The sequence below is a fragment of the Quercus robur genome, chromosome 9 (genome assembly GCF_932294415.1).
Source record: "Quercus robur chromosome 9, dhQueRobu3.1, whole genome shotgun sequence".
NCBI lineage: Eukaryota > Viridiplantae > Streptophyta > Magnoliopsida > Fagales > Fagaceae > Quercus > Quercus robur.
The window spans coordinates 45,921,322-45,978,497 of record NC_065542.1 but is presented as its reverse complement, the minus strand read 5'-3'; the positions used below and the strand labels follow the sequence as shown (position 1 = coordinate 45,978,497).

The window sequence follows — 57,176 nt, the reverse complement described above, 5'->3', positions numbered from 1 at the left end:
AATTGTTGGATTATATGCTCTTTATGCTTTTAATAGATAGGTCAAATTTTGTGTTAGTCAGATGGTGGGATCACTATTTAAATAATGATGACAGAAATCAAATATTGACAGCTGTTAAAAGAGAAACAGACGAAAGTGTTATAATGACAGATAAACAGGCTTCACAAGATGTAGTCAATACTTTAATTTTTACTATAACTAAACATTTTGTTGGAGGTCCTAATCAATATAAAGAAAGAGCTTCAGATGTTTTAATTAATTTAAGATGTCCACAACTTTCAGACTTTAGATGGTATAAAGATGTTCTTATTTCAAAAGTTTTAAGTAGAAATGACTGTCAACAATTCTACTGGGAAGAAAAATTTATTGCTGGTCAACCTTATTTTTTTGCTCAAAAAGTTAGACTTGATTTAGCCAATAATGATGGAACTATAGACTATCCTAGCTTAACATATGGTGACATAATATCCTCAATCAATAAAACAGGTCTATGGTTGTGTAATGATTTAAGGCTAAAAAATCAAATAGAGAAAGACAAAAGATATGCTAAAAAGGAGCTAGGAACTTTTTGTGAGCAATATGGTTTTGACAGATATAAAACCAATAATAGAAGATATAATAAAAGTAGGTCTAAAGAAAAGAAAGAAACGTGATAGATATAGAGAGAATGACATTATTTTCTTCAAATGTGGCAAAAAGGGACATACTAGTAGATACTGTAACTTTTAAAGAAAGATAAATAAACTTGACATATCAGGAAAATTAAAAGATAAGATAATGAGTATACTAGAATAGACAGATAGTGATGAAACAGATAATGAAATCCACCAGATAGATAATTGTGGTATCACCTCATCATCAACAGATATTTCTTTAGATAATGGAAAAGTTAAATTATGTAATTGCAATAATCCTGATAACTGTTATTGTAAAAGAAAATTAAAAATAAGTGTTTTAACAAAATAAGAAGATATAATAATGGATTTAATAGAAAAACTTCCAAATTTACAGTCTAAGAAGGGTTATTTGTCTAAACTAAAAGAATCTTTAACTCAAACTGACAGATTTGAAATAGATTTGAAAGATTATAAGTCAACCTACAATTATGCAGAAATTACTATAGATTTAAACCTAGTAAACTTGTAACAGTAACAGATTTACAGACAGATATCAATAATCTAAGAAAAGAAATAAAACAATTAAAATCATAAAATTTCATTTTAAAAGACATGATTGAGCAGATAGCCACACAAGTAATTAGTGTAAAAGATAGAATTAGATATGGTAATGAATCCTTGACAGACTCCTCTCTTCCTGACAGAAATAATTATATGGATAAAAGTTTTCATAAAGATGAATTTTTAAATATAATTGACAGAATGATAATCCAAAAATGGTATACTGAAATAACTTTGGTTGTTCATAAAGAATTCTTGATAACAATTGTTGCACTTGTTGATTTTGGTGCTGCATTAATTGCATACATGAAGGATTAATACGTTCCAAATATTATGAATCAACAACAGGTAGATTAACTTAGGCTAATGGTGATAGACTTATAAATAATAAATTGACAAAGACATACATATATAATAATAGAATCAATTTTAGGACACCTTTCTTCTTAGCAGAAAAGTTGTCCTCTAAAGTTATTCTAGGGAATCCTTTTTTGGCTTTACTTTATCCTTTTTCCACAATAGACAATGGAATATGTACTAATATTTTGGAAACAGAAGTATTTTTTAAGTTCATCCTACCTCCAATCCCTAAGGATATATATTTGCTAAAAGAAATCTCAATATTTAAGGACATAAATATTGATGAGCCAATAGCAGACAATGATTAGATTACTACAAATGAGATTACTACTACAAATCCAAAGATAGATGATACTATAAGTTCTACCCAGTAGCACTTATGTGTATACATGTATACATATTATTTGAAATACATAATTTATTTAAAGTTTGTTTTTAGAAAGATTATTTTCAAAAAGTTTATTTAAAGTTTTAAAAATTTTATGCTAAGATTATCATTCTCAGAAGTATTTGAATCCCTCTTAGAGATAAATAGCCTTCAAATAGAACCCTTTGGATAAACCCCTTCAGAAGTATTTGAAACTACAATCCCCAAATTTGATCACCAGTTGCATGAAGGCCTTTAACTAAGTCGTACTTGCGCTATATTAATTTGTTAATTTTAAAGTTAACGGTCAATTACCTGGCAAGCAAGATAGCCATTCTAAGGCTACAATCTCAAACCGAATTTCGCCAAAACAGAAATTTTTATTAAAGATTTCAAACAGAGCATGAAGGCGTCTGAATAAAGACAACATCCTTTAGAATGCAAGGTAAGCAATAATAGTGTATTCAAGTAGTGATTTTTAAAGGAGTCTGACTAACCGATATAATGACAGAATAGCTACTATAACTATTATCAGACAGATCCAAAAAGGACAGACAATTGTGACAGATCACTATAACAAATCACTATTCACTAGCACGCTTAAATAGCTTTAAGACAGATGCAAGACATTCCAGACATATACAAACAGATGTTCATAAGTTTACTGTTTACTTTTTGGTGGTGGCCAGTTGTAAAGTTGCGTTTATATTGCTTTTTGACAGACTTAAAAGTTGTATTCATAACTTCATATTGCACTCTTTACGTTTATTCAGAATAGAGAGACAAGTCATCGTGATCTGTCACGCATAACCACAAAACGTCAAACCCACGTATAAATCAATTCTAAAGTTTCTAACATTTTCCTCAGATCATAGCAGGTGGGCTGGACATGTGTCTGTGGGTCAACACCGAATAGGCCCACCAAAGTGACTGGACTTTCTCAAGCAAGGCAAGGCCCACACAACTTTAGCTCGCTGTTAAGATTTTGGGCAAAACACAAAAAAGTTGAAGATAAAATAAATTCCCAAAAAGATATTAATATAAGTAAAAAATATTTAACTAGTTAAACTAAAAAATTGATTAATGTAAAGATATAATTTACTTTTTTGTACTAGTTGTCAATTTATTTTTTTGATGTCTATTACTAACATATGTAATCATCCTTATGTTTAAGATACTTGAGCTTTGTTTGGGTAAGGATTTTTGCGTCTGCGTTTAGAGTAAGTTGCCATGAACAGTGCAAGTCAGCATATGAACAGTAACCCGTACATGAACAGTAATTATTTTATTATTTTATTATTGTTTTCAGTTTTCAGTAAAATAAGCGGTATCTAAATGCACACTTGGTACTTCTTCATCTAAGATAATTATAAACATATATTTTAAACAAATAAAAAAAGGACAAATTTTGGATATAAAATTGATTATAGCATGAGGCTAAAACTTTCTTTAAAAAAAATTAATATTGTTACATATTTTGAAAATCTTATTGTTAGATTATATGTTCTTTACGCTTTTAACAAACAGGTCAAATTTGTGTCATTCAGATGTTATATACTATATGATCTAAAAAATTATTTTTTATACATAATTTTATATTATAAAAACTTGCAATTTAAACAAATGATTGTTGACATAGCTATTTATCTTTAATTTTAAAAAAAATTTGTAAGTATAAAAAATATTAAAAAAAAAAAAAGTAATCTAAATAATAGATTAAGCAGCGCAAGCCTTGTGATTGGGAAAATGTCATTTGGGTAAGGGTTACATAGCTAATCCGCAAATCTGTCTATATAATAAACACGTGGTGAATATCAACTAAACATGAACAGTTATTGCTGGAAGTAACCAAAAGTATTGGCTCTATTATCTAAACATGCAATTTCTTCAACAAATATTCGGCATTGATACCATGAAACATTGGGTGGGAGTATAACATTGAAGTTTTGAACCGTTTTATCCCCTTGCGTATTTGTGTACTATTATTCTGACATGAGTTGTTGGCTTAAACTTAACGAAATAAATTCATCAAAAAAAAAAAAAACTTAACGAAATAAAAAAACATGTGTACTATCAGTGATTTATCAAGCAGCAAAGGGCAGGACTTGTCTTTGTTTAGAGACAAGTCATCGTGGAAATTAAATGGAAATCAACTAACACTTTACACATTCTGCGTTCATCAGGAAAAGAGAAAAAAAGATTACTTCTTTGTAGTGGCCCGCTATAAAGTTGCGTTTATATTGCTTTTTGACCGACTTAAAAGTTGTATTTATTGCACTTTTTACTTTTATTCAGAGTAGAGAGACAAGTCATCGTGATCTGTCACGTCATGCATAAAGATCCTTCGTAGTGGCCAACTATAAAGTTGCGTTTATATTACTTTTTGACCGACTTAAAAGTTGTATTTATTGCACTTTTTACTTTTATTCAGAATAGAGAGACAAGTCATCGTGATCTGTCACGTCATGCATGACCACAAAACGTCAAACCAATGTAAATCAATTCTGAAGTTTCTAACATTTTCCACAGATCATGGCAGGTGGGCTGGATATGTGTCACTGTGTCAATACCGAATAGACCAAAGTGGCACACGGGATGAACTTACGCGAGTAATTTACTCCTCATTTGAGAAATGAAAAGAGATGAAAGACGTATCAAAAAAAAAAGAAAAGAGATGAAAGAGTAAGCTCCTTTTTAAAAAACTTTTTATTACTTTGAGGATAAGTACCTTAGTGGAAGTTTGAAGATAATTACACGCTACGCATTTTGTATCGAGGAAAAGAAAATAAAGATGAACTTCTTGGTAGTCTGTTGTAAGGTTGTCAAAATCGAGATCCTACGTAGAATCGTAGAAGATAGGTAGGATCGTAGATCGTAGGATCGGATTGTGGATTGTAAGATCCTACCTATTTTCAAATTTTAAGCAAAAAACCTATTGATAGTGACTTTGTATGTTATATAATCACTTAAAATATGAATCCATCCATTAAAAAAAAAATTGCATCATAAAATGTAATTTGCACGCACTACATCGTTCTTATGTCATTCTAACGAAACAAAATATATTTAACTTTTGACATAATGTATCTAAAAAGTTCAGTTCATGTTTAATTAGCAACTAAGTACCAAAATATTATCTACACATATGGAAAATGTTTTCCAAATTGTAAGTTCCAAATCCAAAATAAGTTAGGCAAATTAGCATATAAAAACTAACTAACTACAAATTTACAATATGTAATCCAAAAGAGAATTTTCAATCTAAGGTAAACTAGCTAATTACAAATATGAAATCCAAAAGAGAATTCTCATTCTAAGATTCTTCTAATCTAATCACTGTCATTGTCATATCCCATTTCATCATCTAAATATTTTAGGTTTTGTTTTGGAAAACATTAAACTTAAGTACTATAGGTTTTTTTTGAGATTTTATGTAGACATAGGGGTAAATTTGGGACTTCAATTCATTATTGGGCTTATGAGGCTTGTGGGTTTAGGTAGATTATCTTACCCAAATGAATCCCACTTAAAAAAAAAAAATTCAAGCCAAATGGTAGGATCGGTAAGATCCCATACGATCCTATGATCCTATGCGATCCTACACGATCCTACCATTTTTGCGATCCTGCTACGATTTTAAACTTTTTGGTGAGATGGGATCGTAAAATCGTGCGATTTTACGATCCGAATCGCGATTTTGACAACCATGGTCTGTTGTATGTCCTGTTTATATTGTTTTTTAACAAATTATAAATTTGTATTCTAATTGCTTTCTTTATGTTTATTCAAAATAGAGATGTCGTCGTGTCACGCATAAATGCTTATCAGTGAAATCTGCAAATTTTGTGTAAATCCTCTAATTAATTTTGTTTAAACAGTGTATAAATTAGCTGAAGAAAGGGTACAAGCAGTAGATAATTAATTACTCAAAAGCAGCTTGAAATAACGCGGCATTCCAATATGTTATTTGTCTCTTACAATAGTACCCATTTTTATTTTCCTTTAAACAGAAGTAGGTGTGCAATTCACCCTTTTCTTCTAGGAATCGTACTAGCAAAAGCAAAACAACGACAACAATTATTTTTAAATGGTAACGATTTTATTTTAATATATATATATATATATATAGAGAGAGAGAGAGAGAGAGAGAGAGAGAGAGAGAGAGAAAATTATTTATAACTGAGAAGATAAACCCATCCCCACATAATTGGTCACACCCTCTAATTGTTGTGGGTCAAGTCAATAGATCTTTCATTTTCATTTCCTCTTATCAAGATAGAAGTGCAAAATCTGACATGACCCGCGAAACCGATACGACTAACTCGTTTATAAACAAGTCATGGGTTGAGGCTAAACAGGTTCAAGTCATATTCGGGTTGACACAACTAACCCGTTTAATAAACGGGTTGTGTTCGTGCTCAACATAAGAACTTGTCTGACCCATTTGACCCGTTTAACTTATAAAATTACTAGTTATTTTGATATTATTGCTTAACAAATGGTTGTTTTTATATGTTTATTACTATATTTATAGTTGTAATTATATTTTAATTTTAGATATATGGGAATTGATAAAAATTATATAGGTTTGGTATAATCTATTAATCAAATAGTTTATTAAATGAGTCATTTGTATTGATTTTTACATGACTTGTTAATTAAATGAGTTAAATGTGTCGGGTTAGGTCGACCTATTTAATAAACAGGTCGTATTCGGGTTGAGGATTCTCGACATGTTTACTAAATAGGTCTAGTTCGGGTCAACCCATATAGCCGAATACTCATAGCTCGACACGACACAAACCCGATCTGCGAACACGAATTACCACCCCTATGTCAAGATAACTTCCTTGGTAGCCAGCTTTAAATTTGTGGGTCAAGTCAATAAATCTTTCTTTTTCATTTTCTTTTGTCAACATAACTTCTTGGTGGCCAGCTTTAAATATAGTCTTGTAACTTCTTGGTGGCTAGCTTTAAATATAGTCCTGTTTATATTTCTTTTTGACAAAACTATTTTTTTTTTTTATACAAGATAGAATTTCTACTCTAACCTAATTTAAATGCATATGTGTGTGAATCTCTCTCTTAGAGACTTTAACCTCGGCCCTTCCCCCCACATCCCACAAGTACTTATTCTTGTGAAATGACCATTGCACCAAGGGTGTGCGGTGCTTTTTGACAAAACTATAAAGTTGTCTTCGTATTGCTTTCTTTATGTCTATTCAGAATTGATATGTCATCGTGATGTATCACGCATAAATACTTAGTGAAATATGCAAACTTTATGAGTAATTCACCCCCCTAATTAATTTTGTGGAAGCAATGGGTGAATTAGCTAGAACCGATACATAATAATTACTTTAGTTTTCATTGGTTCCAATCCTTCTCATTGAATTGTTTGTTAATTTTCCAATTTTTAGAGCAAAGCTTTAATATTTTTACTAGTTGCAGACTTATGCAATGTGTGGAAATAAATAATTATTTTATAATTGTAATATAATGTATAATTTGTTGAACATAATTTGTTCTCCCCTAAAAATTAAACAATTGTTACTCGGTCCAATTAAGTCTACTTCGTTCTCATTCGGTCCAATTAGGTCTACTTCAGTCTGCTTTGGTCCAATTTGGTCCACTCAGTCAATTATTCAAATTCTCCATTATCTTAAAAGAGATTATTATGCTAATCAAAATTCATAAAAAAACTTATACTGAATATGTATAATTTATACTCTAAATTTTATTGTAGATAATTTGTTTTCCCTAAAAATTAAAAAATTTCAAAAAATAATTTCCATCATTTTTACAAATATATAATTTTATCATTTTTGAGGTTTTTTTATTTATTGATATTATTCTTTTATGAAATGGTCATATTCTTCTAACTATTTTTATCATGCATTATATTTTCCTAATTTCGTTTGGTACAATTAAAATTTTTAAGTTTCAAAGTTATTATTCAAATTCTCATTCTCTTAAGGAGAATATTATGTAACCAAAACTTATCATATAATTACAATTGATATTATTTCAATAATTAATAGTACTCTCAACCCAAACTTGTATTTTGCCATTCTTAAGTAGGTACGTCGAATTGGACCGAAGTGATCTAAAATGGACCAAATAGATTGAAGTGGACCAAATTGGACTGAATAGACCTAAGTGTATCATATAGATCAAATTGGACCGAATAGATCAAAGTGGACTAAATTGACTGAGTGGGTCAAATTGGATCGCAGTAGAGCGAATGGACCTAATTGAATTGAAGTAGACCGAAGTGGACTAAAGCAGACCGAATCGGACCAAATTGATGAAGTGGATTGAAATAGAATGGACTGAGTGTCAATTTGTGATTAGCATAGCGAAGATTGTGTTTTAATATAAAATCAAATTCTTACTTCCAAAATAATCAAGTATTAATTCAAACAAAATCAAACCAACCAAATCTATATGAGAGAGAGAGAGAGAGAGAGAGAGAGAGAGAGAGAGAGAGAGAGAGAGAGAGAGAGATAATACTTGTAATGAGGAACTAATAAATACAACACTAAAATGTATGAACCCAAAATAGAGTTTCAAAAATCACAATAATTCATCAATATAAACTAGAGTTGCAAGAAAGAATAAAAAAATGAAGAGAGAGAGAGAGAGAGAATAATCTTTGTTTTGTAGAGATTCATCAAAACCCAAAGTAAAGTTTCAAATAATAATAAAAGAAATCTCATCAACCTAAAGTAGAGATGCAAGAAAAAAAAACACCAAAAATTGAATTTTTTTAAAGAAAGATTGAGAGAGAGAAATATAATTCTCCTTCCCACAAAAAAACTAATAAATAAAACAACGTTACTTTCTTCTACCTAACTAATAAAAGTTTCTGCTATTTCTTTCCATATCATTTTTTTTTTTTTTTAATTTCATGCATTTTTACTTACTACTCCAACTCAAAAATAATGATTTTTTTTTTCTTGAAACTCATTCAGTGGCTATTCCCGTGTATTGCACGGGGGTTAGCAAATAATTTTCAAGAAAATGGAAATACTAAAAAGTTGTATTTAGTTTTTGTATTCAAATCCTATTTTTTTGGATATTAAAAATGAAAACTGAATACGAATACAAAACCAAACAAGTTTTTTAGTGGTAGGTCTCACGAAAAACTAAAAATAAATATAAAATACACCCTTTTTTCTCAAACCATACAGGCCCTTAACTTCTTGGTGGCCAGTTATAACTTCATGTTTATATTGCTTTTGATGAACTATAAATTTCTATTCAAATTGCTTTTTGACACACTATAAAGCCTCTTTTTTTTTGGTGGTAAAAGACAAACTATAAAGTTCTATTCATATTGTGATGTGTCATGCATAAATACTTAGTGGAATTTTTATGAGTAATACATCCACCATTCATATTGTGATGTGTCATGCATAAATGCTTAGTGCAAACTTTATGAGTAATACATCCACTATCCACTATCTAAGTGATCCCCCCCCCCCTCCCCCAAAAAAATAATGCTACAAAAAATTTGAATTTTTTTTTTTACATCAATTAAATTGGGAAGATTTTACTGATTTTTATTTGAATTCACCGCTTCCATCACTTTTTTATTTACTACTAATCTATCACATCAAGTTATGTCAAATTTATTGTGCCCCTAATTTTCTCTTAGAAAATACTAGCTTGAACTTTGAAGAATGAAAGGCTATCGGTTCTTTCCACCGGTATTCTTATTAACCACAAACCCCACATGGATCAATTCTAAGTTTCTAACATTACCCTCAGCCAAAGCAGGTGGACCGGATTTGAATGCCACTGAGTCAACACTGAATAGGCCCACCTAAGTGATTGAACTTTCTTAAGCAAAGCAAAGCCCATAAAACTTTAGCCCACTGTTAAGATTTCAGGCAAAACCCAAAACTGAAAACCCCAGGCCTATCTACAATCGGTGACCCCTCCAAAGATGGGAAGATTTTTGTACGATGCTGGAGGGAAAGTAAGACTAAATAAAATGTTGAAGACTGTTAGAGATATATTAGCTAAAAGTATAAGTTGGAGTCTAATTTTACTTTGTATACAAGTCAAGTATTTTACTTGTATTACAAGTCTATTAACCATAATTAGTGTCAGTAGTGTCTTAAGGAATTTTTTTTAAAGCGGTCAATAAACCGATAACTTGAATATTGAGTAAAATTGTTGCGTTTGCAAAGTTAAAAAGAGTATAATTGTTGTTATTATCAAAAACTCACAATCACAATATTTTTCTTACTACAATTTTTTAAGAAAAAATGAAATTAGAAATCATTTTTATTAAATAGGTTGAACGAGCGACAAATTTGAATGATTAGAGATTTTTATGTTATATATATATATATATATATATATATATAAAATAGGCTTTTAGTTAAACAATTTGTTCATAATTTGTTGTTTGGTCTTGTTTTGTTTTTGTTTGGTTTTTGTTTGTTGTTATTTAAGCTTTTTTTTTTTTTAATAAAAAGGATTAAAAATTATGTTTGGGGACAGAATTAATTTTGAAGTAATCTTATGTTCACAACATTTTTATAATAAATTTTATGTAAAAAATTGTTATTGGTTGGTAAAAAAATAATATTAGTATTGGGCTTAAATTAAAATCAGTAACAACTTACCAATATTGGATTTGTTGTGAAATTATTGTGAAAATATTGTAAACGTAACATTACTCTTGTGGGGGCAACAGATCAAGGAGCTTATACCAATGTATACGTTGGGCCAAGGGCCTACCCCAAGGAAGAACTCTTCCTCGACTAGGCAAGGCCGAGGACAAAGGGGACGGTCTACCATTTGAGAGTGACCCTTCGGACCATTCTATGGAAGATGATAAGTATTAAGAAAGAAAAGAACAAAGGGAGGCATGGAAATATCCACGGGAAAGTTGCTACCATTGCATTAAGTGCTCTACAACTAACTGAACCTTGCTTTACAGCCTTTACAACCACTCCCAATGACTTTGGGGAGGAGCTGATGGGACAAGTATCAGCACTATCAATCCAAATCTACACGTGAATGGTGGAAATGAGAGGAAGAGAGTATAAAATAGAGGAGAAGGGAAAAAAGGGGGGGGGGACTGGTAAAAAAGCATTACAAATAATATATTAAGAATCAATCTCCTCGGATAAGGTCCGAGGATGTCTCTTCCTGTTAAATCTATGTTAACTTTCTTTCTTTATCATCAAGTTTCTAACTCATTCTCTACAAATTCATTGTATTGGGCTCATTGGACCATGACTACAGATAATTTGGGCTTGGACCCCAAAATTGTGACCTACAACTCTTATTTTTGTTGAATCCAAATTTTTGTAATTCTCAAGTTAGTGTGTTCAATATTTTTATTAGGATGGTCCCAATAGGTTAGTTTAACCTATAATATTTTTTTGGCAAGTATATATATACATTTTTTTGCAAGTGAGGGTGGTCCTATGACCACCCTGACTTACATGTGAAGCTGCCCGTGGTTAGTGTATGGTTAGTTTAGGGTTAAGCATATTATATATATACCCATGTTTGGTTGTTGTAGTTGGGGTTGAGAATTAATGCTGACTTGGCTCCATTTATCCATAGGTTGGAGATATGGTGATAACAATTCAACGAGTTGTGTAGTTTTTTTTTGCTGTTTGATTTTTATTCTTGAAGAACATGAAATCATAAAAATATCATCTATGAATAGGAGGTGGGAAATGGGAGGTCCCCTCTGCTAAGTGCAACCCCTCTCAATGTCCTTTGTTGTTCCATGTGCATCAACGCACATGACAACACATTAGTACAAAGGATTAGTAAGGATTAGAATAGTGGATCACCCTATCCACATTGGGGTAGAAGGAGGCAAATAGGGTTCTATTGACTCTGATACCGTAGAAAGTAGTTCATACACATTACATGAACGAGTATCCTATGTCCCATTGATCATGTTCCAATTCATGTACCACTAATGAACTTATGACACACGTCTCTTTAGTTTCTTAACACTGCTAGCTAACATCTCTCTTATTGGCTGACTAAGGTTGCATTTGGATAGTTTATTTTTTGTTAACTTATTTTACTATTCAGCTTATTTTTGCTATAATTCATGGCTCCACTGTACTTTTTGATACTATTTATGAATTCCATTATAATATTTCAGTTAACTTTTATTTTTATTTACAGTACTTTCAAACAAAAGTTTTCAATTTCAGCCAAATAAACGAATCCCAAACAGACTTTACACTTCATAATGTTGACATTACTTTAGTTTGCTGAAGACATCATCTCGTCTTTTAGTTTTCATACTTATTTCGCGAACTAAAGTAACGTTAACATTGCAAAGTTCAGTTAGTCAATAAGAGAGATGTTAGCTAGCAATGTTAAAAATTTTATATATATATATATAAAGAGACGCATGTCATAACTTCACTGGTAGTATGTGAATTGGGACAGAGGATGCTCATTCACATTACATAATTAATTTTATCCACAATGGACTAAAACCCATCTGGAATAGAACTGTTTCGGTGACATATCAGCTTAATTTGTCATAGGTTTTGCTTAGATCAAACTTTAGTGTAACTTGTCTTAATTGCCGCCCTTTCTCTTTTCGATGATGGAGATGAATTTGTGCGCTAAAATGATGTTGTCTAAGATGAATTCGCCTTTTTTGTTTTTGTTTTTTTTAATTATTTTATACAAAATAAAAATTTTACTTTACTTTAATTTATATATTTATATATATATATATATATATATATATATGAAACTCCTTTTTAGAAACTTGAACTTCAACTCTTACCCCCTACCCCACAAAGTACAAACACTTATACTTATAAAATGATCATCATACCAAAGATGCGTGGTGGTGAGATGAATTGGCTTTTGAGGAATGCATTTAGTTATAAGGTGATCAAAATATTTAAAAGGAGCTTGCCACGGTTTGTTTGGACCTTTGAAGCTATTTTATATGCCACATTGCAAAGGCTATTGCTTTGTATGAGAATTGAATTAGTATTCTAAACCTTTTGGTGGTCAAATCGTTAGCTTCCAAAAGACATGAATTTCCAAGCTGCATTACCAAAGGAAAAAAAAGGAAAAAAAGAAAAAGAAAAAAAAAAAGAATTTGTGATGTGGGTTAAAAAATCATTCGGTGCCGAATGAAATGAACAATAAGCCTAAGCCATACACCGTAAAGTAAATGAACAATGCTGACAAAAACTGCCAGTGATTGCGTCCACGAGATATTAAAAGATGACATGTAATCACATTATCCAAAGAAGTGGGATATGGTGTATAGGTGGCAGCACCCTAGTGGAGGAAACGATTTATCCAACTTTCAAAAGATCAGATAATTCTCCCCGAAAGCACATAATTTTTAGTTCATTCAAATCCTCTCGATCTTTGATCCTTTTTCCTCACACGATTATTTTTAAGCTTTATTCAATTTTCAGAGAGAGAGAGAGAGAGAGAGGCACAACATGGCAAGCTGTAACATGGCATCAGCTGCTTCTGGGTTTGGGCTAACACCAAATGTTTCAAGCAATACAACTTCAGGTGCAAAGAGTTACATGTTATCTTTCCCTTTCAAGAACAACAATTCATCAAGGCTGGTTGTAAGGGCAGCTGAGGAGGGTGCTCCACCAGCAACCGCTACAGCACCAGTTGAAGGTGAAGCTCCTAAGCCTAAGCCTCCACCAATTGGACCCAAGAGAGGCACTAAGGTCAGTACCCAATCCTCAGTTTCATTTCACTCTTCATATGAGTTTTTTGCCAATCAAATTGGAATGTGAAAGTGTGTCATATATCCAAACCAACTTTATCTAAAAAACTTAATTGATTAAAAAAAAAACTGTGAAAGTGCCTTTCATGGCACTTATTGCAATACATGCTTATGTACTTTACATGAACTTCTTCAGTGGGATAGCAAATTGTTCCTTCCTAGTGATTTTGACTTTTATAGCAAATTACATGAACTTTAACCTACAAATTATTTGCAACCACTTTAATTGTTTTTACTAGTAATTATGCACAAACACAGGAGAACACAAATCAAATAAAACACGAGATTTTAACCAAAAAGGGGGAAGAAAAAAACGGCAGTTCGGAGCCCATTGAGTATAATTGGAGTCTTTAGTCTCTTTGTTGATAAAATTAATCTATTCATAGCCATAGTAAGAGGGTCATTCTTGTTTAGTGTTTATTCTTAAATAACATTTTGTTTATTCCATGCTTGCAAACAAATTGAGAGATGGTGAGGAGGGATCCCTAAGGATCATTATTTTAGATGAGGTCAAAAGCTTTTGGTTTCCATTTTACCAGTTTTCTGTTCTATCGTTGCTAGCTTAATTCTTAATCATCTACCCTATTTCACTAACATATAGTGAAAGTTCAGAAACGTGTATAAACACCCTTGAACGTTTAGACCCCCAAATTATAACTTAATCAATTCAAGCAATATGTCAAACAACTAGTGTGCGGAAACTTAACATAAGCTATAATATGGAATTGGTAAAAACTATTTAAGCCAAAATAAAACACAATCCACAGCAGATAATAAAAAGGCAAAGATAGAGAGGAAGGAAGATGCAAACACAAAGACAACATGCGATGTGTTATTGAAGAGGAAACCGAAGCCCTCGGCGTAAAACCTCTCCGCCGCCCTCCAAGCGGTAAACAATCCACTAGAAAATACAGTTGGGATACATGGACAGCAATAGACCCTCCAAGCCTAATCTACCCAGTGCACCTAAGCCCTCCAAGTTTCTTGCTCCAACGAGGTTGCGCCGAGCCTTTTTCTTTTCTAGCTTCCCGGATTCCGCTACTAGACCGTAGCATCAACCAATGAAGATTGGTTCCTTCCTAACTGCTTCCCAGAAATCCAAACAGCTCTCTCATAGTAATGATAATGGTGAGAATTAGGTTTGGTATAATGCCTCTCAAGGATTTGACAATGGAAAGGAAGAGAGTTGAGGAATTTGAAGAGACTCTAATGTATAGATTGTGGGTGAATCAATCTTGTTTTTCTTTAGGGTTTCTCTCTCAAAATTCTCTCTGGAAGCTCTCTTACAATCGTGGGTAAAAGGGGTATTTATACTGGAGTGGGAGAGGAATGTGAAACGTTAGGATTTACAAAACAGGGGTGGCTCGCGGCTTGACCTCGCGGCTTGACTAAGTCGCGAGATAACCGTATGGCCAGTTGTCCTGTTTTGTCCTGTAGTGCTCCAGCTTGCATGACTGTTCACTTTCCAGCATGCTTGGCACGCGTGCTACGTCTGGCGGCTTGCAGCCGCGAGTCACCCGCGAGGCCAAGCCACGAGTCTCTGTTTTCTTGCACACTTTTGAGCAAACTTCACTCTATCTCACTCACTACCTTTACATCAAACCCACCTAAATACAGGGTTACTAAATGCTGAATTACAAGTAAATTTGACACGGAATAAAGCCAATTAGATGGTTGAATAAATTCAACCTTACATATAGTAATATCACTTTCATTTAGTATTCTTTGAGTTTGGGGTCCAAGAAAAAAAAAATAACGGGCAAATGTTTCTTTTTTTTTTTTTTTTTTTGGATTTTGCCTAAACAGCATTGGTCAAATTATTATTATTATTTTTCTTCATGTACTTTCCTTCTGCAGGTTAAGATTCTTAGGAGGGAGTCCTACTGGTACAATGGCATTGGATCTGTTGTAGCTGTTGACCAGGTCTGTGCTCTCTCTCCCTATCAATGTCAATTTTTTTTTGGGAAAGGTAAAGTGTTTGATTCTTTGTTTTAAATCCATTTGACAGGACCCAAAGACTCGCTACCCAGTAGTGGTCCGATTCAACAAAGTTAACTATGCAAATGTATCTACAAATAACTATGCATTGGATGAGATTGAAGAAGTTAAATGAGTGATGGTTGGTATTGTAATTGTAATTGTAATTTTCCTACTATTCTAGTCTCCAGCTTTAGTTTGTCTGTGTGACGAATATATACTCTCTCTGTGATTTCTTGTTTCTTCTTCCTTATTATGTTATGACAAATGCTGCCAAGAGCCAAATTAATATTGTCCATAACATATACTACACTAGCTGTAATTTGAACCAGTTTTAAAATCAAGGCCATCATTAATTCTTTATGCACAGTGACAGCACATTTTGAATTCCTTTATCCCGAGAGATATACACTGATAGGAAACTCCAATAGTAGCAACAGATAAGAAATTCCAAAAAGTGAAAACAAAAAATAAGTTCCTTTTATACAGGTTTAAGTATACTGAAGCCATAGTTATACCTTTATCCAAAAAAAAAAGAAGTATACTGAAGCCATGATTAGACAGTTACATTTGTTACACATCTCATATTCTAGTGAACTTCCTTCAGATTCTAATTTGTGGTTGCTTGTTCATCCTTCTTGTATAAATCAAGACCTGGCAAATAACATCAACAAAAGGTTAATAGGGAAGCATAAACTGGTTGTTCATACATTTTTTAGATTGGAATATTTCACCAAATTCACTAAGTAAAACATTTGATGGAGTCTAACCCCATCAAAGCCTAAAATCCCCGTACCCACCCCTATTAGAATGATGAGTGCTGTTTGGTGTCACCCTTCTCAGAGTACATGCTGCACAGCAAACCTTGTCAAATATATATGGTGAAAACAAAGAGCCAAGCCTGTTTGGTGGGGAAGCAAAAGCATGATTCAATGAATGTGGAAATAATTCTTATGTACCTATGTACAAAATGGGTTCAATTTATGGGCTTGTATCTTGAATGGTGCAACAAAATTATATTTTAAGGCAATTTCAAAGCTATCCTGCAAGCGGATTATGAAACTGGCTCACCAAATGAATTTTCCATGTCATAGTTTCAGAGCAGAAAATAATTTGGTATTCACAATGAATTCCCAAATATGCTTTAAACGCACATGTTCCTTTCCCATTAGAATTTTGATGGCCTCAAGAGGAGGAGGAAGGGGAGATTCGAACTAGTAACTTCCACATCTTGAGGCACAGCTCCCAACTTTCCCACTAAATAAATGTGTTAACTGAGAAAATATGCCTCTAATATTCTCTTTCTTATTCATTCTCACTCTCTCTCTCTCTGCCTTGTTTTTTTTCCCCCTGTGCAGACAAAGCTGTAATTCCTAAATTAATTGCAAATTGTTTCGTGAATAAAAACTGTGGTTTTCTTCCATTGTAATGTAAACAAAAAAAAAGCCCTTGCAGATCTTACTGCAGACATAACTTAGCAAAGAATGAGTCTATACAGGAACTACAACTGCATTTAAAGAGTAGTATGGACTCAACAAAAGCTGTTTATGTTCCAAGACACAAAAATCATATTGATCTAAGAAGAAAAAAAACTTCCTGGTCACATAATCCTAAAAGTAGCTAATATTTTTGTCCATTATAATATCCATCCTGGCACATAGTTTTGGTAGGAGTTGCATGCAATGATCAACCACATACAAGGAAAGTGAATGATAAAATTGAGGCATAACAAAATTGTCCTGTACCTTTATAGAAGCAATGCCAAGACAGATTCATTATATAGCCTTTCTAAAACAAAAAATGAAATGGTCGAACCTTGTATGACCATAAGGTTGCAGGCAGAAACTTGAAAATTCTGCAGTGGAAGAGCAAGAGAATTGGCAGAGGATCCAAATATAGAAATTAAATGAAGAAATGGCCAATGCCTCCTCACCATGATTGGCACCGTTGCCTACATCCAAAAGCTTCTGCCTGAATGGTGGAAGCATGTCAGAATCTATTCAACAAACTGCAAGAAATATTGAACTAGTTACACAAGATTAAAAAGATTTGTTGGCCTGAGTGAATAACAAACCTAATGGTCCACTGTAAGAATGGGTGGGGAAAGAATTAATATTCAATATTGAGCATTCTATTGGTATCATTATCTTTAATTTGCAGCAAATAGTTATAAAGAAAGAGTCTTATGGCTTTTTATCACAAACGTGTTAACCATGGCACTCGCAATTTCACCTATTCATCCCCTTAGTGGTCCCCAAGGTTCGATGTGTTGTGAACAATCATGGTTCAGCAAAGAATGATTGTTGGGACATTTAACAGGATCTTAAACTATATAAGTTTTCATAGTCAAGATTTACATTGTTCAAGTGAAATATTTTCCAAACATTCTGGAAAGGAAATAGTTCCACCAATTTTATATTTTTGCAGCCAGCATGATGTCCTAAGAAGCGCATGCAACAGCACACCATTGACTTTAATGATCAATCTCTAATTGTTCTCAAAGGAGAAAAAAGGAACTTTCCCAAGAAACAAATTCGGCCTAAATGTTAAATGCAAGAATGGAAGTGCCTATTCTAACAGAATGATGTAATGGACAAGAACTCAAGGAGAGCATAGGAAAAAGAATACAGAATTGATGAATAAATAACCACAAAAAATCCCAAGTTCTCAACAAGGAGGCATTTTAACTTCCATTGGAATCGAGGACTAAAGTGAGCTATCATAATTAAATCAATTTAAAGAGAAATTCACCTTCATAAATGGAAACAGATTCTTCAAAGAACTCTTCCATCCATGCCATCCAGAATGCCTGACCATATTCCCTTTACAGGTGGTAATTGTGCAACAAAAGCATTCCAAGGAGGGTAACCAACACCACTTCCACGAACACGACCATCCAATCTTAGTGATAGATACCTGCACAACAAATACAATTAAACAAATTTTCTTAATGTAAGCATTCTATAGTTAACTTCTCAAAGATCCCAGAAGCACAACTTTTACAGCCCACTATATGGATTGAAGGACATAAATAAACTCGTTGCTGCAAATGTCTACTGATGTATGATGTTCTTAAAGTGCTGCATTTGATCACTGACTCGTTGAATTCAAAAGAAAGAATGAAATTAGAAAATAAGAAAAGAATGTGGGCGGGTTGGAATTCTTATGCCGGGTGTGAACTGGAATAAGGTGTGTCTATATGCATTTTAAATAAATGAATTTCCTGGTCCATTTTTTTTTTAATCATTATTGGTAAGTTAGCTATGCACCATTGGATTTTAGACCCAAGACCTCATCCTCTATTCCATTATAATGGGAGGAGAGTGTCATTTGAACTTCCTTATTCAAGGTATAAGTAACAGGATAGAAAAACTTACACTGGAGACTCAGAGGGGACACCAGCCAGCTTCTTCTGTTCAGCTAACCACCTATTGTTTATAACAACAAAATTAGAAGAGAATAAATAGCAAAAACTTGAAATTCACTATGGTTGTGTTTGGATTTCAGGATTTAAAATGAAGGGATTTAAAGAACAATTGCTAGTATAAACAGCTAGATATATATTTAACAAAACATGATGATTTGAGCTTTGGAGATTTTTCTCAAACAAAAATACTTTTGATGGTTTGGATTTGAAATGAAATATTAATCCTCATTTCAAATCCATATTAATAAAGCTCAAATCTATCCATAAATTTCATCAATAGAAACAAATTTCCACAAAGTAGAAATCCAAATCCTTCTCTTTGAAAACCTTGATCCAAACAAACATAACCATTGTCACTTACTTGGACCACTCAGAAGTATAAACAGGAGCCAGTTGCCAGAGTCTCTTTCTTTTGGTGGTAATCTCCTTTGTCTCTTCATTTTCTTCAATTTCCAAACTAGGCAAACTTCCATCCGTAGGAAAGGGTACTACAAGCACCCCTCTGTCCAGAAGGCTTTCAGTGAAAGGTTCACTTAGTCTAAAAGACTCCAAAATGAAGGATGCGGGGCCAGCACAAATTACAAGCCGAGCAATCCCTCTCAAAGAGCTGACTGGGATAATCCTCTTTTGGTCCACACGGAGCTTAAGATTTGAAAGGCTTTCCTCTCTTGAGAGCCTAGCCATTTGCAAATTCTTAGCATTGTTCTCCCTATAATAAAGGAATGCAAAAAGAGATACTGCTCCAATGTCTATGCCAAGACCTTTCAACATCTCAGGGATATCAGCTGTTTTTGATGAATTTGTTAATGCAGCAATCAATTGTGTGGTTGCTATAAATCCTCCAAGAGCACCGCTTGCTATGAAAGCAAGATAAAAGAACATCCGAACAGACCGAAAGGGAGTAAGAACTTCACTCCGTATCCTGGCGGTAGAACTGAAGAACAAATAAAATTATGATTACAGGAGGCCTCACATGTTAAAGAGAACCTTATAGCAGAAGCATTGGATAAAAAGAAATCAAGTTAGAGAAGATATTTGAACATGCAACCAACCTCATTTTCTAAGATATAAATAAATATGTATATTAATTACATCTATTTAAGAAAGCATGTCCTCTGCACACACAATTAAGTTAATTAGTACACAAAATTGCTGTAAAGTTGCATTGTACGATATGCCCAAGCATATGAGGCCCGTAATTTCATGACAAATAAGTATGACAAATTAGGAGAATAAAAGTTTGTCTCAGCTATTACAACTAACAGTTAGGCAGAATGTTGAATCTAGGAGAACAGTCACATAAGATATAGATGACAATGATTATTCTTGTAGTCTGATCTGCACCACTTACCAGGTCCCATAATTTTGACAACATGCATTGTCCAGTTATATAAATTAAATAAGAGAGCTGACAACAGAAATGTAATCAAATTTATGGCTGCTTATACATAGAAAAGCTTATTTTAAGAGCAGGCAGCAACACAAGACCAACTAGTCAGCACAATACCATGTTAAAGAACATTTCATTTGCATTGGTGCAAGTGTAAAGATCCTAAGCTGATGCATTAGTAAACAAACCTTATCTTAGTGTGCAAAATTAAGTATTCAACATAAAGATAAACTGAATTAACACCAGAATGTAAAATAACATTTAGAAAAGGGACCCATACTTAAATTTGTGCAAGTATCTTCATGTTAACAAGGAAATAAAGGGTTGGACAACACATTCTTGCAAATCATAATTTAATTCTACTATTAGATGAGAGCACACACAATGTGTGTAGAATTTTTTTAACTATCTAAAAATAGTTGAGAATGTGGTACAATTACAAGCTTATGAGATAAAAGACACTAAATAGATTTCAGAAGTTATTTAGTTACAGGATAGAGAGAGGCTGAAAATGAAAGAAAGAAGGAAATAGAAAATAAATGAGACATTAGGGGGAACATTGTTGGAAGTTGAGTGACAGTAGTTTACTAAAAATGGGATTATTGAATTTTTCTTTGACTACTTTAACCTTAGTTTTTCATCTTTGATCTGCTATTAAGTATGGAATTTTTTCCAAGGTTATTTTCAGTATTCAAAAGATGACACCAAATGAGGGTTATTCCCTTTCTATTAGTATAGGTAATCAGGGCATAAAATTATAGGGGACTGAACTCAACTTGATAAATGGATTTGAAATGGAGAAAATATATATATATATATATATTTTTTATTAATAATTCAATAGTTACAATAGAGGTGGGGGGATCTGAACTTTGAATATCTCTATTGGAAATACTAGGAGATGCTAGTTAAGTTACAAAGATCTTGGCCGGTAAAACTAAATTCTAATAGAATCCCTACTCATGTCCAACGGAACTAGAAGTTCCCAAGATGTCATCAACACATGGTAACAGAGTTCAGCTCAACAGGTTAATTCACCATTTTTAGTCTTTCATATATCTTATCAAATAATTCTCAATTCTCACCAAGCAAAGTATTAGACCAATAAAAGTTTTCAAGATAAAAATATAAGAGAAAAGAAAACCAAGAAATAAAAAGAAGAAACCCAATAGGGTATTATTCCACCTCTTTTGAGAACAACTGTAACATATCCTTGGTATAAACTCCACTAATCATAATCCAAACTAATTTTCTTCATTCCCTCCTATTTTTTGTGTTCTTTGCCGACCACAATGCTTCAACGCTGCATGTCACTCCACTTAAGCAATTAACAAATGATGTCAACTAACTCATTTTAGCTGTAGAAACTACAAGTTCTTATGAGCATGTTATTTTCTTGATTCCCTTTATTATTACTCATCCAACTCATTATCCTCAAAACTATTCCAAATCTTTGGGCGTTCTGCAGACATCCTAGGCTTACACACTATTTAACCATCGTCTTACAAACTATTTAAAATCAATTAGATGCATCAATTGCAAAATGCACCAAAAGGATCCATATTCATAAGATGTGACGAAGAAGTGACTGTTAGACAGGTAACTGAGGACAGGCCTCCAATTAATTATAATTAACACTTAGTTGAGTATTCAGATTTCAGAATAAAATAAAAATAAATAAAAGCAGACCAAAAAAGGCCACTTCTCCAATCCAGCTAAATTTCTATGAACAACACCCGCTTCAACCTTTCACTGCCCATGATAATCAACTATGGATTGTTACTATAATCCCTTGTCACAAGGAAAGCGCTAGTATCATCTGGGCAATACCTTAAAAAGGATTAGTCACAATTGAGGTTCTTTGTAATCACTTATATAGACCAATTTGACCTAGTACACACCTAATGTAGAACTTAGTGCATGTCTATGTACCACAGATTTATGCAATCCATTCTAATACAATCTACATAATATCAGGTATCACATTCTTAACTACTTAACCCATAGAAATCACACTCCCATCGGTTTCATAATTCCACAAATAATTCTCTCTAAGTCCACATCCAAAAAAACTCTCCACAATTTCAAATTAGTATATTACCTCCCTTGAATCTTGTTCATCAAAATTACATATATATTATGTTACCTCATCATATACAAGGTAATTATGTCTCTCCCTCATATATCTCATACCCAAATCCTCATACATTTCATACTTCAAAAAATTAAAAGCATCCCATTATAGGATAGAAGAACCCTTAATACCTTTCATGTACAAGGGTCCATTTGAATGCCACTTAGACACTAAAGTATCCATATTCAATCATACACCATAGAAAAAACAATGAATATTCCAATATATTTTGAGATTCAAACAAACAGAAACAACCATGGCTATAACTCCCTAATTTAAATTCAGTAAAAACAAATATGAGAGAGAACCTGATTTCAGTGGATGAGGATGGCTTATTAGCAGCAAAGCAGGTGATAGTTGAAGAATTTCGTTTTGGTGCGACAGTGGTAGCAGAGACCCACCAGATGTTCCTATGAAATGGAAAATGGTGGCAGAGAGATTTGAAGTTGTTGTTGTTGTTATTAATGTTGTTGTGGGGTTTGTGATGAGTATTTGGGCGTCCGAGAATGTAGGGGACGTTTGCCAAGGAAGCCATAGTTGTTGGTGGAAGTTTGCCACTTACTCTCAGTTGTAAACTTAACTGCTTTCTGTTGTTGTTGTGTGGACTGGACTATGGAATTTGGATGACCACAGTAGTGCCACGCACGCTTGACCGTTGCCACCTCCCTAGTCCCCAACTCCAACCTCACTTAACACAATAAGGTTCTATTTGGATACTATTTATTTTATTGAAACTGAAAACTTATTATTGAAAATATGATAGATAAATGTAAAAATTAGTTGAAATAGTACAGCGAACCTATAAATAGTACTAAAAAGTGTAGTAAGACTCATAAATAGTAGTAAAAATAAGCTGAATAGTAAAATAATTTTAATTTTTCATTAGTATCCAATCAGACACTAAGTCTTGATTTGCACTCATTTTCACACCAACAAAAAATAAAAACCCACAAAGGTCATATCCATGAGGTAAGTTCCAACATGTACAAAAAGGGTAATGATTTGGGCATTGTCTTAAAGAGAGAGACTTATCTCTCAAAATAGCAAAGTAAGTTAACGATAAATGATAAAAGTAATATTAGTAGGGGGCTCAAATGATAATTTAAAAAAGAAATTGTCAAATTATTCATTGTAAAAAATATTAAGAAAATTGTCGTGTTAATAACATTAGTCCAATTTACACTAGACGGGGTTGTAAGCTTAATATATGTACTGATTAATTAAATAAAATTAAATATCAAATTGTCTATTAAAGAAATAAGGAAATTATCATAATAATTAGTGAATTTCTTAAAATTTTAATAGAGTTTCACAAATAAATTGACAATGTTAATAAATTGGTGAGTCGTATGGCAAAAATACTTAAATTTTAGACATGTAACAAATGTTAAATTATTGGAGTAAATAAACTCCCTCTTTTGAGGTTTGGAAAAATGACACTCCATCCAAAATTTAAAAGAAAAAAACATTTTTTCTCTTAATATCTAATTGACAAAACTTTGTTAAATTAATATTAAAAAATTTTGTATATTAACCTACCCTTTGCTTAAGGGGCAGATTTCTAAAATGATCTTATTTCATAATTAAAAATATTTATTTTAAAATTTTAATTAATGTGTATTTTATTATTTCTAAAATGAATTTGCATGTTATTATTATTATTGTAGGGACACAAAATCTTTAACGGCCCGACAACGACGTTGGGCTCGCACGCGGTAGGTCCCTCACAATAATATTTGTAGAGAGTGGGCTTGAAAGGCCAGCGTTGGGTCACAGGGTGACGTTTTCGGGCCGGACTATAGGTGAACAAACATGAGAACGAGCTTTGGGCTGGATATTCGGGCCCTTCGATCTTGTATCTAGGAGGATTTGGCTCCTCGGATCATGTCCGAGGAGCGTTAGTGCTGTCTCCGGTTGCCCGTCGGTGGGTTTTTAGGTGGTGTCCGGCGTATATTATCCAGACATTCTCTTTCATCAAGTCTTTCTCCAGAAGCTAGATGGGAGCCCCCCTCTTTGGTCACATAACATTCTCTTTTATACTAGCCTACGTTCGTCGTCTTTCGTCCACGTGTAGGGTCGATCTTTCCAGGGCAGATATCTGTCCCATCAGTCTAATCCCTGAATTATGGGAGATGGTCCATAAAGCCTAAAAATCCGGCTCTGTTTGGGGCGGTGTCATGTCAATGAAGGGTATTAAGGACTATTTCCGTGAGATATTTTCTGATATTTCAAGTTTGCCTGTATCCCATTCTCGTCAATGGGGTTCTGGGCTTTCCGAGGACTGAGCGGTCCTCGGACGTATCCTTGAACCACATCGGGCTCACTATTTTTGGGCTTGGGCCCTGGCCTCCTTTAGTTTGGGGGCCTATGGACTCCCTATAAGCGAGCGAGCCGGGACCATAGATTATTGGGCCCCACAATAGCCCCTCAAAACCCTGCTGTCCAACGTCTTGGTTGGAAAGGTGGGTTTTGGTAACACCGAGCCTTAACTGCGGCTCATTTAATTCGGCCCTTGATCAACGTTGGTGACTCTTCACCTCCACGAGGAATGCGCCGGTCTACGAGCCGTTTTTCCTGGATTTATGTACGTGGCCGTTATGCCGCGTGGTTATCTGCAACGTGCCTTTAATCTCTTACCATTTACGAGACCTTCCAGATGTAACAGTTACTGATGGTGTGGGAGAACGAAGCGGCGCGTTATACTCTGGATATCCCTGGGGATTTGAGTGTGTCACATACCCTATCCTTCGTCCCCTATATAAAGGGAGAAAACAGAGGGTGACCTTTTCATATCCGAATCCCTCACGTTCTTCCCAGAATCCACTTCCTCCATCCGGCTACTCCCTATTCAATAATACTTATCTCACAATAATCCACCATGAACACATCCTTCCTTTCCCAGAAACGCCATGTCCCAACAAAACTCGAGATGGCTTGGTCGGGGCAAGGATGGCGGAGGCTTAAGATTTGCCTCCCCATTCTTTTAGCCAAAATCCGAAGCAGGGACTCGTCACACCCCATTTCTGGTGTGACTGAGTCGAAAACCTCCCTTGTCATCTCCATCTGCTCTCTCATGAGCATACCTAATAAGGTTCCCCTTCTCCCTCTTTTGCTCCTTTTACTTTCTTTTCATTGCTTCTCTCTTCTTCTCCTCCTTCCCGCTCATGTCCTCCATCTTCTTTTTCCCTTGCATTCTTCAGTGACAAGAGCTTGCTGAAGTGCTTCCATGTCTTCCAATTCTTCTTCCTTCTCCTTCATTATTTTTGTATAAGGATCTTCTCCTGATATGAGCAGTACTGAGGCATAGATTTCAGAAGGACTTTGAAGGCGAATTCAGAAGACACATGACGGTCTACTTATTTGTATTACGGATATTATTACTGTTTTAGCAGTTCATTTTTTGTATAGGCTTGTTTAAGCCCTTCCTTGTACGTTGTAACAAATTTTCATATTAATAAAAGTTAGTGTTATTCTATTTCGTATATCTTGTTTATATATTCTAACAAATGTGAAAGCGCCGCTCGGCATAATAGTATAGCATTTGAATCAATAATAACTAAGGCCAAAATAATCGTTGATAAAAAGATGCCGCGATAACTTTAACAAAATTATTATTCAACATAACAATCCGACCAGTGAGGAGTGAAACTTATCTGGAAATTAGCCGTGATGGGTGTTAAATGCTTCGATAAGATGTAAGAAGTAGCTATCCGAGGACGTGTTACCCACCGGATGAATGGCCTCTTTAGGTTGACGATCATTAGGTTGTCCTGCCACTTTCATGATACGTTAGACTTAACCCTCTCCAGTATTTAAGCCGAGAAATTTCTTCATTCGGGCAGTTGATTTCCCAAGCAGCCTGAGTCCGAGGACTTTGCAAAACCTGGGCTTTGTTCAAGACTTATGCGTTTTATCTTATGTACTTGACTTTTTTCCCTTTAGGCTTGAGTCCGAGGACCACGCAAGCCTTAGGTTCTGTCCAAGACCAACGTCTGCATTAGTACTTGGTTTTCCCTTTTAGCCTGAGTCCGAGGACCATGCAAGCCTTAGGTTCTGTCCAAGACCAACGTCTGCATTAGTACTTGGTTTCCCCTTTTAGCCTGAGTCCGAGGATCATGCAAGCCTTAGGTTCTGTCCAAGACCAACGCCTGCATCAGTACTTGGTTTCCCCTTTTAGCCTGAGTCCGAGGACCATGCAAGCCTTAGGTTCTGTCCAAGACCAACGTCTGCATTAGTACTTGGTTTCCCCTTTTATTAGGCATTTCCCGAGGTGCCGAACAGGGTGTCCCTGGGCCTCCATGCAAAGCGGGCCTGGGCCGCGAATTCAATGGACCCGCAGATTAAGAGATATTTCTGCAGCCTCTGGTCATGCGGTACTTCACTGACACCCCAAGGATCGAGGCGCGCCTTTACGAGGCCCCTTGAGTCTCTTAGTTGCAGTTGACGTTGGAAGTTGAGCCAAGACCACTTTGTCTGTAGTGCTCCTTGGGACGCCGCGTGAGTTGACTGCCATCATCTTGTCTTTTCAAATAAATAGGAGGGAGAAAAGGTTGCTTTATATATACACCCCTCCTTTTGGTTTTCTCTTACATCACGCCTCCCATATCCAGAGTCCTCCTTTCTTGGCATAACATGTTGAAAGCGAGGGTTGGGAAGAAAGAGCTTTCTCCGCCGCAGAAGCGCCGTGTCTTCATGAGGTTTGTAACAGTAAGGTATGGGCACAGGAAGCACAAGTTCAGGAGAGTACTCCACCTTCGCCGAGGGGGAACGGTGTCTTTCCCTCTTTTAGTCAAAATCCGAAGCAGGTTCTGCCCACGCCAGAATTTTGGTACGGCAGAAGGAAGATTTTCCACCATCGGCACCTCTGCTTTGCGGCAGTCGTATGTTTAGAGAAAGCCCCTCAGTTTCCCACTCCCTGCACCTTTCCTTCAACGGTGCCAGGCTCAAGTTGGGTTTCTTTGGCTGCCTGAGTTATGGGCATGTAAGAGCGCGGGGGAAGAATAAGGTCTCGGAGCTGTGGCCAACCTTTCCTCCGACATACCTCCTCGGCTTTCTCCAGCTTTCTTGCATTTTTATTTTTCTTGCTTATGTAGTAAGCTTTGACGTAGGCTGATTCCAGCTTTTCATTGTACGCTGTACTATTTCTTCTTCGTAATAAGGATGGAAATTTCTTTACTTGTTTTGAAGCACTGTTTCTTTGACAACACTGTTTCTTGAATGGGTGTGCCCTATGTGTGCGTTTCTTCAAGAATGTTTAGAGTAGGATGGCTTGAAGCGTAATTCAACTAACTCCAATTTACCAACACTACCAGGCATTATATCGATAATTCATAATAAATCAAACTTAAGAAAAACTAACCGAGATATCAGTTGGATATTCTGTGATAAGCGCATGAATATCGTCCAAGGCTGATGATTTCTAAGCAATCCATCTGAGCAATCGACTGGGATATAGGGGACTCCGATGATGCTTTCTTGTATTTGGTTTCCCCGTAGGCTTGGGTCCGAGGACCATGCAAGGCCTTGGTTCTGTCCATTACTTTTAAAGATGTCTTCTTGTACTTGGTTTCCCCATAGGCTTGGGTCCGAGGACCATGCAAGGCCTTGGTTCTGTCCATTACTTGTAAGAGTTCTTTTTTGTACTTGGTTTCCCCATAGGCTTGGGTCCGAGGACCATGCAAGGCCTTGGTTCTGTCCATTACTTTAAAGATGTCTTCTTGTACTTGGTTTCCCCATAGGCTTGGGTCCTCGGACCATGCAAGGCCTTGGTTCTGTCCATTACTTTTAAAGATGTCTTCTTGTACTTGGTTTCCCCATAGGCTTGGGTCCGAGGACCATGCAAGGCCTTGGTTCTGTCCATTACTTGTAAGAGTTCTCTTTTGTACTTGGTTTCCCCATAGGCTTGGGTCCGAGGACCATGTAAGGCCTTGGTTCTGTCCATTACTTGTAAGAGTTCTCTTTTGTACTTGGTTTCCCCATAGGCTTGGGTCCGAGGACCATGCAAGGCCTTGGTTCTGTCCATTACTTTAAAGATGTCTTCTTGTACTTGGTTTCCCCATAGGCTTGGGTCCGAGGACTATGCAAGGCCTTGGTTCTGTCCATTACTTTTAAAGATGTCTTCTTGTACTTGGTTTCCCCATAGGCTTGGGTCCGAGGACCATGCAAGACCTTGGTTCTGTCCATTACTTTTAAAGATGTCTTCTTGTACTTGGTTTCCCCATAGGCTTGGGTCCGAGGACCATGCAAGGCCTTGGTTCTGTCCATTACTTGTAAGAGTTCTCTTTTGTACTTGGTTTCCCCATAGGCTTGGGTCCGAGGACCATGCAAGGCCTTGGTTCTGTCCATTACTTGTAAGAGTTCTCTTTTGTACTTGGTTTCCCCATAGGCTTGGGTCCGAGGACCATGCAAGGCCTTGGTTCTGTCCATTACTTTTAAAGATGTCTTCTTGTACTTGGTTTCCCCATAGGCTTGGGTCCGAGGACCATGCAAGGCCTTGGTTCTGTCCATTACTTTAAAGATGTCTTCTTTGTAGTCTTTTCTCTATACTGATTTATTTTTCGAAGGTCAGCCCCTAGGCCAGGGAGGGAGGAGTTGGCTCGAGGCCGCAAGCCCCTAGAGCTGTCCGCCCCGTTGGCAGTGCAAGGCGCAGCCCCTAGACGGAGGAGTTGGCTCGAGGCCGCAAGCCCCTAGAGCTGTCCGCCCCGTTGGCAGTGCAAGGCGCAGCCCCTAGACGGAGGAGTTGGCTCGAGGCCGCAAGCCCCTAGAGCTGTCCGCTCCGTTGGCAGTGCAAGGCGCAGCCCCTAGACGAAGCTTATGGCGGAGCAACAACTGCACGTCGCCGGAGATGAGAAAAACTCGTGAACCTCTGCTTGCTGGAAAGCTGACTCATGCGCCACCCGTGCCAACGCGCAAGCCTTTCCCACAGACGGCGCCAATTGTAGGGACACAAAATCTTTAACGGCCCGACAACGACGTTGGGCTCGCATGCGGTAGGTCCCTCACAATAATATTTGTAGAGAGTGGGCTTGAAAGGCCAGCGTTGGGTCACAGGGTGACGTTTTCGGGCCGGACTATAGGTAAACAAACATGAGAACGAGCTTTGGGCTGGATATTCGGGCCCTTCGATCTTGTATCTAGGAGGATTTGGCTCCTCGGATCATGTCCGAGGAGCGTTAGTGCTGTCTCCGGTTGCCCGTCGGTGGGTTTTTAGGTGGTGTCCGGCGTATATTATCCAGACATTCTCTTTCATCAAGTCTTTCTCCAGAAGCTAGATGGGAGCCCCCCTCTTTGGTCACATAACATTCTCTTTTATACTAGCCTACGTTCGTCGTCCTTCGTCCACGTGTAGGGTCGATCTTTCCATGGCAGATATCTGTCCCATCAGTCTAATCCCTGAATTATGGGAGATGGTCCATAAAGCCTAAAAATCCGGCTCTGTTTGGGGCGGTGTCATGTCAATGAAGGGTATTAAGGACTATTTCCGTGAGATATTTTCTGATCTTTCAAGTTTGCCTGTATCCCATTCTCGTCAATGGGGTTCTGGGCTTTCCGAGGACTGAGCGGTCCTCGGACGTATCCTTGAACCACATCGGGCTCACTATTTTTGGGCTTGGGCCCTGGCCTCCTTTAGTTTGGGGGCCTATGGACTCCCTATAAGCGAGCGAGCCGGGACCATAGATTATTGGGCCCCACATTATGTTTAATTATTAAAATAATATAAAATAAACAATGAAATTTCTAAAAAGTGTGACTATTTTACAAGAAAGATTAAGGAATTAATAATATTTTCAATTGCAAAGAGGAAGTTAACGGAACTTGAATTCAAAAAATAAAAAACTTTAATTATTTATTGATGAAGTGACTTCAACCCCACAGCTTGGATCCAAGACAATCTACGCAATTGGAAGATCGGATAACTCAAGAGTCAAGATAGGCAACGGTGCGACATCGGTGATGCATAGGTTATTTTTCACAATATTTTCTTATATTGTGAATTTGTGACTTCTTTAATCTTTATACCTCTAAAGCTTCTGAGAATTAATGGTTATATATAAGGCTTTCGTTAATTGATATTCAATTGGTGGTCAAACCAATAGTATCATAAATAGTTTAATTAATATTAATACTTTAAAACTATAAATAAATATTCTAATTTTGTTAGATAATTTATTTGTTATCTCCTATAATTAATTTGAGGGGGGAAAATGATTAATTACGTCCTCCTCCCTCAAGTTAATAGTGTTTCCTACAATTAAAAATAAACTTTCCTAAATGAACCAAATTATAGTAAAAAAAAAAAAAAAAAAAAACCTTCAAAAAGAATTACAGTAAAAAAAGAACAATTTTTTTTTTTAAAAATCCTTTCTAATTTATTTTTGAGAAAGAAAATCCTTTCTAATTAAATGTTAAAACTTAAAACATTGATTAAAAAAAAAAAAAAAGTTGAAACGCAAAAGGTAGTAAAAGTAAAACTGTAAAACTATAAAAGCAACAGATTTTGATTTTTGATTTATTTATGTTTAAAATAGTAATAATGTATAAAAGCAGCATTGCTACAAATTCCCTAGTGACTCAGACCAGAGCAGAAAGACAGAAACGAGTGATGAGCAATGAGCTCTCATCTCACTCCAGTCTGCGGCGGCGGCGGCGGTGGCGGAATCGATCCTCCGGCGAGGCGAGGTGGTCTCGACTAGATGCAGGACTTGTCGTGTACTCGGTTACCCATTCCTAAGGTATAAATAGTTTCAAATATCAAATCATATATATATGTATATATATATATATTGCTGATTTGAATTTTTGGTTGAACCATTGAAGAGAGAAAAGGATTTATTTGTTGTAATGTATTTGGATTTCTTTTTCAATTTTTTGTGGGTTTTTTTTTTTTTGTTTTTTTTGTTTTAATCAATCGAATTTTTGGGGCGGTTTTTTTGAACTAATTTAAAAAATTTGAGGACCTAACTAAAAACAATATATATAGAAATTGAGGTTTAAATCCTAAAACTTGTAATGTCTTGTCCGAATAGCAAGAGTGAAAACAATGTATATGCTAATCACCGACTTATCCAATTAGTCGGCAAACAAAGTTTTTTTTTTTTTTTTTTTTTTTTGTGTTTTAAATAAATAAGTGTCCTAGTGGTAGTAGGATTAAGACATGAACAACATAATATATATACTTAGCCATTCAAACAGAGAGAGCAAGCTTTTGTATTCTCTTTTGTCTATTACACAAGACAGAGAATTATTGTAGGGCTGTGTGTTTTGGAGAGACTGAACAATGGTGAGGGGATCTGTGATTGTAAGAAGGTGCTCGCAGTGTAGGCTCAGCGGCCACAACTTTACGACGTGTAGTAAGAAAAACAATAACAATATTACTACTACTGTTGCCTCTGGCAATAATAACAGTAACAATACTAGTACTGCCATCAGCAATTATAACAATAACAATGCTGGCCTTATCAAAATTTTCGGTGTGTATTTCCAAAAAAACGTAGATGATCATGATTTGAACGCGAGCGTTAGCATGGAAAATCGAAGTTCCAAAAGCGTTGAGCACGAAGTTCATATTGATGCTGAGAGAAAGAAGGGTATAATTTTCGAATTCACTTTATATATACACAAATATATTAGTGTTGTTCTACATGTTTTGATTTATAGCATGTCTTTGGTGTGTATATGGGATTATGTATTTTGATTTTTATCTTTTTATACTTTTTTATGATTAGAGTTTGGCAATCTATATATTTGCTTGTTTATTAAAATTTTTACTACTTTTAATTCGTTATTAAAAAAATACATACTTTTAAGTGTTAGTTTTTGATGGAATTCATCACTGTTTTTCTTTTTTTTTATTTATTTTTTGGGGGTGGGGGGGGGGGGGGGGTGTTAATGGATCTTTAGTAAAATCTATCCATGCTAATAAGGTCCTCGCCAATGGCATTAATCAACCTAAGAATGCCTAATTCGTATTATTTGTTCTTCTGGATTAATGCTCGTCAGTTTTCTTGTTTGTGTATCTGCCTATTTGGATTTTGGCTGAGTTTTGATTTAAAAAGACTTGTGTTTTGTGCATGTGTGATTTGTTTATTTTGATTTTTTTTTTTAATTTTATTTTTAAAAGATTATGGTTTGGTAATCTATATATTTGCTTGTTCTATACAAATTAATACTTTTAATTCATTATAAAAAAAAAAAAAATTACTTTCAGTTTTGGTTTCTGATAGAATTCACCACAGTTTAATTTGTTGGGTTAATGATCTTCAGTAAAATCTATCCATTGATATATATGATTTATAATAATATGTGGGAGAGTTTTTAATTTTTTTTGCTCTTCTGTTTTTAACTGTTTATTGTGGTATTTTTTTTCAAGTAAAATTTTGACCAAAATCTGAAAAATTAGCCACGACAATTGCACACAAATATATTGTTGCAGATTCCCTTTTTGTTTCAGTGTTCTATATTATAGTTACTACTTACTACTGCTATTGTTGTTAATACTGTAACTTTTTTGTGCGTCTTGATTTATAGGGTACTGTGTTTTGTATGAACATGGGATTTTTTTTTTTTTGTGGGGGGGAGGGGGGTGGGGTTTAAAGATTAGAGTTTGGTAATCTATATATTTGCTTGCTCATTAAAAAATTTTACTACTATCCAAAAAAAAAAAAAAACTACTTTAAGTTCTAGTTTTGGATGGAATTCATCACTGATTTTCCTTTATATTTGGTTTTGTTGTTGGAATTTATCTTCAGTAAACTCTATATATTTAAATAAGATATTATAATTTTAGATGGGGTATTTTTCTCCTTTTGTGTATAATTCTGTATTTTGTTCAATATATTTTTGAATGAAATCTGATTTCTGAGAATTTATGAATCCTAACGGGCTATAATTACACGAGGATATATACTTTCTAGATTGATTTGTGGAGAGTAAAATTGACTAGCATTTATTCAACTATACACTAATTAAAATTTATGAATTTGAATTCCTAAATATATCTAGGCTTGAAGCACAAACAATGGCTAAAAACAATAAATCTCATATTTTCTTTTTTAAGAAAGTCATAAAACATTGTGTCAATTTGGTGTTTGCTAAATACTAGTTATGGTTTGACATAATTGTTATTAGTATTTTGTAAAATACTTTGCTGTTTGTTTGTTTAGGAAGACGATGGACTAAAGAGGAGCACAAACTATTTCTTATTGGTTTGGAGAAGCTTGGAAGAGGTGATTGGAAAGGAATTTCATGCGATTTTGTGACTACTAGGTCCCCAGCCCAGGTTGCTAGTCATGCTCAGAAACATTATATGCGACAAGCTGCAATTGATGATAAGAAGAAAAATAAGCCGAGTGTGTTTGACCTATCTCTAAATGAAGATGTAATATATTTCCTGCTCTCTCTCTCTCTCTCTCACACACACACACACACATTTCATAGATGTGACTATAATCATGCACTTATAGGAACTAGCTCCAAAGGATTCATTAGTTTCACATACAGAGAAAAGTGGTATTGAAAAGGCATTAAAGGTAAGTCCATCCATCCCAAATTATTCATTTATTGCGTAAAATAGTATGTTAAAATAGAACGTGGTTGTTAACATTGTTATGGCTTCTACTCATATAGGCTAGTAACTCCCAAGCTTTGGCATTGGTGAACAATAATGAGAACCCACTAGAGGTAAAGCTCATATATCAACAACCATTCTTGTATCTAAATGCGGTAGAAATTTGTCAGTCTTTAATGTCTTCCTCCAATGATATAGGCTACTACAGCATATCAACATAATGTGAATCGATCCCCACATGTTGCCTTGGATATTCCACCAATTGCTCAAATGCCACCCCCAGTATTTGGTGCTCCAAATTATTGTAGGAGTCCTTCCACGGTAAGAAACAATTTTATTTTTGCCACATTTTATTTGTTGAATTGAAATTGATATTTTGTATAGTAGTAAAATAAAAATTGATTTAAACCAAGACTAAATTCACAGTGTGTATTGTATGTGTTTTATCTATAGTATTGGATAATTGGATGATAACTACCCAAACTATTAGGATAAAAACCTTGATTAACTCTCTTTAGATGCAACTTGTACTTACATTATTGTACCTTGTGAGGAAATAGACCATTGTTTGCACTCTGTTTGTAACAGCCGAAATTTTAACATCTTGAAGTGCTTTTCTTTATTTATTTTAATTATGAGGTTTTGGGTGAGGGATTAATATGAAGAATTCTCAATGAAACAAGATTACCTAATAATGGGGTTGGTGGAATCTACATTCTTGACTAATCAATGTTCTCTAATTTTCCACAAACAGCATGTTGAATTCTATTGTGAATAGGACAATTATTCTTGACCTCTTTCATGATTAATTTCAACCTCGGATGATTCTAATAGCCACATATGGCTTGTTACCAATTACATCTATTTAAGCATGGAATTTAATTTGTAAATTCTCATTCACCACTAAATGTGAATATAGCAACATCTCTTAGGATAAATGTAGTATGAATTTCCATCTGTTTCTTAGATTTATCAAACACTGTTTTCATTTGAATATTACTCCTTGCCAAATTGTTAAACCAACTGTTGCATGATGATCTTGCTGGTTTAACAGGTGAATTCCGCCAGTCAAAGTTATTCATCTTGGTTGCCTGGAACATTGCAGAATTCGGTATTCCATCACCACAGGCATTCCTCGCACCTAGTCATTCTCGATTAGGTTGTACTAGGCCTTCAATGATTGCAAAAAGCATACAATTGGACTACCTCAACCTACAACAAAGTTATCCTCTCAGACATCTGCAACCATTAGAGTGACATGAAAATTTTGATGCAGTGAAACATTTTTTTTTTGTGCATTTTGATTTATCAATTGATGGCTATAATTCTTTTCTTTTTTTCAATTTTTTTTCGGAGATATGATAGAAATCTTATTTAAGAAATCAAATAAGCATATAGCTGTACTGAGTATTGACCACATCTCTAATTTTTGAACTTTTAGATGTTTTACACTATCTACCTTTTTGTGATCAATAAACCTGTGGCAAAAGCACTATTTACTATTATTTATTATTATTATTATTATTTTTTATCTATTGCTAATTATATCAGTCTACAAGGTAATATAACCTACACCATCTTCTCTAAGTGGTTGTCAGTCTTAGTGATTGTATTCTCTGTCTTGTTCATCTCAAAAACTCAACTCATATTATTTTTCTCGTCCAACCTTTTTTAAAAGCAAAAAAATACTTTCACTTTTCATAGAACACACCATCTATTTGATATAAAGCTTCCAAAGTATTTTGACGACTAGACAAAATTAATGCCAAATCATGTAATTTGGTTTTATTTTTTTTAATTTTTAAAGTAAATAGGATATATTCTTAATGAGTTCATGTAGAGTGTTAGATCAATTAATTAAATTACAATTAAATTTTGGTATTGACTAATTTTAAACTTAGCCACGGATCTATATCTTAAATAAATAAAAATTGAATACAATTTTAAAGTTTAGTTACTATTGCAAATTTGCATAAGCATGTGCTAGAAGAAGTTTATGCTGCTCTTCACGATCTATCATCTATCAAGGTAAGTTCTCATTTTGTCATTAAAAAAAAAAAAAAAAAAAAAAGCCATATATAGGACACAAAATTTTCTGTTTCTCTGTGTTAAGTATAATATGGGTGAATGGTGATTGAAATGTAATGTTGTATTTACGTACAAGGAAAAAACAAGGGTGAAATTTCTTTCATTTGAACCTAAAATGAATGAGTTTAACTTTCCAGACGTATCTATGATATGGAATATGGCATTTTAGTGCATGAAAAAAGAAAACGAAAAAAAAAGGTGATTTTTTTTATTTTTTATTTGGACTGGGAAAAAGAAAAAAGAAAAACTGCTTTACCGGCTTATATTTTTTTTTTTGGTTAAAGGGTTTCCACTTTCCTTTCTCTTCCATATACTAATTAGTAATTAGCAATTACTAAGCAACCATATGAGAGTTTATGTGTGTCACGTTGGTGTACAATGTTGGTGACTGAAATGTCAACCTATATATATATATATATAGAAGGAAAAGTCTAGGGACTCCGAATTTGACATTGAATTATTCACATTCTTTTTGCATTATGTGTTGTGCGGCGGTGATCCTAGTAGAATTCTTTAAATTTTTTATTATAAATCAAGAGCATTCAAATATAAGACTCTACAACTTTTAGTTAAGGCTTAAGAAGTAATTTTCATTTTTTTACACGACCAAAATTTTAAAGACAGACCATATTGATATTGGAAAAAAGGGAGAGAGAGAGAGAGAGAATCAATTGGTGGTAGAATCAATGGCATCATAAATAGTTTAATTAATACTTATTTAAAACTATAAATAAATATTCTAATTTTTTAAAGTTAATTCCTTTGTTATATACTATAATTAATTTGAGGGGAAAAAAATTTAAATTACATGATTCATGCCCTCTTCGCTCAAGTTAGAACAAAGTTTCTCTTCAATTTTATTTTTTTGAGAAACAAGTTTCTCTCCAAATTAGTTTAAGAAAAACCCTTCAAACATCTTATATATCTTTTATATTGAGTGGGAGTTTGAAAATCTAATTATTGAATTGCATATTCTTATTATATTTTTTATATTTGCAAAATTTCTAGAAGATCAAAGATCTATTGCTATGTCATAAACAAATGTTAAAATTTCAAGTTCTTGTGATTTAAAATTGTGTATAAAACATAATTTTAATGATTAAATAGTAAATAACATCTGATTTGAAAATTTTTATTTACATTTTTTTAATTTGATTTAATTCAAAAAATAAAGAAGAAAGAATCACGTAAAAAAAAAAAACTTTAGTATTAAGAAAAAAGAGAGAGAGAAACTCTTGTTAGAACTCTCTCTTATATATATAAAGCAATGCAGCCCAAAATTTTCCACATCAGTGTTTTTTAATTTGATTTAATTCAAAAAAGAAAAGACTCATGTAAAAAAAAAAAAAAAAAAAAATAGGATTAAGAAAAAAAGAGACAAATTAAAGGGCATATATGAATGATTAAGAAAAAAAGAGACAATTTTTAAACTTTAGTATTAAGAAAAAAAAAAAAAAAGGACAATTTTTAAAGTTCTCATTTTATTTCCATTCTATTATTTTCTAATTCCTTTATAAAATGATTCATTTTCTCTTTATCCTACGGGGAAAAAAAAGAGACAAATTAAAGGGCAATGTCATACTAACACTACAACAATTTTTTTCTCTTTTTTTGCATTTTTTTTTTTTTTTTTCAATTTTTGTATTTCAACGTCTTGAGAGATTTCAAGTCGAGGAAGGCGCACCACTTGTGTAAACAAATCCCAGCTCTCACCCTATGCGCTTCATCCCAACAATGCAAAGAGTAGAGCAATTCTCACCGTGGTTGGTCAGTCGTAAGATCACTTCATGTGTGTCTTCTTCCAAGCCTACTACCAAGTTTGTCTCTTTCCTTAGCTCAATGCGATAGACCTTTATAGTTTATACATATCTCAAGAAGCTCAAGAGCGTTATTGAGTCCACCAATTTCTTCAGAAAATTTTTAATTTTATAAATTAAAATCTAACTTTTAGATTTTTTTTTTTTTTTTTTAAAGAGAAGAGAGACATAAAAGGCTAGCAAAAATACAAATTTATCCTTGTTTTTAACAGAAGTGGGTAACTGGAGACAAACAGAGCTTAAATCACAAGTAGGTAAAGTGTTTTTCGGACAAACCATAGGTAGGAAAATTGTAATTTCCCCAATAAAAAAATAGTAATAAAGTATAAAGCAGGTGAACTTTTAGTCATACTTTGATAAATAATTAAAAAAATAATAATTATAAGAGCATAAATGACTACGAGTGATATGAGCTCTCATTTCACTCCAGTTAGAGGAGGCGGTGGCGGTGGAATGGATCCTCCAGCAAGGCGAGGTGGTGTTGACTAGATGCAAGCATGTCGTGTACTCAATTACCCATTCCTATGGTGTGTATGTGTGTGTGTGTATATATATATATATATATGGTTTCTATATCAGATTATATAAATATATTGCTGATTTGAATTTTTGGTTGAACCATTGAAGAGAGAAAATAATTTATTTGTTGTCATGTGCATTTGGATATCTTTTTTGTGGGTTTTAATTTTTTTTTTTTATCAATCCAATTTTTCGGCTTAAAAAAAAAAAACTAAGTTAAAAAAATTTGAGGACCTAACAATAAAAAAAAAAATTTTAAGGTTTAAATCCAAAAACTTGTAATAATACAACCATACTCAATTGTCCGAAAAGCAAGAGTAAAAACTCTGTATTTTCAGACCAAATCACCGACTAATCCAATTAGGTGATTAGGACATCGTTTCTCCCAAAAAAAAAAAAAAAAAAAAAGGTGATTAGGACATCAACAAAGAAATTTTTTTTTTTTAATATTATAAAATAAATAAGTGTTCTAGTGGTACTAGGTTTAGTACATCAACAACATAATATATATTCTTAGCTATTCAACGTAGAGAGCAAGGTTTTCTATTGTTTCGATCTCTGGCTACTCTTTTTTCTATTACACAAGAGAGAGAATAATTGTAGGGCTGTGTGTTAGAGAGTTAACAATGGTGAGGAAATCTGTAATTGTAAGAAGGTGATCACAGTGTGGGCTCAGCGGCCACAACTTTAAGACGTGCAGTAAGAAAAACAATAGCAATAATCATAGTTTTAAAACCGGGCTGGATCGGCTGGTCCGATTGATTCAACTGGGAACCAAGAGCCAATCCGGTCAGATAAAAAGCCCTAAAACCGGTCAAAAACAAGAAAAACCGGTCAAAAACCTGGGTTGAACTGAGAATTTTGAAAGAAACGATTCAGTGACCGGTTTGGTTTTTAATACCATGGCAATAATATTAATACTACTATTGCCATTGCCAATGGTAAAAATTACAGTACTATGAGTATTAGTACCAGCACTTATAACAATAGTACTGGCATTGCCACTGCCAATACTAACAATGCTAGATGCATCAAAAATTTTGGTGCGTATTTTCGAAACGTAAATGGTCTTGATTTGAACAAGAGCGTTAGCATTGAAAATCGGTGTTCCAAAAACGTTGAGAATGAAGTTAAAATTGATGCAGAGAGAAAGAAGGGTATAATTTTCAAATTCGCTTTATATTTACAGATATATATATATATATATATATAAATATATATTAGTGTTGTTCTATATGTTTTGATTTATAACATGTTGTGTTTTGTGTGTATATGGGGTTTAAATTTGTTTATTTTGATTTTTATCTTTTTCTACTTTTTGAAGATTAGAGTTTGGCAATCTATATATTTGCATGTTTATTACAATTTTTACTACTTCAGTTCGTTATTATTATTATTATTTTAAAAAAAACCCTACTTTTAAGTGTTGGTTTTTAATGGAATTCATCACTGTCTAGCTTTTTTTCCTTTTCTTTTTTGGTTTTTTTTTTTTTTTTTTTTGGGGGTTAATGGTTCTTCAGTAAAATCTATTAACTTATATTCATATTATAATTTTAGATGGGTTGTTTTATTTGTGTGTGTGTGCTCTCTTTCCAGATTGATTTGTCGAGAGTAAAACTGAGTAGTATTTATTAAACTATTCACTAATTAAAATTTATTAATTTGAATTCCTATATATATTTGTGGTTGTAGCACAACAAGGCCGGTACAATAAAAATAAATAAAAAATTGAAAAATTTATTAAAGTTTTTTTTTGTTTAATCTAATATATTCGTTACATATTTAAGCTAATATGTAGGCTTATAAAATATGTGGATTTTAAATTTTATGCTAATAAGCATAAAAAATAAAAAATTTCATACTTACATAAATAATACAAATATATATTTATGTATAGAAATATATAAATAGCGGTAATTCTAAAATGGCACATTGGTATCAATCGATACCGAAATATCTCGTTCTTCTGACCAAACCGAAACAGTTCCAGGTACAAAATTGACTCCCTTGATGTCAAAAGCTTTGTAACTTAATTGGATGGTATTTCTTAAAGTTTCCAATAAATTTTCCCACAACTAATTATCAATGTATATTTATAAAAAAAGAAAATGGTGATATTTTCAATGTGGGAGCAATTTCCAAAATTAATAGCCTTTTATGAAGAACCAATTCTAAATTAACACTCCTTAAAAATATCAGGAAAAAAAAATTGTAAAATTCACCTTTTAAGTTTTACCTTAATTAATTTATTTCAGTACTTTAATTAACTTTATTTTCATTCAATTGAGTTCTCTAAATTTCAAATTTGTTTAATTAAGACTTCCATTCACTTCGTGCATGCTGTTAAAGCAACTTATATTCTAACACACTCAGGTTCGATTTTCGCTACCAGTAGGAGTTCGTTAGTGGGCATCACGTCCCTAAGCATGTATGCTCTATTCAGGGGTTTAATATAACCATAAATACCCCAATTTTTTTCTCAAAAAAAAAAAAAAAAAAGAAAGAAAGAAAAGAACTTATATTCCAAAAAATGAACAAAAGCATGTAAAATACATTCATTGTCATATTTGTTGAATATAAAGACTTTATTATTCACCCTCCCCATTTTTATTTCTAAAATATGATATATATATATATATATATATAATTAAGCAACTTATTAAAAAAAACTGATATTCCAAAAAATAAATAAAAGCAAATAAAATATAAATGCTTCATGCTTGTCGTCATATTTATTTATTATGTGGATTTTTTTATTAAAAAAAATCAATTTTTAGGATGTTTTTAGAATTAATGCAAAAACTTTTTTTTGAGAAGGATTAATGCAAAAACTTGAGGGCCAAACTATAAATTTTTATGGTTTAAATCCTAAAACTTGTAACGCGCACCACCTTAGTCATGACACATATCCGACGGGATAGAGGAACGCTATATTTGGAATGACCGAATCACCGACTTATCCACTGTGTTAGCAAACAAGGATCTCTTTGCAATCAGTAATATTAACAGTGTTGATGATCAAGAACACTATATATACTAACCCACATTATATAAGTCTTTGCACAACCATATATATACACAGACCCAGATTTTCCTTCCTTCTTCTCTTTTGTTTATTGTAGGGGGAAGACAGCTACAGCTAGAACAATGGTGATCATGAGGGATTCTGTAAAGTGCTTACATTGTGGGCTCAATGTTCACAACTCTAGCGGTATTGCCACTGGCAATTGTGTCAAGCTTTTTGGTGTGTGTTTGCGAAACAAGGGGGATGATCATGATGCTATGAAAAACAGTGTTAGCATGGAAAATCCGTGCTACGAAAAGGTCGAGAACAATGATAGCGAAGATGATGATGCTAAGGATCTCCCTATTGGCATTAATCAACGTAAGGATGCCTAATTCCTTGTTGTTTTATATTATTTGTTCTTCTGGGTTACGGCTAGCTTGTAAGGTTTTTTTGTGTGTGTATTTGCCTATTTGGATGAGATTTGATTTAAAAAGACTTTGTGCTTTGTGCATGTCTGATTTGTTTATTTTGATTTTTTCAAAATTTATTTTTAAAAGATTATGGTTTGGCAATCTATATATTTGCTTGTTCTTTACAAATTAATACTTTTAATTCATTAAAAAAAACCTACTTTCAGTTTTGGTTTCTGATAGAATTCACCACAGTTTTTTTGTTATAATTGGGTTTGATTTGTTAGGTTAATGATCTTAGTAAAATATTTCTATTAATATATATGATTTATAATAATATATGGGAGAATTTTTAGTTTTTTTTTTGCTCTTTTGTGTTTAACTGTTTATTGTGGTATTTTTTTCTAGTAAAATTTAGACTGAAAATCTGATTTGTGAGACTATATATAGAGGGACATGAAAGATTAGCCACGACAATATAGCACACGTATATACATATCTACCATAATATATATTATGGTAGATTCCCTTTATATTTCAGTATTCTATATTATAGTTACTACTTAGTACTGTTATTATTATTAATACTGCAACTTTTTTGTGTGTCTTGATTTATAGCATATTGTGTTTTGTTTGTGTGAACATGGGATTTGTTTTTTTGTTGTTGTTAAAGATTAGAGTTTTTTAATCTATAAATTTGCTTGTTCATTACAAATTTTTACCACTTTAATTCATCCAAAAAAAAAAAAAAAAACTACTCTAAGTCCTAGTTTCGGATGGAATTCATCACTGATTTTCCTTTATATTTGGTTTTGTTGTTGGAATTAATCTTCAGTAAAATCTATATATTTATATAAGATATTATAATTTTAGATGGGGTATTTTTCCCCTTTTGTGTATATTTTTGTATTTTGTCCAATATATATTTTTGAATGAAATCTGATTTCCAAGCATTTATGAATCCTTATGGGCTATAATTACACTAGGATATAAGGGGATATATTCTTTCTAGATTGATTTGTGGAGAGTAAAATTGACTAGCATTTATTCAACTATTCACTAATTAAAATTTATGAATTTGAATTCCTAAATATATCTAGGCCTGTAGCACAAACAATGACTAAAAACAAGAAATCTCGTATTTTCATTTTTAAGAAAGTCATAAAACATTGTGTCAATACTCAATATGGTGTTTGCTAAAAACTAGTTATAGATGGACATAATTGTTATTAGTACTTTGTAAAATATTATGCTGTTTGTTTGTTTAGGGAGGCGATGGACCGAAGAAGAGCACAAACTATTTCTTATTGGTTTGAAGAAGCTTGGAAGAGGTGATTGGAAAAGAATTTCACGTGATTTTGTGACTACTAGGTCCCCAGCCCAAGTTGCTAGTCATGCTCAAAAACATTATATGCGACAAGTTGCAATTGATAAGAAGAAAAATAGATCGAGTGTGATCGACCTATCTCTGAATGAAGCTGTAATCTCTCTCTCTCTCTCTCTCCATAGGTGTGACTATAATCATGCACTTACAGGAATTAGCTCCAAAGGATTCCCCAATTTCACATACAAAGAAAAGTGGTAATGAAAAGGCATTAAAGGTAAGTCCATCCATCCCAAATTATTCATATATTGTGTAAAACAGTATGTTGAAATAAAATGTGGTTGTTAACATTGTTATGGCTTCTACTCATATAGGCTAGTAACTCCCAAGCTTTGGCATTGGTGAATAATAACGAGAATCCACTAGAGGTAAAGTCCATATCAACAACCATTCTTGTATCTAAATGCGGTTGAAATTTGTCAGTCTTTAATGTCTTCCTTCAATGATATAGGCTACTACAGCATATCAACATAATGGGAATCGATCCTCACATGTTGCCATGGATATTCCACCAATTTCTCAAATGCCGCCCCCAGTATTTGGTGCTCCAAATTATTGCAGGACTCCCTCCATGGTAAGATACAATTTGATTTTTGCCAGATTTTATTTGTTGAATTGAAATTGATATTTTGTGTGGTAGTAAAATAAAATTTTGATATTAAACTGAGTCTACTTTCACAACATAGTTGGTGTTTTATCTATACAATTGGAGAATTGGATAATAACTACCTTAACTATTAAGCTAAAAACCTGGTTAACGATCTTTAGATGCAACTTGTCCTTACATTATTGTACCTTGTGAGGAATTAGACCATTGTTTGCACTCTGTTTATAACAACCGAAATTTTAAGGTCTTGAAGTGCTTTTTTTTTTTTTTTTTTTTAAATTATGAGGTTTTGGGGGAGGTATTAATATGAAGAATTCTCAATGAAACAAGGTTACTGAATAATGGGGCCGGTGGAATCTACATTCTTGACTAATCACTGTTCTCTAATTTTCCACAAACAGCATGTCGAATTCTATTGTGAATAGAACAATTATTCTTGACCTCTATCATGATAAATTTCAACCTCGGATGTTTCTAATAGCCATATATGGCTTGTTACCAATTACATCGATTTAAGCATGGAATTCAATTTGTAACTTCTTATTCACGTACCACTAAATGTGAATATAGCAACATCTCTTAGTATAAATGTGGTATGAATTTCCATATGTTTCCTAGATTTATCAAATATTGTTTGCATTTGAATATTTCTCCTTGCCAAATTGTTAAATAAACTGTTGCATGATGATCTTGCTGGTTTAACAGGTGAATTCTGCCGATCAAAGTTATTCATCCTGGTTGCCTGGAACCTGGCAGAATTCGGTATTCAATCACCACAGGCGTTCCTCGCACATAATTGTTCTCGATTAGGTCTTACTAGACCTTCAATTATTGCAAAAAGCATACAATTGGACTACCTCACCCTAGAGCAAAGTTATCCTCTCAGACATCTACAACCATTAGAGTGACATGAAAATTTTGATGCATTGTAACTTTTTTTTGCATTTTAATTTATCAGTTTATGGCTATAATTCTCCTCTTTTAATTTTTTCAAATTTTTTGGGAGATATATGATAGAAATCTTATTTAAGAAATCAAATAAGCTAATTTTTTGAACTTTTAGGTGTATAAATTTGTCGGTATTCAGAGATCATGCTTTTAAAATTCCATATTTCTTAATCTTGAATGATAATGTGAAAAAATAATAAAATAAAATAAAAATAAAATTTATCATCTAATAAGACAACCAAAACACTTGCACACATATGTTCATACATAAACACATGACCTAAAATATAGAGAAGAAAGAGTACCTAAAGGAGAAATTGAATCGTTGATTCTTGAGAATTGAGGAATACCAAGTTCATATGCAACATATAATACCTACTATGGGTACAAATTTTCTAACGAAAACGAAGATGATTAGTCTTAAAAGAATATTGACCCTAACTTATTAACAAAATATATATACTGAACAAGATGGAGAGGGTTGTGGGTGATGAACCAAGGAGAGGTTCAGATTTTATTTTCTGTTCCAGTGAAACGACTCCGTTGGTGGGTTTCTTGTCTTTATGTTCTGATTCTTCTTCTTGGACAAAATGGTCTTGTCCTGTAAGCTCGCGGCAGGTTTTTTTTTTTAGTGAAACAACTTTTGTTTTGTAGGGCTGATTTAGCCCAAAAAAAAAAAAAAAATACACGTTGGCAGCAAGTCATTTAACAGTTTAAACTAATAGAAGGTAGGGTTTCGCTAACGAAACAAAACTTTAAGGTGTAAAATCAAAGTAATCTCAAACTTTAAGAGTGTACTTTGCAATATACCATAAAACTTATATATGTATACGTGAATATAAGCTTATATAATGTATATGTATGAAAATGAACTGATATTGATTGTTTACTTGTTTAGGTGCAGTCTCAAACTCTTGTTTACAAGTTATCAAGTTTTATTTTCTATATTTTCCTCAAAAAAAGGTTTTATTTTTATATTATCACTAGGCATTTAAAAGTCTTTTTAAAAAAAAAAAAAAAAAAAAGCACTAGACTTATATTTATGGAAGGAAAGTTCTAAAGATATCGAATTTGGCACTAAATTATTCACATTGGTTTTGCTTTTATGTGTTTTGTGGTGGACTAAATGAAGTGGAATGTGGCAGAGGATGTGAATTTTTGCAGTGAAAAAATTGGTGACCCTAATAGAACTCTTTCATCTTTATAGAATTAAGAGCTTTCAGATATGAGACTCTTCCTTCTTTCTTCTTCTTCTTTTATTTATTTATTTATTTATTTTTTATGAGAGGACTCTTCAAATTTTAGTTAAGAAGTAATGTTAAAAAAAAAAAAAAACAAAAAACAAATGTTTACACATGAACAGAATTTTGAAACAGACCATATGGGAAAAAAAAAAGAAAAAAAAAAGAGAATGGTTTTCAATTTGATAGTCAGATGCTAAATATTACTCTTGAATTGACACATCCCATGCACAAAGTGCTTGGAGATATAGGAAAAAAAGTGTTCAAACTGCGAAATTGACAACATATTTTAATTATCTCTAAATAAAAAATGATATTTAGATCACTATTCAATTGGTGGTCGAACTGATAGTGTCATAAATAGTTTAATTAATACTTATTTAAAACTATAAATAAACATTCTAATTTTTGTAATATAATTTCGTTTTTATCTCTTATAATTAATTTGAGGGGAACAATGATTAATTAGGACCTTCTCCCTCAAGTTAATAGTGTTTCCTTCAATTGTTTTTTTTTTTTTAAATTTCCTACATGAACCAAATTACATTAAACCCTCTAAAAAAATACAGTAAAAAAGACCATTTATTTATTTATTTTAAATCCTTTCTATTTTTTTTTTTTGAGAAAGAAAATCCTTTCTAATTAAATGTTATAACATTTATTTAAAAAAATAAAGAAGTTGAAATGCAAAAGGTAGTAAAAATATAGAGATGTGCTACGTCCACAACATTTTCACAACAAATCATAGGTGGTAAGTTGTTATTGGTTCTAATTTAAATTTACAACTTAAATTATTTTTTTTGACGACCTATAACAACAAATAACAATTTGCCACTTATAATTTATTGTGAAAATGTTTTGTAAATATTATGGACATAGCATTTCTAAAAAATATAAAAGCAATGGATTTTGATTTTTTTTTAATTTTATTTTTAAATAGTAATAATCTAAAAGAAATTGAACTACAATACTTCAATTTCATATTGAAATCAGGTGCAATAGCACCTGATACAATTGGTATGAATAGTTAAGATTTAAAGTTGTAAAAATAACTTTCAATTTTAACAATTAAGTAAAAAATATAAAGAAAAGTAAAAGTAAAAAAAAAAAGTAAAAAAATGTTGTGAGTGGATTGAGGTGAATTGTTCCTACAATTCCCTGGTGACTCAGACCAAAACAGAAACGAGTATGACCTCTCATCTCACTCAAGTCTGCGGCAGTGGTGGCGAAGGAATGGATCCTCTGGTGAGGCGAGGTGGTCTCGACTAGATGCAAGCGTGTGTACACATTTACCCATTCGTAAGGTATGTATAGTTTCTAATATCAGATTATATATATATTTTGCTGATTTGAATTTTTGGTTGAACCATTGAAGAGAGAAAAGGATTTATTTGTTACGAATTTTGATTTTTTTTTTTTAAACTAATTTTAAAAATTAAAGGTTTAAATCCTAAAACTTGTAATATCAGGACCATACTCAATTGTCCGAAAAGCAAGAGTAAAAACTATGAATTACTTATCACCGACTTATCCAATTAGTTGGCAAACACATACTTTATTTTTTTATAAAATAATTAAGTGTTCTAGAGGTAGTAGGATTAGGACATGAACAACATAATATATATATATATACTTGGCCATTCAAACAGAGAGATCAACGTTTTCTATTCTCTTTTGTCTATTACACAAGAGAGAGAATTATTGTAGGGCTGTGTGTTTTAGGAGACTGAACAATGGTGAGCGGATCTGTGATTGTAAGAAGGTGCTCGCAGTGTGGGCTCTGCGGCCACAACTTTTCAACGTGTAATAAGTGTTGGGGACGTTTTTGCGACAAGGGTCGAAATGCGAGAACGGGCCAAATCTCCCGGTTCTTTAGAAGTGTTTATTGTGGAGAATCAAGCCCAAAATTCCAAATGTATAATGAAGAAAAGGCTAATGGTGTTTTGACAAGAGAGAATCAAAATGCTAATAACAAAAGTGCAGAAAAAGCATAAAAACATAATATGTCTGAAACTTCAACCCACAGCCACCGAGAAGAGGGAATTGAGAGAGGTTGTGAGAAAGAGAGGGAAGGTTCCCCTGTACCCATATTTCCACCCCTAAGGTTCAGAATTGTGAGAATGTTTCCTAGTTTAGTGGGTTTTTGCTCTCAAGTTTCAACTCTATGGGAAAAACGTGATTTAATAAGTCTGAAATTTCGACCCACAGTCACCAAGAAGAGGGAATTGAGAGAGGTTGTGAGGAAGAGAGGGAAGGTTCCCCTGTACCCATATTTTCACCCTTAAGGTTCAGAATTGTGAGAATGGTTCCTGGCTCAATGGGTTTTTGCTCTCAAATTTCAGCTCTATAGAGCAAACGTGGTTCAATAGGTATGAAGATTCGACCCACAGTCACTGAGAAGAGGAAATTGAGAGAGGTTGTGAGAAAGAGAGGGAAGGTTCCCTTGTACCCATATTTCCACCCCAAGCTTCGAAATTATGAGATTGTTGACTGGCTGAATGGGGTTTTGCTCTGAAGTTTCAGGTATTTGGGTAGAATGTGGCTAGTTTCTTTATGAGTTGAAGAGAGAGTTTTATATAGAGTTTGAGGTGTTGCTCTTGACTGGTTTTTGAGTAGTAGAAGAGGCTTTTATCCCTTAATATACTATTTTAGTGTTTTGGCTTAGGTTGCTTTTGTTTAGGGAAGAGTTTGGTATATTTTTAGCATAATTTTGGAAATAAAGTGCTATCAGTGTCCCTTGCCCACTTGGTAATACGCATGGGCTGGGCTCATGCAAAAGGTCCGAAAAGAATCGACCCATACCCTCCAAACCACACTCCCTCAATTTCCCCGTAAGTCACATGGGCTTGAGCCATGCTTAAAAGAATAAAATAAAATATAATACATGAATTGAGCCCACAATGAAATCGGGCTTGTAGAAAATGTGTCGCGAAAATGAGTATCAATAATAAGAAAAACAATAACAATACTACTACTACTACTATTGCCTCTAGCAATTACAACAGTAACAATACTAGTATTTCGATTGGCAATTATAATAATAACAATGTTAGTGTTGCTACTGGCAATACTAACAATGCTGGCCGCATCAAAATTTTCGGTGTGTATTTCCAAAACGGAGATGATCATGATTTGAACAAGAGCGTTAGCATTGAAAATCGGAGTTCCAAAAACATTGAGAACGAAATTGATATTGATGCTGAGAGAAAGTAGGATATAATTTTCAAATTCACTTTCTATATACACATATATATATTAGTGTTGTTCTATATGTTTTGATTTATAACATGTTGTGTTTTGTGTGTATGTGGGATTTGTTTATTTTGATTTTTATCTTTTTCTACTTTTTAAAAATTAGAGTTAGGCAATCTATATATTTGCTTGTTTATTACAATTTTTACAACTTTAATTCGTTATTAAAAAACAAACATACTTTTAAATGTTAGTTTTTGATGGAATTCATCAGTGTGTTTTCTTTTTATTTGGTTTTTTTGGGGTTAATGGAGCTTCAGTAAAATCTACTAATTTATATTTCATATTATAATCTTAGATGGGGTGTTATTAATTTTGTGTGTGCGTGCACGTTTTTTTCCAGATTGATTTTTGGAGAGTAAAACTGACTACCGTTTATTAAACTATTCACTAATTAAAATTTATTAATTGGTATTCCTACATATATTTGTACTTGTAGCACAACAATGGCTGACCCCATCACCGCACATCCTTGGTGCGGTGGTCACTCTACAAGTATAAATGCTTGTGGGGTGTTTGTGAGGTGTGGGGGGCAAGGGCTGGGGTTCAAGTCTCCAGAAGGGAGATTTACACACATATACACTTAAATTAGACTAGAGTAGAAATTCTATCTTGTAAAAAAAAAAAAAAAAAAAAAAAAAAAAAAAAAAAGGCTGACCCCATAAAATTCCTGTATTTTGTTTGTTTTCTATTTTAAGAACGTAAAACATTGTGACAATTTGGTGTTTTCTAAAAATAAGTTAGCGTTGAACATAAATATAATTAGTACTTTGTAATTTATTTATGTTTTTGTTTGTTTCGGGAAGCGATGGACTGAGCAAGAGCACAGACTATTTCTAACTGGTTTGAAGGAGCTTAGGAAAGGTGATTGGAGAGGAATTTCACGGAGATTTGTGAAGACCAGGTCCACATCCCAGGTTGCTAGTAATGCACAGAAATATTATCTGCGACAGACTGCAATTGATAAGAAGAAAACGAGTGTGTTTGACTTATCTCTGAATGAAGCTGTAATATTTCTCTCCCTCTCCCCTCCTCTCTCTACCTCCCTCTCACACACATTGCATAGATGTGACTAGAATCGTGGGCTTACAGGAACTAGCTCCAAAGAATTCTCCGGTTTCAAGTACAGTGAAAAGTGTTATTGAAAAAGCAATGGATGTAAGTCTATCCATCCCAAGTTTATTCAAATATAGTGTAAACAGTATGTTAAAATACCGTTGTTACTTTGTTATGGCGTCTACTAATTAATCTTCAATAGCTTACTTCAAAGTTATAGACTGCTTCAGCATATCAGTATAATGAGAATCGATTCCCATAAGTTTGCATGGATGTTCAACCACACGCTCAAATTCCATTCACTTTATTTGGTGCTCCAATTACTGTCGAATTCCTTCAATGGTGAGATATAATTTGATTTTTACCACATTTTATTTTTTAAATTGATATATTATATGGTAGTAAAATTAAATTGATTTTAACTGATTTTAAGATATCAACATAGTGGTTGTTTTATCTGTATTATTGGATAATTAGATGGGTCCTAGCCTGCTCCCTTCCCTTTCTCTTCCATTGTTAAACAAATGTAAGATACATGGCTGATAGGAAATCTAATGGTCCTAACTAAAACATGTCAAATTTACAATTCTAATCCTTCAATACTAGTTACCCTCTTCTGGATATATGAGCATTGCCCTAGGATGTGCCCACTATTATTACTCTTTTGTTTGTTTATTTTAATTTTTGTCCTAATGCGTTTTCAATTTAATTAAGAATAGCTAAAAGTCCATGCTTATGTAACATTATGAATCTCATTTAATTTCTTCATCCAATATTTTGATTTATTTGGTTATGGGTGGTTGTGTCTTATATTATATCAACTACTTGTCCTTAATAATTTTACTTGCTACTTGTTTCCACTCTCATTTGGAAGTGACTTGTTTTGCCATTGGAATGATTTTGTCAATTTCTTTTGGGCTTTCTATTGTTTATTTTGTTTGATTGTGTGCAAATTACTGTTACTTGGTGATATAACAAAAATTTTCTTATGAGAAAAACATCTTGATAATGTATGATTAAAAAAAAAAAAAAAAAAACCCAATAGACATTCTATATTACGGTGATTTCTGATTATATTTTATTTTATTTTTTTGAATCCAAATTACAGACAACTTCAGTCGGGAACTCTATGTGGCTCAAAACCATCGACGAAGCACTCTGTTTTCAGCCTCTTCCTTCTCGAAAGATTGTTTTCATAAAAAGTAATAGCTAAAAGAAAAGAAACCAAAAGCTTGCTGTGTGGAGCATACAATTGGACTACCTCACCACAGAGCAAAGTTATCCTCTCAGACATCTACAGCTATTAGAGTGACATGAAAATTTTGATGCTTCGAAACTTATTTTTGCATTTTGATTTATCATCAGTTGATGGCTATAATTATTTATTTATTTATTTATTTTTCAATGTGTCATTTTTTGAAATATTATGAAGGAGAGTTATTAAGTAAAATTGATTCTTAATTCAATTCACATTATGCTTAGTATAACAAAAAATGAAGTCCTATTATTGGTTTGGTTTGTGGATTGAAAGGTTGCGTTTGGTTCAGAATATTCATTTACGATTCCTTGGTCCTCTTAAATCCTCAAACATTCCTGCATGCAATTTTCTTAAAAATGAAAATTTTGCATAATCTAACAAAATATAAAAATAAAACATGTATAATTAATATGTTAATGTAGCTGGTAGCATCAATTATTTAGGTATCGTCCCAATTTTTTTTTTTTTTTTTTAAGGGAGAAATACATAAAACCCTGTAGGGACACGATTCTCAAGCGGCCCAGCGATGACGTTGGGCTCGCGCGTGATGGATCCCTCACAATAAATTTTGTAGAGAGTGGGCTTGAAAGGCTGGAGTTGGGTCACGGGACGTCCATATAGGCCGGAGCTTAGAGAATCCTTGACTCGAAAAGGTTTTAATCTGGATATTCAGGCCCAATAACTGTATAAACTAAGGGATTAGACTCCTCGGATCATGTCCGAAGAGCACTAATGTCCCTTTCCGGTTACCCGTCGATGGGTTTTCCGTGATGGAGCGCGTATTTTATCCGTGCATCCTCATTCCCGGAGTTTTTTCCCCGGAAGTGAGAGGGATCCCCCTTACTTTGTCACCTTACGTTCTCTTTTATACTAGCCTACGTTCGTTGTCCCTCGTCCACGTGTAGGGTCAGTTTTTCCAAGACTGATATCTGTCCCGTCAATCCCATCCCAGCATTGTTGGGCAGGGTTAATAAAGCCTAAGAATCCGGATCTGTTAGGTGTAGTGTCATGTCAATGAGGGGTATTAAGGACAATTTACCTCAAGATATTTTCTGATATTTTTAGTTTGCTTTTATTCCACTTTCGTCAATGGGATTTTGGGCCTTCCGAGGACTGAGCGGTCCTCGGACGTATCTTCGGGCCACTTTGAGCCCACTATTTTTGGGCTTGGGCCCTAGCCTCCCTTAGTTTGGGGCCTGTGGACTCCCTATAAGCGAGCGGGCCGGACCCATAAACTATTAGGCCCCACAATAGCCCCTCAAAACCCTGCTGTCCAACGTCTTGGTTGGAAAGGTGGGTTTTGGTAATACCGAGCCTTAACTGCGGCTCATTTAATTCGGCCCTTGATCAACGTTGGCGACTCTTCACCTCCACGAGGAATGCGCCGGTCTACAAGATATTTCCCTCGATTTACGCGTGATGCGCTTATTCCGTTTGGTTATCCGTAGCAAGCCTTTAATATCTTCCTTTTACGAGATCTCCCCAATCTAACGGTTACTGATAGTGTGGGGGAATGAAACGGATGCACATTTATTCGCAGATTTCCTTGGGGATCAGAACGGGTTACGCACCCTCGTCTTACTCCCCTATATAAAGAGAGAAGACAAAAGGTGATTCTCTCATATCTGAATCCCTCAGGCCCTTCTCCTAGTTCACTTCTTCCGTCTGGTTATTCCTTATCCAATAATACATCCTCCATAATAGTCAGCCATGAATAAATCCTTCCTTTCTCAGAAACGCCATGTCCTAACAAAACTTGAGATGGCTCGGTCAGGGCAAGGATGGCGGAGACTCAAGATTTGCCTCCCCATTCTTTTAGCCAAAATCCGAAGCAGGGACTCGTCACACCCCACTTCCGGTGTGACTGAGTCGAAAACCTCCCTTGTCATCTCCATCCGCTCTCTCATGAGCATACCTAATATGGCTCCCCTTCTCCCTCTTTTGCTCCTTTTACTTTCTTTTCATTGCTTCCCTCTTCTTCTCCTCCTTCCTACTCATGTCCTCCATCTTCTTTTTCCCTTACTTTCTTCAGCGACAAGAGTTTGCTGAAGTGCTTCCATGTGTTCCAATTCTTCTTCCTTCTCCTTCTTCTCTGTAAAAGGTTCTTATCCTGACATGAGCAGTACTGAGGCAAAGATTTCAGAGAGACTTTGAAGGCGATTTCAGAAGACATCTGACTGTTTACTTATCTGTATTGCGGATGTTATTACTGCTTCGGCAGTTCATTTTTTGTATAGGCTTGTTTAAGCCCTTCCTTGTACGTTGTAATAATTTTTTATATTAATAAAAGTTATTGTTATTCTATTTCGTATGTTCTGTTTATTTGTTTCAATAAATTTGTAAGTTCTGCTCGGCACAGTAGTATAGCATTTGAACCAATGACAACTAAGGCCAAAATACTCGCTAATAAAAAGACGCCATAATAACTTTAACAAAATTATCATTCGACATAACAATCCGACTAGTGTGGAACGAGACTTACCTCAAAATTAATCGCGATGGGGATTAAGTGCTGGATAGGGTGCAAGAAGTAATTATCCGAGGACATGTCACCCTTTCAATGAGCGATTTCTTTTAGGCTAACGACCATCAGTTCGTTTCGCCATCTTTTTAACACACTGGCCTTAACCTTTTCCAATATTTAAGCCGAGAAACTTCTCCACCCGGGTAGTTGATTTCCCAAGGATCCTGAGTCCGAGGACTTCGCACAACCTGGGTTTTGTTTAGGGCTTATACTTTTTCTTTTAGGTGCTGGGTTTCCCCACAGTCCTTGGGTCCGAGGACCATGCAAGTCCTAGGTTCTGTCCAAGACCTATTAGATATCTTTTTTGTACTTGGTTTCCCCATAGGCTTGGGTCCGAGGACCATGCAAGTCCTAGGTTCTGTCCAAGACCTATAAGATATCTTTTTTGTACTTGGTTTCCCCATAGGCTTGGGTCCGAGGACGATACGAGTCCTAGGTTCTGTCCCAGACTCTTTTGAGTTCAAATTCTCCCTTTCTTCAGGTATATCATGAGGCGCCGAGCAGGAGGTTGCCCTTGGCAGCGGCCACTCCTCGGCGTGGGCCATAGTCTCTGGGCCCTTATGCGGAACGGGCCTGGGCCACGAACTCATTTAGCCCAGGAATTAAGAGATATTTCTGCAACCTCTGGCCACGCGGTACTCTCTGACGTCATCCTGATCGAGGTGCGCCTTTACGAGGCTTCTTTAATCTTGGGGTTGCAGTTGACGTTGGAAGCTGAGCCTGAACCCTTTTGTCTGTATCGTTCCTTGGGACGCCGCGTGAGTTGACTGCCATCACCTTGTCTTTTCGAATAAATGGGAAGGAGAAAAAGTTGTTTTATATATGCGCATAAATCCTTCAGTTTTCTCCCACATCACAGCTTCCATATTCGGAGCTCTCCTCCCTTAGCATAACATGTTTAAGGCAAGGGTTGGGAAGAAAGAACTCTCTCCGCCGCTGATACGTCGTGCCTTCATGAGACTCAGTATAGTACGGTATGGGCACAGGAAGCATAGGTTCAGGAGAGTACTCCATTTCGTCTTGGGGGGTAAGGGGTCTCTCCCTCTTTCAGTCAAAATCCGAAGCAGGTTCTATTCATGCCAGAATTTTGGTATGTCAGAAGAAAGATTTTCCGCCATCAGCGCCTCTGCTTTGCGGCAGGCGTATATTTAGAGAAAGCCCCACGATCTCCAACTCCCTGCACCTTTCCTTCAACGGTGTCAAGTTCAAGTTGGGTCTCTTTTGCTGTTTGAGTTGTGGGCATGAGAAAGCATTGAGGAAGAACAAGGTCTTGGAGCTGTAGCCAACTTCTCCTCTGACCCACCTCCTCAGCTTCATTTTTCTCTCTTGTATTTTCCTTTCTTTTCGGCTATGTAAGGGGCTTTGACACAAACTGATTCCAACTTTTCATTGTATACTGTACTATTTCTTTGTTTTAGTGATAATGGAAATTTCTTTAATTGTTTTGGATACTGTTCCTTTGACTACACTACTTTATGAATGAGTGTGCCCCATGCGTGTGTTTCTTTCAGAATATTTAGAGCAAAATAGCTTGAAACATAATCTAACTAACTCCAATTTATCAATACTACCAGGCATTATATCGATAATTCATAGTAAACCAAACTTAGGAAACTAACCGGGACAACAGTTGAATATTCTGTGATAAGCGCGTGAATACCGTCCAATGCTGAGCATCTCTAAATAATCCATCCGAGCAATCGACTGGAAAGTAGAGAACCCCGATGGTGCTTGTGTACTTGGTTTCTCCACAGGCTTGGGTCCGAGGACCATGCAAGGCCTTGGTTCTGTCCAAAACTTGTAAGATGTCTGGTTTGTACTTGGTTTCCCCATAGGCTTGGGTCCGAGGACCATGCAAGGCCTTGGTTCTGTCCAATACTTGTGAGATATCTTGTTTGTACTTGGTTTCCCCATAGGCTTGGGTCCGAGGACCATGCAAGGCCTTAGTTCTGTCCAATACTTTTAAGATGTCTTCTTTGTACTTGGTTTCCCCATAGGCTTGGGTCCGAGGACCATGCAAGGCCTTGGTTCTGTCCAATACTTTTAAGATGTCTTGTTTGTACTTGGTTTCCCCATAGGCTTGGGTCCGAGGACCATGCAAGGCCTTGGTTCTGTCCAATACTTTTAAGATGTCTTCTTTGTACTTGGTTTCCCCATAGGCTTGGGTCTGAGGACCATGCAAGGCCTTGGTTCTGTCCAATACTTGTAAGAGTTCTTGTTTGTACTTGGTTTCCCCATAGGCTTGGGTCCGAGGACCATGCAAGGCCTTGGTTCTGTCCAATACTTTTAAGATGTCTTCTTTGTACTTGGTTTCCCCATAGGCTTGGGTCCGAGGACCATGCAAGGCCTTGGTTCTGTCCAATACTTGTGAGATATCTTGTTTGTACTTGGTTTCCCCATAGGCTTGGGTCTGAGGACCATGCAAGGCCTTGGTTCTGTCCAATACTTTTAAGATGTCTTGTTTGTACTTGGTTTCCCCATAGGCTTGGGTCCGAGGACCATGCAAGACCTTGGTTCTGTCCAATACTTTTAAGATGTCTTCTTTGTACTTGGTTTCCCCATAGGCTTGGGTCTGAGGACCATGCAAGGCCTTGGTTCTGTCCAATACTTGTGAGATATCTTGTTTGTACTTGGTTTCCCCATAGGCTTGGGTCCGAGGACCATGCAAGGCCTTGGTTCTGTCCAATACTTTTAAGATGTCTTCTTTGTACTTGGTTTCTCCATAAGCTTGGGTCTGAGGACCATGCAAGGCCTTGGTTCTGTCCAATACTTGTGAGATATCTTGTTTGTACTTGGTTTCCCCATAGGCTTGGGTCCGAGGACCATGCAAGGCCTTGGTTCTGTCCAATACTTGTAAGATTTCTTTTTTGTTAAGTAGCCTTTTCTCTATACT

At 34.4% G+C, this 57,176-nt stretch overlaps 3 protein-coding genes across 15 annotated transcripts; 2 read left to right on the top strand and 1 right to left on the bottom strand.

Moving 5' to 3' along the window:
• Positions 1-13,271: 13,271 nt before the first annotated feature.
• LOC126698684 (photosystem I reaction center subunit IV A, chloroplastic-like) lies at positions 13,272-15,956 on the top strand. The gene is made up of 3 exons (XM_050396063.1): positions 13,272-13,619; positions 15,536-15,601; positions 15,687-15,956. Exons 1-3 carry the CDS (start codon positions 13,377-13,379, stop codon positions 15,789-15,791), a joined length of 414 nt encoding a protein of 137 aa, XP_050252020.1. The 5' UTR covers positions 13,272-13,376; the 3' UTR covers positions 15,792-15,956.
• A 157-nt stretch (positions 15,957-16,113) lies between these two features.
• On the bottom strand, positions 16,114-23,193 carry LOC126698683 (protein LOW PSII ACCUMULATION 1, chloroplastic). Of its 13 annotated transcripts, none has more exons than XR_007646560.1 (8): positions 22,915-23,193; positions 19,444-20,016; positions 19,033-19,083; positions 18,407-18,571; positions 17,589-17,663; positions 17,471-17,510; positions 16,456-16,506; positions 16,114-16,309 (listed from the first exon to the last, which is right to left on the bottom strand). XR_007646560.1 is itself a non-coding variant. In XM_050396062.1 (5 exons), the coding sequence occupies exons 1-4, from the start codon at positions 23,139-23,141 to the stop codon at positions 18,430-18,432; spliced, it is 993 nt and encodes a 330-aa protein (XP_050252019.1). In that variant the 5' UTR covers positions 23,142-23,193; the 3' UTR covers positions 17,147-17,663; positions 18,407-18,429. The 13 variants fall into 13 exon arrangements, 2 of the variants coding, with proteins under 2 accessions (XP_050252019.1, XP_050252018.1); XR_007646554.1 differs by having other exon boundaries at positions 16,456-16,556; positions 17,401-17,510; positions 17,589-17,626; XR_007646555.1 differs by having other exon boundaries at positions 16,426-16,506; positions 17,401-17,510; positions 17,589-17,626.
• Positions 23,194-31,160: 7,967 nt separating this feature from the next.
• LOC126698682 (probable transcription factor At5g61620) lies at positions 31,161-35,677 on the top strand. The gene is made up of 7 exons (XM_050396060.1): positions 31,161-31,338; positions 32,101-32,193; positions 33,769-33,983; positions 34,069-34,134; positions 34,232-34,285; positions 34,371-34,493; positions 35,227-35,677. Exons 2-7 carry the CDS (start codon positions 32,130-32,132, stop codon positions 35,329-35,331), a joined length of 627 nt encoding a protein of 208 aa, XP_050252017.1. The 5' UTR covers positions 31,161-31,338; positions 32,101-32,129; the 3' UTR covers positions 35,332-35,677.
• Positions 35,678-57,176: the final 21,499 nt, after the last annotated feature.

What these genes read in the sequence shown, in the direction of transcription:
- LOC126698682 (XM_050396060.1), top strand. Translation starts at nt 32,130, where the DNA reads ATGGAAAATCGAAGTTCCAAAAGCGTTGAGCACGAAGTTCATATTGAT. An exon ending in GTATTGAAAAGGCATTAAAG is followed by an intron (nt 34,135 to 34,231) that starts GTAAGTCCATCC and finishes CTACTCATATAG; the next exon opens with GCTAGTAACTCCCAAGCTTT. An exon ending in ATAATGAGAACCCACTAGAG is followed by an intron (nt 34,286 to 34,370) that starts GTAAAGCTCATA and finishes CCAATGATATAG; the next exon opens with GCTACTACAGCATATCAACA.
- LOC126698684 (XM_050396063.1), top strand. Translation starts at nt 13,377, where the DNA reads ATGGCAAGCTGTAACATGGCATCAGCTGCTTCTGGGTTTGGGCTAACA. An exon ending in GACCCAAGAGAGGCACTAAG is followed by an intron (nt 13,620 to 15,535) that starts GTCAGTACCCAA and finishes TTCCTTCTGCAG; the next exon opens with GTTAAGATTCTTAGGAGGGA. An exon ending in CTGTTGTAGCTGTTGACCAG is followed by an intron (nt 15,602 to 15,686) that starts GTCTGTGCTCTC and finishes TCCATTTGACAG; the next exon opens with GACCCAAAGACTCGCTACCC.
- LOC126698683 (XM_050396062.1), bottom strand. Translation starts at nt 23,141, where the DNA reads ATGGCTTCCTTGGCAAACGTCCCCTACATTCTCGGACGCCCAAATACT. An exon ending in TATACTTCTGAGTGGTCCAA is followed by an intron (nt 19,084 to 19,443) that starts GTAAGTGACAAT and finishes TATAAACAATAG; the next exon opens with GTGGTTAGCTGAACAGAAGA. An exon ending in GTCCCCTCTGAGTCTCCAGT is followed by an intron (nt 18,572 to 19,032) that starts GTAAGTTTTTCT and finishes TTTGTTGTGCAG; the next exon opens with GTATCTATCACTAAGATTGG.